Genomic DNA, 72,089 nt, shown 5'->3' with positions numbered 1-72,089 from the left:
GGGAACTAAAACATTTCAGATGATTTCCCTGAGGGCTTCTGTGTTTTCCATAACTCAGGCCTCAGAGGACTTGACCAAGGGGCCCCTAGTGCACAGCAGATGCCCAGCAGGCCTAAGGCATGTCTCGCATATGCATGATGGAGAAGAAGGGGAAAGGGAGCAGCAGCTCCTGCCATGACATATTTAAGAGCCTGAGGAGGTGTATTGCTTTAAAATGACTGATCCTAAGAAAGAGCTGCAGCAAATGTGTGGGGTGCACCCTTCTGTCCACACCATCAGTTGATAAACACAGAGAAGCAGCATCTTCCTCTGGTAAACTTGAAGCTCACAGAAATGTCAGAATTTAAGAAGGATGGTGGGCCATTAGGGTCCTGTGCCTTCAGGAGCTCTCACTTGAAGGTGAGAGAGAAAGAAGGAGCTAGGAGTGAACAGGATAGGGCATGAAGCAGCAATTGTACATGACTCAGTGCTTGTCAGGAAGGCCAATGAAATGTTCACAGCTTTAGAAAAAGTTAAGTGCTTACCTTGCTAAAGTCCTGGCCTTCCAAGAAGAGCTATCTGCACTGAAGTAGATGAGCACTTTCTCCAAGAGGCTGAGGGCTAGGCTTCCTTCATCCTGTAAAAATACAAAAGGAAATGCAACCACTGATGGTCAAAGTGGGAGAGGGAAGCAGAAATGACCACATCAATGAGTTGCTCATGGGATGTGAATGGGTACCTGGGATTTGCACCCTAAGGAAGGGCACTGGCTCTGTTCAGGGAAGATTAACTGGGCTAATACATGTATTTCCACTCCCTTTGGAATCTGAAAAATAGTCTATTAATCATGTATTATAAGCAGGGTAGGAAGGGAGTACAAGAAACAAAAGACATTCTCTGTCCCAAGAGACCTTATGGGCTTTGGAGAAGGTTGATCAGTAGATGAAAGTCACCAAGCCATGGTGTGGATGCTCAGCACAGAATGGGCACTAGCTTAATACTTACATGGATTTCTGCTTTGTGATTAAGTTTTCAGTCTAGTTAGTAGATACTGCCAGATGTTAACCACACAGTATCATATAAACTAGGTTCAGCCCAGAAGAATAATGAGGCCACTGCCTCTTCCTCGGGTCTGTGCACAGAGTCCCCGTGGTTCACTGTCCTCGGACATGTCTGCCCTTTGGTCTTATGAGGCAGCTTTCAGGATCAGCCTCCTCAGCCCCACCCTACTCTCCTAGCCTGGCAGTCAATTGTTGTAATTCCAGTTTATCTGCCATAGGAAACTAATCTATGTGATTGTGAAAGTACCTAGTAATATACAAGAGTAGGATCATGTGTGATGGTTTTGCATCTAGGCAAGACATTGGTTGGCTCTGAGGTAGAGAGAAGACACTGCACTTGAAGTCAGAAGTATGAAGTCAAACTGCAGGGCTGTCTCTTAGAAGTGGGTGCCCTTGGGTACTTCGCAGAGCCCAAACGTCCTCATCTTTGCAAAGCAAGGATCCCCAAAGTAGAGCAGGCTCTGCAAGGCCAGTGGTGTGAGCCCACGAGGAGTAGACAGTCTCGAGTTCATTTTGCATGAATGATGGGTTTTTTTGACTAGAAACACACATGCTCACAAAAATCATACACTGGTGAATGGTGGCAATGTAGTTGATAGCCAGCTAATTGGCCTCATGTGTGACAGTTTCATGGAAACTAGGGAAATGCATGTTATATATGATGGGAAATTATATCATTTTCATCCTAAGGCTATTAGGAATATCCAATGGAATTTAATATCATTGTCCAACCTTCCCTTTTCTAAAAAAAATTTTGCAGTAGTTCCCATTGTGGCTCAGTGGGTTAAGAACCTGACATAGTGTCCATGGAGATTTGGCCTTGATCCCTGGCCTCAATCAGTGGGTTAAGGATCTGACACTGCTGCAAGCTGTGGCATAGGCCACAGTTGTGGCTAAGATTTGGTGTTGCTATGGCTATGGCATAGGTGAGCAGCTGCAGCTCATTTTCAACTCCTAGCCTGGGAATTTCCTAGCCTGTGGGTGTGACCCTAAAAAGAAAAAAAAAATTCTGCAGATGTATTGAGATATAGTTGACCTAAAATAAGGTACACATGTTTAAAACAAGGAGTGCCCAAACATTTCTTGAATCTATTTTGCAACTAAAATCACTAAGACAAAATTTCTTGTTGAAAGTAAAAATAGAAGACTTAGGACACAGGAAAGTAATCTGGGGTTTGTACTCTTAACTTTAAGGTGATGGCCACACACTCTACAATTTCGCTGGGGGTTCCCCCAGCTGCACTTTTGGTACCGGGAGCATTGATTTCATCCTATTTACTTCTATGCCCTACAGACCAGCTAATAAAGTAGCTTACTGCACTAGCAGTTCAACCCAGATGTGCCAAATGAAAAATGAGTAAAATTATAATTAAAGTCCAGAACAAGGAGCAGTGATACTCTTGCAGGCAACACTGCATTCATCAAGGAATTGCTTAGGATCCCATGGTCTGGAAATGCTATGCTCACAGGGTGTGCTGTTAGTTAATGGACCGCCAAGTGCTGAGTCCAGGAATAAGAGAAGACTGGCCGGTGAGGCAGCTCTTTTACCTACATGTGAGCCATGCCTAAATCCCTGGCTAGCTGTATTTTAATAAAAAACAACCTGGGAGAATCAAAGGTGATAGCAGAACCTGTTCTTTGTACCTGACAGTTTGGTTGTCTCTTAAAATGCAACTCTGCCAACCTGATGCAAAATCCTTGTTGCAAGTTTTGTTCGCCTGTTCAGAACCCCCTCTTAGCACTCTATAAAAGAGATGGGAGAGAGGTGGTGGGTACTAAATTTCCACCAGGCTTCTTTTCATGCTAAGTATAATTCCATTTTAGCCTTAGGTCAAAGAGAAATGGGTAATTGGGGCAAACTGCAATCAAGCCAGGCACTTCAGCATGTGACTTAGATTCTGAACCCAAATGAATTTGGCCTCTTTTGCCGATTCCTTCCTCTATAGCATCTCTCCTTTCACTCCTGATGGCTCCCCCATTATCAACTTTGGGGATCTCTTAGTCATTATTTATGTTTTTGTTTTGTTTTGTTTTGTTTTCTTTTCTTTTTAGGGCTGCACCTGTGGCATATGGAAGTTTCTGGGCTAGGGGTTGCATCGGACCTGCATCTGTGACCTATGCCACAGCTTGTGGCAACACCAGATCCTTAACTCACTGAACAAGGTCATGGATCAAACCTGCATCCTCACGAATACTAGTTGGGTTCTTAACCCACTAAGCCACAACAGGAACTCCTATTTATATTCTTGATAGGGCCCACCGACTCTTTTTTCCTCAGATGTCTGGTTCAGGATCCCAGGTTTTAGCAGTCTTTGCAATCCTTTGCAACTCTACTCACTCTTAACTTAATAGCTTTTGTGGACTGGCAAAAACTGGACCCCAGTAGGATAGTTTTTTTTGACCACTGCCAAGGAATTAAGTCAGAGATGAGCTGGGTAATGAAAGATGTTTTTGTTTTAAAGCCATGCAGGGAGAATTTAAGCAAGATTACTAAGATTCATCCATGTGTTGAAAACAGTCATGTAAGTGCTTTTAAGCCAGAGAGGAGAAAAGAAGACACAGGATAGAATGTTCTTAATCCATGTGATGATGCTAAAGAATCTCAGAAGGTCTGGGATCATTGTCAATGCTGTCCTCATCAGGGGCTTAAGATGAGCTTGAGTTAGGACAGCCAGAGCCTAATTCATTGACACTCTTCAGTGCCAGTGAGGAGGCAGGACTGGTCCAAGTACAGGGAGTGGATGTGGCTGGTTGTTTCAGCAAAGCAGAGACCACATTCTGTGGGAAGGACAGACTTCTGGGACCAAGGATTAAAGACAAGGACAGCAGGACTTGGGTAACTGTCCTAAAGAAACCAAGAAAGAGAATAAATAACAAAAGCAACATGGCCCTTTTTAGTTTTCTATTGCTGCTGTGACAAATTATTATAGACCAGGGGCTTAAGACAACATGGATTTTTGATCTCATGGTTTTGAAGACCAGAAGCCCCAAATGCATATCATTGGGCTAAAATTAAGTTGTTGACCAGGCTGCCTTTCCATCTGGAGGATCTAGGTGAGGAGAGTCCATCTTTGTGCCTTTTCCTGTGTCTAGAAGCTGCCTGCATTCTTGGCTCATGGGCCCTTCCATCAAAACTTTCTCCTGATGTCTTTCCTCTAGTTCTACCTCTTCTGCTTCCTTCTACAATTTTGTTGTTGTTGTTGTTTGGGTTTTTTTTTGTTGTTGTTGTTGTTGTTGCTTTTTTGCTTTAGGTTTGAGAAGATATCCTTAATTTTATCTTCTAAACTTTCTATTGCATTGATCTTGGCTATTGTATTTTTATTTTTTTTTAATTTATTTTTTATTTTTATTTCCCCCAACACCCTTTTTTTCCCCATTGTACAGCATGGGAACCCAGTTACATGTATATGTATACATAATTTTTTTCTCCCATTGTCATGCTGCATTGTAAGTATCTAGACATAGTTCTCAGTGCTACACAGCAGGATCTCATTGTTAATCCATTCCAAAAGCAATAGTTTGCATCAGTTAACCCCAAGGTCCCAATCTCTCCCCCTCCCCCCAGACAACCACAAGTCTATTCTCTAAGTCCATGATTTTCTTTTCTGTGGAAAAGTTCCTTTGTGTTGTATATTAGATACCAGATATGAGTGATATCATATGGTATTTGTCTTTCTCTTTCTGACTGACTTCACTCAGTATGAGAGTCTCTAGTTTCATTGTTGCTGCCATTGTATTTTTAATGGCCTTTTTATAGCACCCTAGTCCTACAGATAGAATAGCTTCGCTTATCCATTTGAGATTGTTTAAGATAGTATTATTTTTCTTTTTTTCATTTTTAAAAGTTTTATTGACATATAGTTGATTGACAATGTTGTGATAATTTCTGCTGTACAACAAAATGATTTAGGTATACATGTACACCCATCCATTCTCTTTCAGATGCTTTTCCCACATAACTTATCACAAAATATTGGGTAGAGTTCTCCATACTATGAAAGAAAGAAAAAGAAAGAGAGAAGAAGAAAGAAAGAAAGAAAGAAAGAAAGAAAGAAAGAAAGAAAGAAAGAAAGAAAGAAAGAAAGAAAGAAAGAAAGAAAGAAAAGGAAGGGAGAGTGAAAGAAAGAAAGAAGGGAGGGAGGGAGGAAGGAAAGGAAATGGAAAGGAGTAATCCAAACAAACCTGATGGGATCTGCAGTTTTAATGCACATCTAGTGCTATTAAAAATCTTGCTGGGGAGTTCCCGTCGTGGCTCAGTGGTTAATGAATCTGACTAGGAACCATGAGGCTGTGGGTTCGATCCCTGGCCTTGCTCAGTTGGTTAAGGATCCAGCCTTGCTGTGAGCTGTGGTGTAGGTCACAGACACGGCTCAGATCCCGCATTGCTGTGGCTCTGGCGTAGGCCGGCGGCTACAGCTCCAATTAGACCCCTAGCCTGGGGACCTCCATATGCCTCAGCACCGGCCCAAGAAATAGCAAAAAAAAAAAAAAAAAAAAAAGCTGAGTTCCAGCTCTGGCTGTCAGTTTCATAAGAAATCATTAAAATGTAGATATTTATAGCCAGAAGATCTGTACAGACTAGATATTTTATAATGTTGCACAAGGTGACATGGCTCTAAACCCTTGTGCTCCAAAACCTTAGATCTCTAATATACCAGCTCAGTGTTTTTTCTAACTGCTTCACCCTGCTTAGATCTACAGGATCAAAAATCAACAGGATTTTTCCTTCAGTGGAAACAGGGTCACAAGCTACCAGCTGGCAGTTGTTGTTAACAGTGGATGCAAGTCAAAAATACTCTGTACTCATTATCCCTCTTTTCATTCTGGCCACAGTTGAAGACCTGTACACATTCTAAAGTTCATCTAAAACACCAAGCCAGAACTTTCTTTTCTATGGCAATGACATTCTCTCAGTTTCTCAGGAAATGTGAATTATATTTCAACTTCTAATTCTTTAATTATTATCCAATTAATCTTTACTTCTTATTAAAACACTGCTGTTACCATATGAATCTTTTCAAATACTTCCAGTGGCTTAACAAATGAGCAAGATCCAAGCACTTTTGGCTAATAACCAGAGCTCTAATAATCTATGCTGATCCACATTTATATAACCATAGAATCACATGGCAATGGCATTGCACTTTAAAGGTGTTTAACAAAATTTGCTCTTTAACTGATATTTGTACATAATTATAAATACATAAATTTATTTAAATGAAAATATAGATGATAATGTCCTTCAACCTTTTGTGTTACTTCTGTATCTCTCTGAGAATAGTATATCAAAAACAAAGAAGTCATTAAGAGCCTTTTTTTTTTTTTTTTTTTGCTTTCCTTTAGGGCCTCACCTGCAGCACATGGAAGTTCCCAGGCTAGGGGTCGAATAAGAGCTGCAGCTGCTGGCCTACACCACAGCCACAGCAATGCAGGATCTGAGCTGTGTCTGTGATCTATACCACAGCTCATGGCAACGCCTGATCCTTAACCCAATGAGCAAGGCCAGGGATAAAACCTGCATCCTCATGGATACTAACTAGTCTGGTTCTTAATCTGCTGAGCCACAATGGGAACTCCCCTACAGGCCCTTTAAGTATAAAGATTATATATTGTAAAATTTCAGTACCACCTCAGAATTTAACTACAGACCCACGATATAACATTACACATCTTCCTGGGATAAGACCCAAATTTTTCTTCCATTGGATAAACTAGTTCATTCACATCCAGGAAAATAAACTCACCAGGTGATTTAAGATTCCATGGGTACAGTAATAGTAATAATAATTTTATCTTGCAAGCATAGAATAGTTTACATGTACATAAGATGTCTTATTATATCTTTTGAAGTTTTTCTATCATTTGAGCTATACAGATATTACATGAGGTTGACAGAAGAGTGTTAGTTTTTCTATTTTTCACAAAGGGGACTTTAATATTAGTGGAAAGAAGGTATTTGTCTATGGTGGACTGGCTAAGAAATGGCAGAAATATGATCTGCACTAGGTCTCCAGACTCCTGGTTGAAATATAAGCTGAACAAACTTTGAATGTCAGAAAAGGAACAGGAAGTAATTTTGGCTCATTTCACTGCTAGAATCTTTCACCCAAGTCTGGAAGAACATCTCAGTCTTGGGGTCCAGGAAAAGGCTAGAAAAATTAATGGAATTTGGTAGAGACCAAAAAACTTCTTTCCTGCTATCCGAATGTAGTATCCAAACATTTTATTTTTGGCAGCAGAAACCCTTTTTCATGGGAAACTGCTGTGGTTGAAGGGGACAAAAAATCCAGAGAAATGCAGGCTTGGCTTACTTTGTCTTCTCCACATTGCTCCCAGGGTACCTGCTGAACCCCAAGAGTCCAAGAAATACAGTCATTTAAAAAAAAAAGGCATTTGTAGTATTCAAGCTCCCCCTTGACAAGCACCAGAACCCGAGTCTGGCTGATGGAAGCAGAAAAGGCATTTATTCACTTTAATCTTTTGAAAGATTTTGATTCCCACACAGGGAGGCCTGGAGAAGAGGATCTGAGGGCTGCTTGACAGAATTTATGAGGATAATGGTGCTACTGCTGAAACTAATGCTGTGGCCCAAGGAAGTCATTCTTGGCATCACAGCCGCCTCCAGCAGAGACACCTGCTGTGACCTTAACATCTTGGGATCTCCTGTTCCCATTCCAAGTCCAGGGCCTATGTGTCTGATTGAAATACCTTCCCTCCCAGGCCCTCATGACCTTCTTCTAGCTCAAGGGAGGCTGGGGAACCTGGGAAAAGCTTCAGCCTCCACCACAACTCATGAGGAGGGGGGACTTCCCTGAACACAGAACCAGGGGTCAGAGGCTGCTAGGCAGCCAAAAATGATAACAGTGTATATTCACTTTTGAGTCATAGGCATCATTCTCAAACCTGGCTGCACGGACAAAGCACCTGGGGGGCTTGAAGGACAAATTACATGACAAAATACCATGGAGACCAATCAAATGCAAATTTCTGAACGGGGTTTCCAGGCATCCATATGTTTATTTCTGTCTCTACTGGGGATTCTAATACACAGTGAGGGTTGAAAACCTCCAGCCACAATGGTCCCAAAAGTGGTTCCTGCTCTGGTTGTAGGATTTCATTACAAGTCCAGGACTCCTTGCACAACTTTGTGCACATTCTACTTCTTAGGAAACTGGGTTTCTCAACAAAATGGATCCAAGCCCAGGAATCATCATCATTGTTTTTGCTTTCCAGCCTGTCCAACCTTCACAAGAGGAAACCTTGAAGGTAGAAGAGAAGCTTTCTCTTCTCCCATAGCTGCATGTACCTCTGGGGGGGCTGCCCACATATCCTGAATCTGATATGAGACATATTCTTACTACTGTGCAAAATGAGAGATGAAGGGGAGGCACGAATAATCTTCCTCTGCCTATAAAGGGAAGGCAGCCCAGCTTTTCTGACACATAGTTATGGACACTCCAGAGTAGTCTGCTCCAATTATTCACCCGAACTAGATCATGTGCCAGGGACTCTGAGATGGAGAAACACCCAGATCTACCATGGCTCAAATATTTAGTGCTGGTCCTTCTGGTATTCAGTCTAATGAAGGAGATTTTTATATATGCTTTGAAGGGAAAGGATTTAAGTTATATTGGAGAATAAGAGTTTGGAGGAGGCCAGGACAGGGCCTGGATTATAGAGGCCAGGGATTATCCCTGTGATAACATGACTTTCAGGTATGAGTTAATGAGGCCAGAGCAGATTTGAAATAGAGCCACCAAATCTCTCTTTTTTTTTAAGCCAAAGTCACTTTATTTTTCTCTATTTAAAAAGAGGAGATAAGACAACCGGATAGGGATTTGCTCAACTGGTTTGCTATTTATACTTTGCAACATATTGAGAAATACCGAATTCATCACACAGAGCAAAACACACAACACTGGGCCAAACCGAAGTCTCTTGAGGATATTTCTAGGGAAGTGCTGGGGCCCGTCTTCCTTGAACTATGTTTGCTTAATAGGATTAGATCTGGGCTTTCCTAGCCAGCCTTCTCAAATCGTCTGTGGAACAAGGCACAGAATAATCAAAGATATTTATCTCTGGTTAATCACTTCCTACCTCATAAAGGAAAACCTGCCTTGACATGTTCATCCTGACAAGCTCCTCTCCTTCAACACATGGCATATGTGATCTTAGGCAGTCTTTTATGCGTGTAGATTTTCAAACAGATGCTGCTGGTTGTGGAGGTGGCTTTTGACTGAGAGAGCACACTGTCCCAGCCTGAGCTACCTATTTCTGTGGCTTTTCTAGACCAAGTTATAACAATCAAGAGCAAACTCATCAACACAGCATTAGCTGCAATGCCATGGATAAAGGGCACAACTAAAGTGGAGATTGCTGACTCATATCCCACCCACACCCTTTGGACAACTGCCACAAGGATTTCATGGGGAGTGGGGGTGGTGACATTACTGTCAACAGCTCTGGACTCAGAGTATTTTTGCAAAGCTTACGTGGGGCTGTAGATGGAAGCCAGTGCTTCAGAAGCAGGTGTAAAACAAAGAATTGCCCACCATCCGGCTCTACATGAATCAAGTCATTCATCACTGTAGTCGCCAAGCTACCACACGCCCTGAAAAGAATTGAGGGTGAAGATCAGAATGAGGCACTCTATGCTCCAGAAAAACAGGCCAAACAGGCCCTTGGATTGTTAGAAATATTTCTGGAGGGATTTCTTTTTTTTTTTTTTTATGAACTTAGATTCTTGCATCTTTGTATCCTCAGAAAAGCATTAAAATCATTCACTAAGATATCTGTTCTTTGTGCCCAGTGGTATTTTCTACCCAGCTGTTTGCTTGACTGCACATACCCCTTCACCAAAATCACATATATAGAGTGACCTGACCTCTTCAGAGCAGTTCCTCAGAGCTATTTGAGAGGGTGTCTCCAGGAACTACAGTCTCCAAATAAAAGTGGACCTCACAACTCCTATGTTATCTGTTCTTATTTCTTTCAACACAGTCATCCTTGCTCAAACACAAGCTTTTTCACCCACTAGCTTTGTGACCACAGGCCACTGTTCTGGGACATCATTTCCTTCTGTAAGATGGGGGCGATGACCTCTACCTATATGAGCAAATGGATGGAATATTAAAGTAGCTAATATAAGACTATTGTAACTTTGTTGTTGTTGTTGTTGTTGTTGTTGTTGTAACTTTTTTTTAAGGAGAGTTTTGTCCAGATATATGCCCAAGAGTGGGGGTGCTGGGTCATATGGTAGTTCTATGCATACTTTTCTAAGGTATCTCCATACTGTTCTCCCTAGTGGTTGTACCAGATTACATTCCCACCAACAGTGCGGGAGGGTTCCCTTTTCTCCACAACCCCTCCAGCATTTGTTATGCATAGGCTTATTAATGAGAACTATGTCTAGTCACCTCTGATGGAGCATGATAATGTGCGAAAATAGAATGTATACATGTATGTGTAACTGGGTCACCATGCTGTCCAGTAGGAAAAAAAAAATGTATTGGGGAAATAACAATAAAAAAATTTAAAAAGGCTATTGTAAACTATAACATACTTTACAAATATAAGGTAGGACTATCACATCATCCTCTTCTTCATTCCTTCCTATCCTCCTACCCCCTTGCAGGGTGGAAAAAGGAGCTCCCTTGGGGGCTTTTGGAAAGGTGCTTTTCCATCAGCACATTTTCTGTGCCATCAAAATGGTCTTTCCCAGGTCTGAATTCTTTTCATCATCACCATTAATTTGACATCTTGGTGGTTTGTTTTGTTTTGTTTTGTTTTGCAAAAGAGGAGAAATCAGGAAATCACAGCAAGCCCTGAGGAAGAAGGGAAACTGAGGAGAGGTGGGAGGGAGGGAGCCTTTGAAATTGTAATTAGGAAGGCAGAGAAGTAGCAATAAAGTGTCAAGTATATTGATGGACTCATGTAACATAAAGCTAAAATGACACACTTAAAAAACATCAAAGTCGACCATAATTGCCTGTTTATATATTTTTAAATTTACATACAGTAAAGTGTCCTATTTTCTGGTGTATAATTCTAGAAGTCTTGACAAATTCCACGATCACCCTCAGGATACAAAATACTCCCATCACACAAGAATACCCCCTCTTGCTGCTCTTTTATTGTCCAATCCTCCCCCTGACCTCTAACCCTTTGCCACCATGATTGATTCTCTGGCTCTATCAGAATTTTAAATGTGGACACAAAAATTTCCCATCTGGGTGGTGAATGTGGTTTCATTCTTACCTCAGCATTGCTCTTGGTCTGGATTTTTGGTTGTACTGTAGCTCACAGTAATAAAGTTCCAAGAAGAGCTATTTATTGTCTTCCAAACATTCTTATCATTGTTTTGGCAAACAATCTCTTGTCTGGGTGCCAGAAGAAGGTCTTGGGGATGGGGATATATTGTGTTTGGAAAAAATGAACAAGACCTCATAGGAAGACCATTTTCAGCACAGAATTGCAAACCTGGTATAAAATTGGAATTGCTTCTCAATGAGAAACAGCCTTTATTAAAGAAAGTACACATTCTTTCAGGAGAATCCCAGGTTTGATATAACTTTTAATTAAGTTTCTCAAAAGCTAGAGCTCATTTATTCTTCTCTCTGTCTGCCATCCAGCAGCAGTGTGCAGGGCCCCATATTCACTGAGACCTTGCTTTGAATTCCAATTTGAGTTTTTATACATAATTTTGGTTCATTCCATGTGTTCTCTAAAATTATTTGCTTGAATATCATCAATATCTATCTCCCCTTCTGCCTCCATTTTCACTAAGAAAAAAGCTCTCTGGATAAGGCTATTAAGGAGTTTGAGCTATCTCTTCTCAATACTGGATTACAGTTAGTATTTTAAAACCAAATTAAACAAAGTGAATTCCCTACACAAATTAAATTCCAATATGCATTCATTTCTTATCCAGACTGGAGATAAAAACGTGATAAAATGAACCTTAAGAAAATGATTCCAGTAGCAGTCTTATGAAAAACAGGTGGGCTTTTCAATGTTTATCCAACTAGTGAAGGGCCAAATTCTGTGAAAAGTTTTAATCAACTTTGAAATTTTAACCAGTGTTTCCTTCAGCTTCCAAATTAATGGCAGACTGTAAAACAGAGCAGGTATTTGTTGAAGGCAAAAATCACTGTGATCTTTTTTTTTTTTGTGGGAGGGGAATACGGGGGCGTGGTATGACATTTCAGAGGCAAGATAGCCCACTTATGTATTCAGATTTCCCCAAAGCAAATTTTTGTAAGTGACTGAGGTAATTCCACATACTTTCAGCAACTTTGACCTGATCTGAATTTCATCGCTGCTAGAACTATACCAGGTGGAAATATTTCTCTGGACCAGCAGAACAGAGAGGTTTCATATGCACTTTGTATACCCAATGCCTCTTCCTTTAATCGTGCGTTCATTGACTGCAGATTTCACTTGACTGTACAAAATGCCCTCATAATTGATAACTCTGAAATGTAACAGCAATTGTGTTTATGGGAGGCTATCTTTGAGCTACTTCAACTGGCTGACACTCCATGTATAATGTCTGATTACAGAATATTCAGGTCCCGTATTGATGACTCTTAGAGGCCTATGTAAGAAATACTAAAAACAGACTTTGCTATATATACATGCTTTCTGTTTTTAAGTAGCCATATTGATAAACAGGTCTTAATTATTTTCTACTGCCTGGGAGCATATGGGTAATTACTATAACCTCTTTATGTTCTCCAAATAATGACTGCATGATGATGTATTCATGCTTAAAAATGGAAAAGAGCTTTGAATTTAGGGACGGAGAAGCACCAAAGTGTCAGAAGGAGGCATACAGAGTGCCAAATTTCTGAGAAGGGGCTTCCTGCTTCCCACCTGAAATCTCAGCCATATCTCTGAATAAAAGGTTTAAACCCAAATAATCTTAAAATTTTAGAACTGGGAGTAGATGCCAAGATCGAGAGCTTTACATGTCAAGAAACTCAAGCCCAACTAATTTAAGTATATGCTCAAAGTCTAAAAGGGACTCGTAAATTGAGTTAGAATGGATAAACAAGGTCCTACCGAATAGCTCAGGGAATATACAATGTCCTGGGGTAGACCATGATGGAAAGTAATATATTTTTAAAAAGAATATACATATATATTTATTTATGTGTGTATGTAATTGAGTCTCTTTGCTATACAGCAGAGATTGGTACAACATTATAAATCTACCATACTTTAATTTTAAAAACTAAAAAAAAAGAAAAAATAGAACCAGGGGTCACACACTGCTCTACTGAATCACCGCATCTGAGTGCCAGAGAAGAAAGGGACTTACCAATCCTGCTCCTGGCCAGCTCTAAAATATTCAGAGGCTAGAAGAGTTCCAGGTGTCCACTAATGGCTCTCTCTGATGAGCTTATTGAACCCTGATAGATGACCAAGAAATATCAACCAAATACCCTCCTCATAAATCAAATCTAACTTCCTGATTACCTGAGAGAATTAATGATCCAAGTAGACCATCTCAGCTCCTTATCAAGATTTTATGAACACTAGCCTTCTTCTGACCCTGTAGCTATGATAATAAGTATAATAATATCATATAACATATAACATATATAATATCATACTAGCTATAATAATAGCATAAGACAATTAAAATAGTTTTCATTTTCACTATTTTACTGTGATTATCTGGCATTCATTGAGCATTTAATATGTTCCAGGTATTTTTCTTCATATGTGTCTTTAAAAAAAATTAACTCTCACAACAAATTAATCTAGTAGGCATTTATGCTGCTTATTGCCTGTTTGCTGTCAGATCCATTTCTGGTTTTCCCTTGCTCTCTGCAATACTGAAGTGGGTAGAATCCTGAAAGTTACATCATCCAAGTTTTCTTGCCAACTGGTTTTCAGCTAGTTTTAGTAAAGAGGGAAGGTGACAAAGAGGAGAAGGTAGGAAGAGGGGAGACACTGGATATTTCTGCCCATTTCCTGTGATTTCAGGCAGCATCTCCAAGAGGGGCTGTGTCCACTTTACTGTTCTAACTCTCACTATGCAGCCTAGGTTCCAGGGCATCAGTAACACCATGTTACCCTTGCATCCCTTGAGCCCTACAGGTAGCAGGAGCTTCCTGGTGGGTTGCCTCACCATCACTGTTGGCCATTTCAGCTCTTCTAGTATTTTTACAATTAGTGCCAAGTATTAAAAATTCCCCCTGGACCACTTGACATAGATTCTGCCATTTGGACTTGAATCTCATCATTGTCCTCATCCTCTAAAAGAAGAACATGAAGAGTAGAGAAGCCTGTCTTACACCAGAGGGAGTACTAAGTGTTAGACACTATGCCAAATACTTTTATACAATATTTCATTTAATCCTAACACATATTATTATATTTTTATAATGATAAATTTATTTATTTAATTTTTTGTCTTTTTAGGGCCACACCCACAGCATATGGAAGTTCCCAGGCTAGGGGTTGAATTGGAGCCACATCTGTGACCTACGCCACAATTGTGGCAACGTCAGATCCTTAACCCACTGAGCAAGGCCAGGAATCAAACCGCATCCTCATGGATAATAGTTGGGTTCTTAACCTGCTGAGCCACAAAGAGAACTCCCTAATATTCCCAAATATTATGTGGTTGATATTTTTATTCCTATCTCATGGACAAATAAATAAGGCTCGGGGAACATAAATAAACTACCTAACATCTTACTAGTTAGTGTCAGACCTAGGAGCTATGTCTAGACCACAATGAAGTACAACCAATTAATTAAGAGATGCTGAGAGATGTTACTACCTCTTCTAGAGTTTGATTGGTCAAGCTCATCAGGAAGTTCATGCTGGAGACTGGAGAAAGGAGGCCTCTGCTGGACAACCACAACTTAGCCAGTTTATCACAAGGTTCATCACAGTTGCTTTGGAAATAATCACAGAGCTAAAAGCAGTGGTGTGCTGGTAATTGTTTAATAATCCACCCTCCAGGAAAAAAAAAAAAGTCTTGTTCCAATGTGTTTACCAATTTCCATAATGTAAGCATTTCCTTAATGCTTCTTTCAAGCTACTGATGTGATGTCAACCACCTCACAAGATTCCTGAAACTCTAATAATCAGCTCCGCCACACCAAACATAATAAAAGGCATGTGGGTAGTTTTAGTTGACTTGGTTATATTAAATGCATGTATTTTCAGATGAAGTCAGGATTTAAAATATAAGTGAATGAATCTCTATTCCTTGAGAGATATCGTCAAAAAAGGAACGGTACATCACAAACTAGATATATATATATATATATATATAAATTAAAAATATTGCCTGCCATATTAGAAAACAAAGAATGTTGCAACCATCAAGCCATCACATCACAGCTGACAGGATGATGACCCCTGAGGGAACTCAGGATGGAGACAAATGAGCTGCCCACTGCAAAGTCCTCAGCCACTGAAACCACTTCCAACAGTGCACCCTGGAGAGACTCAAGATGAGAAAACAGGATTCTGGCCCCAGAGAGCTGAGACATGTGAATTGGAGATTGACACTTGCCATCTGCCTCTATAAGGATTGAATCATGAGCCACCATAGCTGCCAACCCTCAATATCCCTTGAAAGGAGATCAGAAATGAGGCACTCTGTGCTCTGGGAAAGCCGGCAAAATAGGTCTTCAGAGAGCTGAATATTTTTAGGAGAAGATTTTATGAGTCCATTTCTTGCATCTCCTCATATCTAGAAAAACACTAAAATCCTTCACGGTGATGTCCGCTTTGCATGACCAGCTTCATGAGATGAGCAGCCGCCTTCTGTAAAATGTGTGCTTGGCTGCATGTACCTCCCCTTTCACCAAATCACATATATAATGACTTTCCCCCCTACCTCTTTGGAGCAGTATTTCGCAGCTGTCTGAAATGATGCCTCCTGAGCTATAGTCCTCATTTTTCCCCAAATAAAACTTAACTCTCAAATTGTAGGTCTGCATATTTTTTAAGTTAACAGTTTTGGTGACCATGAGGGGACCCAGAGCAGACTTCTCTCCTTCACCTGAACTCTATGAGGAACCAGAACCTTGGTACCAACAGATACCCCTTGTGCCCATCTGCCTCATCAGGGAGCCCAGATGAACTTGGGTCTCTCCAGGATCTTGGATCTCCCATATTGGCTGATGATCTTAAGTTTTGTTTGGTGCTGTGTAACAGGTACCTGTCCCCTCAGTTGAAATGAGGGAGGGTGTCTGGTTGAAAGATATCAGGGAATACCCCCTAGATGAAAGATACAAAGGGGGGCTTGGTTGAAAGATACTGCAGTTGAAAGAGACTGAATGGGCTGAGTGGTTAGGTAAGAGGCTGATCTGACACATTTCCTCATTTTGGCTGCCTTAATCAAATTTATTGGGATAAAAGTGAAGAAATTACATAAAAGCATTTGATCTGAAGAAAGGGGACAAAAACTCCTCCTGGATGGTTACAGCTTTCTCAGGCAACTGAGAAACTTAGAGAGTGGTGGAGGCCAAGTCCTCATGCCATGCAGTGGTTCTATAGGAAAACCCACTCATTAATTAAAATCTGCTTAACTGGGGACTCAAACAAGGAATACCATTTGGCGATCTGAGCACCCATATTGTTCTATATGCTACTGGGAGATCCGAGACACATAAGAGGGGACTGAAACAACTCTGGGCAAAAATCTAGAGGAGTTAAGTGCTCAAGCAGCATGCTGGCCCACCACACAATTTCATTAGTAAATTTTATTCCTGATGAATTCAACTTTAAATGGGAAATAGAGTCTCTCTAACAGAGAAACTATGTGTGTCAGGAAACCAGCCTCCAACTAAATTCTCAGTCAGATTTAGGTACATAAAAAACTTATACTTGCAAGTATCTACTTAATTGGGTATTAAAGGAAAAAAATGCCCCCCAAATAGCCAAAAATGGGCTCTTTTATTGTATATGCAGTTATTAGAGAAAGCTAGCTTGGAAAAAAAAATCTTTTCAGAATTCTGACCTGGAGGGAATAAGTCCTACAAGGAGAACTTTCTTCCTCTCCCTGAGCCTTAAAACCAGGACTCTCGGGAACACTTATCTCATCTAGACCATCTCTAATTCCTGAGACTGAGGGGGGAAAATGGTGAAAGATGTATTTTTAAAATTTATTCCAACTGTTATTTATAAACTAGTGGGTTTTATATTGCAATATCTGATTCATTGCTAAGCTTAGAAAATGTATCGATGAGATCTCTGGTTGTGACTATTTATATGTGAACTGAGAAATATTCAGTATTAAATTAATATCTGGTATTAAAGTTAGAGTTTGTTGTTATAATTAATATAGACATGTCTTTAGAGTCATCAGTATTAAGTATAATACCTTTATTGTACCTAAGTTTACTAGTAGTTAAATAAGGTCTTGTTACATCTGATGCAAAATTGCCAGCAAGAAAAGCAACTTAGTATAATGAAATTTTTACAGGTAAAGATAAGAACTTTTGGGTGAACATTTAAGGAGTAATTATATATATTAGGAATGTCTATTTAAGATTTCTCCAGGTACTTGACAACTTGAAATTTTAGAGCTGTGCTAAATTAAGCTCAGTGATGAATGTTTATTGAACAGCTGGGCCATTCCTAAATAAAACAAGAAACTAAGACATTACTAAACAGATAAACTAAAGGTATTTAGGACTGTTGATGTATATGTTTGGTGCCAGTCTGAGATATTCTCTATAAGAAAGCACATGCTTTTAGAAATTATTGGTATTTATGTTTCCCAATCTACAGAGTGCTGATCATGGTTGCTTAAGGAAAGTAGGATATGTGTTTTCAGTAAATAAGGTATGAGAAATGGAATTTCATTTTATTAAGGGAAAGAAAGTCTGTCTTACAGCTTGTTGCATTGGGTAGAAAAATAAGGTACAGACTAATATGGATACAGAAAGTGAAAAGAGTTTTGTGCATGGTCAGGACTGACTTAAGTTTAGAATAATTTAATTGAGGAAATTAATTTTAAAAGTAATCTGGCAAAACTTGAATGTGGGCTTTCTGTTAGGACAGCAAAGTTTTCTTGGAATGTTACTTTGACAACAGATTATATGAAGTTCTTTGCCTTTAAGTGATCTGTGTTTGTTTTTAAGATCTATCGCAATGTTGGTTAAGGGAAAAGTATTATCCACAGTGACCTATGATTCTATTGAACAAATGCTTTTTTTAAAAAACTCATATATATATATATATATATATATATATATATATATATATATATATATTGCTTTTTAGGGCTACACCCACAGCATATGGAAGTTCCCAGGATAGAGACTGAATCAGAGCTACAGCTGCCAGCCACAGCCACAGCCACAGCAACCAGCAACATGGGTTCCAAGCCACATCTGTGACCTACACCACAACTCATGGCAATGCCAGATCCTGATCCAATGAGTAAGCTCAGGATGGAACCCACACCCTCATGGATCATAGTCATATTCATTTCCAATGTGCCACAATGGGAACTCCCTAAAAACTGATATATTTGATGAACTTCTTATTGAATTCTAATTAAAGTTACTTTGTCTTCAACTAAGTTTTGGATGCTTCATAGGTCTCCTGAGGCATCTCAGAGGAAAAAAAAGTTATTTGGTATGTTAAAATATATGGAGAACATTACCAAATTATAATTTATAGTCTCCTCAGATTGTGTAGTGTGAATAAATATTATTAATATACACAGTCTAGAAATTAGATAATTTTTGAAATTTGGATATGTCCTGGTATCATGCTATAATTCTAGCTATTATCTTAAAGTGCTATATGTCACATCAGTAACCAAGTTTTTCTGTCAATTGCATTGTAATCAGATTTTAAATATACCTTATGTCTTTTTGTTATTATAGAGAGTTAATGATTTTACTCTGATGCCTTTGCAAAAATGCTTCCTCTTCAAGAAGATCTATACAAAGGACTTTTTTGAAAAATACAATTTTCTGACTTTCAGACCATAATGTTGAACTGGGTAAGAAATTAAAGAATTCTAATGGAAAATCTGCGAGTTCCCATTGTGGCTCAGCAGTTAATGAACCCGACTAGAATCCATGAGGACACAGGTTTGATCCCTAGCCTCGCTCAATGAGTTAAGAATCCGACATTGCTATGAGCTGTTGTGTAGGTCACAGATGTGGCTCAGATTTGGCATTGCTGTGGCTGTGGCATAGGGCAGCGGCCACAGATCCGATTCAACCCCTAGCCTGGGAAACTCAACATGCTGTGGGTACTGCCCTAAAAAGATGAAAAAGAAAAAAAGAAAAGAAAATCTGATGGCTTCGAAAACTGTTAAAGAATTAGTTACATTAGAATGAGTGAACTGGTGAATATGGTTATAATGTTTATGTTTCTATCTGAAATAGTACTGGCTTTTAATCTATGTTTTCCAGGTATAAAGAAACTCTTCCCCTCAATCTAATTATGATTTACAATATCTTGGTAAATTACATGTTTGTAAGCAGAAATGAAACATTTCTCTTTTCCCTCTACCTGATTCCTCTAGAGACTGGAAACTCTTAGGTTCTCGGCAGATTTTTGGATAAATTAGGAGGGCCACCTTGTAGGTAGCCTACGGGAATATCAAGGTATTTTAGGGACCTTGAAAAGGGAGGAATTCACCTAAATCTATAAGGCAAAATCTCTGATAAGCCTTTTCCTAGCCCTGAGAAGCCTTTAAAAGCTCAGTGTGAGATTCCTTATAAAAGTCCTAGCAAAGCCATTTCTTTAGGAAAGGCTGTATGATCAACTGTATTTGTATAAATCCTCAGGCCAAGTTTGTTGAGACCAGTCATAATTTGCAAATAAATTAGTCCTAGTTTGGCAATATTTGATAAAAATGAGAGTAGTTTTAGAGAGAAAGAGATGTTTCAATGGACACCTCTTAATCTATTAATCTAACCCTTTAACTGAGGTCTTGTATTCACTAAAACTCACTTCCCGGAGAGTTCTTTGCTATTATGTTTTATTGTTGCAAAGTTTAGTTGAGATTCTAAGAGGACAGTCTAAGTTTGTTTCTAAAACTTATCTCAGTAATCTATTTTTGGATAACAATCAGATATCCCAGGACCTACAACCAGGGGATTATTCATACTGTAAAAGACATAATTTAAAGGACCATTTTCAAGCCAAATGGAAAGACTCTGACCAGGTACTCTGAACCAGCTCTTGTGCAGCAAAACTAAAGGGAACTGATTCATATTTTCCACTTTAAAAAGGGCCCCTGTACTAGACTGGTTTATTGAGAGGAATGATGACCTCCAAATCATCTTTAAATAATGCTCACATGGAGGACAAACTACACCAGGATGAGAAGAGGACATCAGACATAGACAGCTGGCCTAAGATGCTGGACCTGACTCATACGATAATTTAAAGAATTTTCTTGACTTCTTGAACTTTTTCATATGAATCAAATGTTTTTCCTTCAGGAGCATGATCCTATGCTAATTTTAAAAATCAGTCTAATTATTGGGTTTATATCCAATTACCTGGGTCTTGTACTTCTGTATTACTTTGGTGGATTTCACCCTTCAAGGCCCTGATTGGATCACCTTTAGGAAATTTATTTTATTCCTAGGTGGGGTTTTCTCACCTGGCCAGTTAATAATACCTGCTCTGACTCTGACCATAATACGGATTTTCTTTTAGGGTCACTCAAAACTCAGAACAATGAGCTAAGTCTCAATCAAAAACTGTAACTTCCTGTTTATTAGAAGGGAACCTCACACAACTGTGGGGTAGATTTATGTGTTTAACACTAGGCTATGGTCATTTAAGTTTAATGGCTCCTCTATGTTGGGAACAATTAAATCATACTAAGGACGATCAGCCTAGCAACATTAGGAAATCAGATTGGGTGCCTTATGAATAAGGCCTATATGATATTGCCCTTAAAGATAATGACTGATATGGAACAAACTGTATCAGATGACCAGAGATTCACTGGGTTGCAGCTAATGGAACTCAGTGGGTTTGTGGTACTAATTTATGGCCTTGCCTTCCACCAGGAATGGATAGGAAGATATACTCTAGGATTCCCTTAAACTCAAGGCCATATATGTAACAATTTAAAGATTACTCCAACCAATCCACCATGGTATGAGCCTAATCAGTTAAGAGACCCGTATTCTGCTGGTTAGACAATTTAGCAGCTATTTTTGTACTCTCAATAGGATTGGAGCTAGCAATCAGCCATATTGAAGCCTTAACAAAATTCACCCAACAGGCTTTAAATGACAGTAATCAGGATATTAGCCAACTGAATTCTGATGTCTTTATGCTGTTTTAAGTGACCCACTCCCTAGTCTGGAAAAAAAGCTGGTTTGGCATCGAAAGCCCTTGGCTTAAATATTTACTTATAACTCTATTAATGTTATTAGCTTTATTGTTTATATTTTTCCTTCTTCGCAAGATTATTATTTCCTGTATTACCAAATGTGTTACTGATCCTTCAGCAAAAATGATGATGAATAGGCAACTGGTATCAGATGATGAAATATATAGTTCTTTACCATATAAATGATTGTAATAGTGTAACTCTAGATATGGGAAGATGCAACAAGAGGGAATTTTTCCTGGACCGTAACGGACTAGTAAAACAGGTGGTCTGATGACTTTTGGCTACTGTTAATAAGGCCTAGTCCAGTAATAGCACATTGAGTGGCCTGTCAAAAAAAATCTTTGCCACACATGGGAATGAGCATTCCTAGCACCATGGGATGAAATGGTCATAAAATGCCTCACCCCAAAATTATGGTCAAACTTATGACCGTGAGGGAGCTCTGTGAACTGGAGATTGGCACTTGCCATCTGCCTCTACAGGGATTAAATCATGAGCCACCACAGGTGCTGACCTTTAACACCCCCTGAAAGGAGATCAGGGTGGATATCAGAAATGAGACACTGTGCTCTGGGAAAACAGGCAGAACAGAACTTCAGATAGTTAGATATTTTTAGAAGAAGATTTTATGAGCCCATTTCTTGCATCTCTTCATAATATCTAGAAAAGCACTATTAGTGGTCACATCTGTCCCTCATGAGTAGCAGTAACCTTCTGTAAAAATGTGTGGTTGGTTGCATGTACCTTCCCCTTCATCAAAATCACATATATACTGATCTTCCCATCCAACCCCCTCCACACCTCTTTGGAGCAGTTTTTCAGAGCCATCTGAAATGCTGCTTCATGAGCTATAGTCTTCATTTTACCCTATATAAAACTTAACTCTCAACTTTTAGGTGGTACATATCTTTTAGGTCAACAGGTATATATCAAAGGAATGATTTCAGTGAGCCTAGACTTTTCACCTTTCCATATGTAGAAAAATGTTAAATCATTAACTTGAGATATCTGGTTTTCTTTAAATAACAGTAATCTTTTGGAGTTCCAGTCGTGGTGCAGCCGAAACAAATCCGACTAGGAATCATGAGGTTGTGGGTTTGATCCCTGGCCTTGCTCAGTGGCTTAAGGATCCGGCATTGCCGTAAGTTGTGGTGTAGGTCACTGACATGGCTTGGCTATGGCATAGGCCAGCAGCTATAGCCCCGATTAGATCCCTAGCCTGGGAACCTCCTTATGCCACAAGTGTGGCCCCTAAAAAGACAAAAAGACAAAAAATAAAAATAAGTCAACAGTAATATTTTGATGTTCCAACTACATGGTTTTTGTTGCAAAAACTCCTATATATCCTGGGCTCTCCCTTGTCTCTACAGAGCGGTCCCTCAGAGTGATATATAAGTCTTGTCTCCTGGGCTTGAAATCCTCAGAAAGTCCCCCAAATAAAACAAAACTCTCAACTTTTAGGTTGTGAATTTTTTTTAAGTTGACATATACACATGTGTATACATATATATGACAAAATATCTAGAATATATAAATAAATCATATAAATCAATAAGAAAAGAGGCAAGCAACACAGTTTTAAGAACAGACAAAAGATTCTAACAGGTTCTTCATAAAATAGTATGCAACTTTATGGCTCAAGTATTTGAAAGCACTCAAAATCATTACTCAAAGGAAAATGCAAATTAAAACCACAAAGAGATACAGCTATATACCCCCAGAGGGGTTAAAGCAAAGATGACTAAGAATACCAGGATTGGAAAGGATGTAGAGAAACTAATATCTTTGTATTTTGTTGTTGACAGTGGACATTTGCAAAACTTTTTTCAATGCCTTCTACAGCTAAACATTTTCTTATCCTATGACATTTTACTCATGGTAACAAAAATAAGTGCCTATATCCATCAAAAGACATGTACAAGGAGTTCCCATCATACTACAGAGGAAAAGAATCTGACTATGAACCATGAGGTTGTGGGTTGTATCCCTAGCCTTGCTCAGGGGGTTAAGGATCCGACGTTGCCATGAGCTGTGGTATAGATCTCAGATGCGGCTTGGACCCCATGTTGCTGTGGCTGCAGCGTAGGCTGGTAGTTGTAGTTCCCATTAGACCCCTAGCCTGGGAACCTCCATATGCTGCACTCAAAAAAAGACATGTACAAGAATGTTTCTACCAGTTTTATTCATAATAGTCCCAAACAGTAATGTCCATTAAGAGAAAAAAATACTTTAAAAATTATGAGATGCTTATACAATGTCTAGCATTAAAATGAACAAATTGCTAATGTCCCCCCCAATATAGGCGAATTTTAAAAAAAAGATGATGATGAGTGGAAAAAGCCAGACAGAAAAGAATATATTCCATGTAGAGCTTCTATATGAATTTCAAGAACAGGAAAAAACTAATCTATGGGGATAAAAATGAGAATGGTGGCTATCTGGGGTGGGGTGAAGAGTGAGTACTATTGATTGTAGAAATGAGTGAATCTCCTAAAATGTATTTATGGATAAGGCTTCCTCAACATGTAAACTTAAGATTATGTATTTTATTATATGTAAATTATGCTTTGATTTTTTTTAAAGGTAGTCTTTGGGCCCCACAGATATGTGTATCCTTTCAGTCTCTGAATTTTCATAAGCAAGGTCCCAGATGGAAGGATGTTTTGGTCCAGCATATTCTTGAGCACATGCCTGCATCAAATGCCATAGAAGTTTATTTACTACTACCACTTTCTTTATAAAAATTTCTCTTACATGAACTCTTAACCTTCACCAGATCCCTAATTCAATGTTAGACCTACTCCTTAGGGTCATTGAGTCAGTAACAGATGATTTGTATCACAGACTCAGACAAAGGTTATTTGATGAATTCTAGCATTTTATGTCTTCCTTCCTTTCTTCTTCCCTACCTCTCTTTCTTCCTTTCTCTCTCTCTTTCCTTCCTTCCTTTCCTTTCCTCCCTCCCTTCCTCTGTCCTTCCCTCCTTCTCTTTCTTCTTTCCTTCCTTCCTTCTTTATTTCTCTCTCTCTTTTTTCTAACTGTCTGGTTCCTGATAATTTGCCAGGCTCTAAATACTTACCAACCTCTATCTTTGGAAGAGTATCTAGACCTTTCCTGGTAGCTTTTAAATTTGATATATTAAATAGGAATTAGGTTCACAGACTATTTCCTCTTTGCCTTGTCTCATTACCCCCCTTAAATAGTTCATATAAGCATTTTATCTCTAGAATATTACTAGTTACTTATCTACTACTTTTAACATTATTTGTCGACCCATTCACCCTTCTTCCCTCCTAACTAATGATAACAAATACTTCTGCATTATTTTGTTTGGTTTGTTTTCTCTCTGGATATTTGGAGCCTTTTGTTGTTGTTGTTAACTAATGCAAAATCATTAAAACTCCTGTTTTGTTTTGTTTTTTTTTTTTGGTCTTTCTAGAGCCATACCTACCACATATGGAAGGTGCCAGGCTAGAGGTCGAATTAGACCTGCAGCTGCCAGCCTATACCACATCTACAGCATGGTGGGATCCAAGTTATATCTGTAACCTACACTGCAGCTCATGGCAATGCCAGATCCTTAACCCACTGAGTGAGGCAAATACATGAATACATCCTCATGGATACTAGTCAGGTTTATTACCACTGAGCCATGACAGGAATTCCTAAACTCTATGTTAATAAGGCACAATTGAAACAACTATGACATTAAAACAAAACATATGTCATATTATCACCTGTGTGAGCTTAAGCGCTTTAGATTGATAAAATGTGGCCAATGACATTTTATATAACATCAAGGGGCTGCCTATCCAGAGAGTATTTTCAGGTTATCACTTATAGGTAGTCTTTAGATACAGTGGCTCTATTAGTTATGAATCTATTTTTAGTTTCACAAGCCCACAGTAATATATTTTTTAAAGATGAAGACTAATCAGAGCTTCAAGGAATGTCAAAGATCATCTAGATCACCTTCTCTCCCCACATTTACACATAACAGGGACAGGGGGAAGGAAGCTTGGAAGGGTTATATCATTTATCTGATGCCATTTGGTTAGTAAGAGGTTAAGCTTGTATAGCACTTAGGTCTCTTGCTTCTTGGCTTGTTTCTATACTCTTGAGAAACTTAGCCAAATATCTTTTTGAAGCTAAGATTCCTAATATATATTGTATTTTCCTGGAATTGCCAGTTTAATTGAGCTTTAAAATTTTATGTACTATGATTTCAAACCTCCTTTCAAGACCTCTGTAGAGTCACCTGCTTGCTAAATGTCAAATAAACCAACACATCCAAGTGAGCCAATCAATGTGTATAAAACATAGTCCTCCTCATTTCTTGTCAAGAGAAAATAAAATGAAACTCTTCTAACTATTTGGTTATGATAAATTAACAATATTATCATATACATATATGTTATGTAATGGGGCATATAACTAAGGATAAGAAGCCAGTTCAATAAGAATAGTGTTCAGAAGACTATATACCAGGTTGAGCAAAATAGCCAGAGTACTTGGTACAATAAAACGGGTCTTTAGAATTTTGCTAATGTGTATTCTTCTCTTGTGTTTATTCGCTTTTCTGGTATAGCACACACAGAGCAATAAGACTAAATAAGGGAAACCCTTTGCTTTTTGGACCTTGTAAGGAGAGTATTACATTAATAGGTGATAGGAATTGTACAGAATTACACCACTTTTCCTTGGTCTAGTTTTCTGTAACATAGAGAATAATCTTCATGTTGGAAAGGTACAAAGTGGTGAGAGGTAATGTGATGAAACTTTTGAAAAATGGTCCATGGAGTTCGATAACATAAATTTGGATCCAGACTCTTCTCTCATGAGTTATACGATCTTGTACAACTTATCTGCTCTGAGTCTTGCTTGATGATAGCAAAAGTTCCATCTCCAGAGGGCTAGGAGTATTAACTGAGATAATGTATGAATGGTAATTTGACGCAGTAATAGCCTAATAAGTGATAGGTTACAGGGGACAGAAGCCCAAAGTAAGTAAAAGAATATTTAAGAAGTCTAAACTTATCAATCTTTCAAGGCCTAGAAAATCACATCCCCATGTACTGAAGTAATTCATAAAACCAATAATGTGCTATTGCCAATAACCTTTCAGGAGTCATGGCAAATGATAGGTGTGCTAGACCATCTGCCCCAGTCTTCAAAAAAGAGGGGAAAAGAGGATTCTCAAAACTTAGTAAGTCCAACCAGCCAGCTAGATGTTTTAATCTCCAGAGACATACCAGATGCATTATGAAACAGATATTCTATATGCAGTTTTAAAAGGAAGTTGTGATTGCTAAAACCAGCATTTAGTCAAGTGCAAGTCATGCTGAAAGCAACAAGACTTCCTCTGTTTTCTTGGAAGAATTGAGAGAATAATTGAGAAATGCCATAGACTTTGTGTATCTGCATTTCAACAGCATATGTGACAAAGGTTCGGAAACCTTAAGCCTGTTATGAACATTATGAGTGTCCAGAGAAAGCTATTAAATACAGTACTGTCTAGATTATTGGAGATTTTTTGTCAAATATTTGACCCAATTTTTGGTAGAGCAGCTAGTAACATGTGAAATAAATTAGGTTAGGCAGAACATTGTTGCAAAGCACTAGTTTAGTCTAACCCTGGACAGTAATACTGTGCACTGGTTAAGTAGCCTTTAAGATTACTGTGTTTATTTCCAAAAACTAATTTTTAAGAAATTCTTAGAAACTAGAGTTTGTCCAAAGGAGGAGACCCATGTGATCTATTAAATAAAGCTATATATTTTACAAAATAAGATATACTATAAAGGAAATCATTAGGAAATATTATGGATTAAATATTTGTGTACCCCTCAAAATCATATATTGACATTTTAACCCCCAGTGTGATGGTATTTGGAAGTGGTGGTCTTTGGAAGAGCCCTCGTGAATTGGATTAGTTCTTTTCCAACAGGGAGGTGCTGTAGAGCACAGAGAACTCTACCTGGTATTCTGTGATAACAAGAGAGAATGGATATATGTATATGTATCACTGGGTCACTTTTTTGCACAGCAGAAATTATCACAGCCTTTGAATTAACTATACTTCAATAAAACTTAAAAATAATCAAAAAGAAAATACATGATATAGCCAAAAAAAGAGAGAGAGATTCTGACTAAGAACCAGGAAACAAGCCCTCATCGAACAGAATCTGCTGGAGCCTTGATCTTTGACTTTCCAGTCTCTAGAATTTTGAGAAATAAATGCTTGTTTTGTAAGACATTATATTTGTTATAGCACTCCAAATAGACTAAGAATTACAGAACTATGGAAGAGACACTTTTGGGAGTAGGGCTATCCCAGGAGCCAACTTCAAAATTTTCAATGGGCTAGTTATATGGAGAAGGAATTAGAATCATTCTGTTTAATTTAAGCAACCAGAGATAGGAGTATTATGTAGAAATTCTAGGGAGCCAGAATTTGGCTAAATACAGACTCTCATGAGAACACTGGTCTGGGGATTTTATAGACTAGACTTACATGTCCAACCTGCCCTATCCTTTGCTCAAGTAGGCACATTATAGGAGGATCTGCTGTGAGGGGAGGAAAGCACAGGGACACATACAGGTAAGCATTACAGTCTGCAGGGATGCAATGGCAAGTCTAAAGAAAGCTGAAACATAAGTGTTGATAATTGTGGGGAGGGAGGGTTCAGAGATTGTCTTGGATTTAACAAGAGAGAGACAGTGAGAAGATAGTAAATGTTTGGGGGGAGAGGAGTGCTATCAAAACTCTGCTTTCAGAAACTGAAATTGGCAGGGTTTTTTTGTTTGTTTGTTTGTTTTTAAACTGTCTAGGATCTGCATGACTCCCAATGCAGGAAAGCCTGAGAGAAAACCAGCACTGCAGTTGAAAAAGAGAGACAGACAGACCCAAAGTATTGCTGCAAAACTCAGCCTCTGTCCACAAGTGCTGAATAAAAATGTGGAGACAGAGTTTTGGGTGAAAGAGGAAAAAATAGCTTTATTTCTCTGCCAGGCAAAGGAGACTACAACAGGCTGATGCCTTAAAGACAGTGCACTCCTTTGGGAGAGAATAGGAAGTGGTTTTATAGTTCAGAAGTAGAAAATAGGACAAGGACACATAAAGATGGGGTAGATGCAAGCTTTCATTCTTCTTCAGAGTTGGTGGTTAATGGCCCCAGGACTGGTGCTGGTGGTCCTCCTCTCTGATTTTCATTTGTTGGGGGTTTTCAGTTGGGCAGAAGAACTCAAAGATATTGTTATATATTCCTTGAAGAGGAACCAGGACCCTGCCTCAAGGCTGCACTATTGTTTCTTCACTGCTCCTCCCCGCCACCCCACACTTCCCTGATTAGCAACTATTTGAGCCTGTCCTTTGGAACTCAGGGAAGGTCAAGGAGGCTGAAGCTTATTCCCTAAAAACAAGAAATGGGGGACACAGAAAGGCTTGTGCGCAAGAGCCCCACAAGGCCCTGCTCAGTTTCAGTGTCATGGAAGCAGTGCAAATGGAAAGGAAATCTTTAATGAAGCAACATGAAGAGCAAATTGTTGGGAAAGATGCCACAAGTGAGGCAGGTGATAGCCTCAGGTGAAGATTTGAGTTCAAGGTAGCTTTTTAGTAGGAAGATAGAGGTCAAGTTTATTTCTTTTCAGCAGAATAGCACAGAGTAGACCCTTACTAAGTATTTGTTTGGTAGACGAATACATGAGTGAATGATTTGGATTGAGTTCTAAAGAGAAGAGTGGAAAATAGTAACAGATGAGTTAAAAGCTGCAAGAGTCAGTATGAGGAAGGCCAAGCTAGTTGCAGAGAGATAGAAGCTAAGTAACTCATTTATGGAGACCTAGGAGCTAGATTAGGGTCAGCCAACTAGGGCCTGTGGGCCAGACCAGGCCAGCACCTGATTTTGCACAGCCCATGAGCCAAGAATAAGCTTTACATTTTAAACAATTGGAAAAATCCGGAGAAGAGTAATATTTTGTGACATGTGCAAATAACGTGAAGTTCAGTTCTCAATATCCATAAAGCAATTGCTTTAAATGTTATCTACATAATTTTCCCCACAACACTATGAGAGGTAATACATTGTTCTCATTTCTGATGAGCAAACTGAAGCTTAAGTTTCAATCAAGATCACACAGTTCATTAGTGGCAGCATCAGAAGCTACACCCACATTAATCTGCCTTTCCAGACTTCCTATTTCCTCTAGGATAAAAGCACTGGCTCTCAGAGTAGTGACACCATGAATTGCTTATAGGAGAGGGTTGAGGTGAGTGCTAAATGCTTGGAGGGCAGCTTTGGAACTGAATCAGAGGAATTTGTTGGGCTTCAAGGCCCCTTGGAGGAGACTGAACTCAAAGTCTCTGGCCAAGACAAGAATTACCAGACCCTTATCATCACTCCACCTGTCTATTTGTAAGGCTCCTTTCCCTACCTTGAGCAACCTGGCCTACTCATTCCTGCCCCCAGCTAGAAAAGTTATGTGGCCCACTCCTCACTGACTTCTATTGGGAACTTATATACCCCCAACCAACCTGCAAGTGTATCGGAAGACCCCTCTTTCCCCAACCAGTTAGCAGGTCAGCAGGTGTTATTGAGAGATCTCTCTTCTCCCAGGGTTATAAAAACAGACAGGACTATGTGCTTATTGTTGTATCTCCCCGATTATCAGGAAGTTGTCCTACTGCTCCTACAGAGTCTCTTATCTCAATAAACTCTACTTTCTCTCCACCTCACCATGCTCAACAAACTCTTGTTTCTTTTCATCCCAATACTTCTTCCAACCCACCTGCACAGACCACAACAGAAGGGAATGGTTTAGACAGACACACTTCCGAGAGGAATTAACTCATTTAACTGCCGTAACTCCTCCAGGAGTTCGACACTATTATTAACGTCCCATGTTGGATAAGGGGTGGCTTTTTTTTACACACCATTTCCCAGGTAAAAGGCCTGGATACTCAAAATACTTTGTGTCTTTTGATTGGTGACACCACTGGGTCTCCAAAAGTTCTTCCAATATTCCAATCTTATTTTTCTGTAAGTCCATGTTCAGAAGCACTTAGGAAAGGCTTCCTATGGATTGAAGAATTTCGGTGGCCTGCCTGCTTTCCCTGAGCATCCTCTCTCTGGTCCCTCATTTTCTGCCCCCCCCCCCCAACCCCCCCAGTCACAAGTCAATCAGCATGTGAAGAAATGAAGTAAAGAAGTGTAAGGTTCTAGTGAAGGGTAAGAAAGCTTGGGGGCAGATGACAGTCTTTTGTCAAAGATTCAGCAGCTGTAGATTTCTGGAAGTGGTTTACAGCCTTACCACAGGCTGCTTTACTCCTGTGTTTATGGCCTTTGGCCCTTTAAAGCAGCCACATTCCCATTTGGAATTTCACTAGGGGCGGCTGCTGCCAAAACAGGAAGTGATTTGAATGTAGTCTGTTTTTCGGACTTTCTGAACTTCTGGAGTTCTGAAACAAGTTTTAGCCGCAGGTTTACTGCTTTGCTTTCCTACTAATTTAAAACACCTGTGCAGGGGTTAAAGTCTCAGTGGCCAAGTCCAAAGTCCTGTACAAATACTGACTCAGAAATGAGCTTCGCACACCCAGCCTTGCTTGCCAGCTCGTTAAATTCAAAAGACTTTTTTTTTTTTTTTTTTTTTTGATAGAGACTGGTGGGGGTGAAAAGAGAAAGAAGGAACTAGGAAGAGAAAGAAGGGAAGAGGGAAGTTAAAGCTTCCTTCCCTCCCTGTCTTTCTCAGAAAACCAAACATGGCATCTTCCATGAGGAGCTTGTTTTCTGACCACGGCAGATATGTTGAATCTTTTCGGAGGTTTCTCAACAATTCCACGGAACACCAGTGCATGCAGGAATTCATGGACAAGCAGCTACCAGGCATAATAGCAAGGTAACAAAACAAGGCCTTTTTTGATCCCAGGGACGAGCCTCGGGCTCATTCTGTGCAGTGATAGATGGGGTTGAGCCTGGCTCTGCAGGCTGGGTGCAGGGATAAGAACGAGGCAGGTACTAAGAACAGCTCTGCTTGCCCCCTTCTCCTGCCGCGTTTCAGTTCGATGCTCTCTTTAAACATTCAAAGGCTCTGATTTGTGCTGGATTTCCAGCTGCAGGGAGATAAGCGTTAACCATTTAAGGCACAAATCCACGTTCCTCGGGGTAAAGATAATATCCAAATCTTTGAGCTCATATTTTTCAGCCCTCTAAAAAAAAAATCCCAAATGGAGTCTATTGTTCTTTTCATTAGAATCAAAATAATTACCAAATACTATTTACCCCTGAGGATTGAGTGGGTGGATGCCTCTCAATTCTCTTAATATCCATTTAAATTCATTTTCCTTATCCATTATTATAGTTATCACTCTCTCTTAAAAAAAAAATTGCCTTTTACTTTCAACTTAATATTAGCTATGTGGCCCTGAAAAAGCATTTTCCCATTATCAGTGAAACTTGCTAGTTCCTATCCTTCTCCAGACTCCTTTTTTTGGTGATTAATGTGTTCAATTTGTGCCAGAGCTGATAAGCATTATGAGAGTAACAGATTCCACATGCTAAAGATAATCAAATAACCTATCTGGGGGTGGGTTGCTGTAACTTACTCTGCTTCAGGAAATAACGATGGAAAACTGGGGAGAAAAGACTATGGATCCAATTTGCAACAGCAAAGGAAACTGATATTTTTATCTTTTGCTGGATTTTCCTATTGTAGGCCTGCACTTCTTTCATCAGGATAGTTAACTCTGCCTGACCAGAGAAGGCATTGTTGGATGTATATGGAATTTTGTTTCCCCTTTTATCTTCTATTTTTCGTGGTTCAGTTTTTGTGTGCTTTTTAAAAAAATGAGTATTATATAATATGTTAACAATAAGTGAAAGGGTAACAATGCAAAAATCAAAGCAGACAGCAAATATAATTTCTTATCTAGGACCTAATCATAGTTCACTTTTTTTTGTTCATTTCAAAAATTAAAGGTAATGAGTTATTTTGAGTTCTTGTGCAGTATTAAGTATCTGTGTTCATGTCTGTGGCTTATGCAGATCCTTTGTTTACTTCAGCTGTCAATTTGATTTGAACATGTACTTTGGATGCACAAAATACAACAAATGATTATGACCCCTGCCCTGTCTTCAAGGTGTATACAATCTAATTGGAAATACTGAATGTAAAATTTGCGAAATACTGAAGAATTTTCAAAGGCATAATTAAGCTTGCACTATAGTGGTAATATACAGTTAGAAATCATCTGAATCAAAGTACCATTTATTAAAAACAGCATTTTTTTTTTTTTTGCTAAAGGTGACAGGGAATGAGATTTAGCTGAAAGGGCATCAAAATTGCTACTCAGAGTTCCTGTCATGGCTCAGCAGAAACAAATCTGAGTAGTAACCATGAAGACGCAGGTTCCATCTCTGGCCTTGCTCAGTGGGCTGGGGATCCGGCATTGCCCTGAGCTGTGGTGTAGGTTGCAGACCTGGCTCAGTTCTGGCTTTGCTGTGACTGTGGTGTAGGCCAGTGACTGCAGCTCATTGGACCCCTAGGCTTGGGAGCCTCCATATGCCGCAGGTGCAGCTCTAAAAAGACCAAAAAAAAAAAAATTGCTATTTAAGTTGTGTATAAGTTACAAGTAGGCAACATGCCTTCTTAATCTTACATTTTTATTAAAGCAAGATGTGCTCATGTTTTTAAAAGTCAAGTGATTCTAAAAAGCTTATAACAGCAACAAAAATAGTGCTTTCTTGCTATACCCACTCTCAGTCCTGATTCAGGATCCCCAGAGAAAACCACTGTCAACACTCTACATCATTTTGTTGTTTCTTATGGAATTTTCATTCCTAATTATTCTTTCTTAATTTTGATATATTAAAATAGCTAAATAAACATGCACATCCCTCCCCCCTACCATGTCAATTCAATATATATAGATACAGATAAACACACAATATATATGTCCAAGTTTTGGTTAAATAATTTGTTTATATCATTTTGCCTGTGTACATATTGTTCATAATTGAACAATGCATTTATACTATAATTACATTTCTTTTTATGTACAATTTTTTTTTGTTTTTCCTAGAGTTAACTATTGTCTCGATTTTAATTTATTTTCTTAGTTTTCTATGAACCTATTGCTACTTAGTCCCCAAGAAGGAGTATTAATCTCTTCACATATATTCCAACAGATCAAGTAATCTATTAATTTCTCCCCATGGAAACATCTTTTCTGTTTTTGTTTTTGTTTTTTTTCCTCAGTCTGAGGTGTCTTGCTCTTGGCCTGCTATACAAGCATTGATGAGGGAATATATTTCACCTTGTAGAATTTTCCTCTCCTCTCTCCAGTAAGAATTCCCTGGTTCTGAATCTCATGCTGTCCTTTTCTTTATTTATTTAGTCTTTTTGTTTTTGCTACTCATACTTTACAAGTTTTCTAAGAAAGAGTGCATGGGATGTAAAATTTTTGAGAGACTTTGTATACTTAAAAATGCTTTCACTCTTTACTCATCTCTGTTAGTTTGGGTACAAACACTATGCTGAAAATGCTTTTATATCAAAAATTTAAAGATATTTTTTCCATAGTCTTGTAGCTACTAGAGTTACTATTGAGAAATCTCATGCCGTTCAAATTTCTCATCTTTGGCTCATGACTTTTTGTTGTTTGTGTGTGTGTGTGTGTTTAATATTTTTATCTAGAATTCTGCAATTTTAAGACATGGGTTATTGCATGGATCTTTTCCACCCATTTTTTGTGAGTAGTCCCTGGAGCATTTCAATTAAGAATCAGTTCAGGGAAACTGTGATATGATTTAATCATTCTTTCTTCTGTTTTCTCTTTCTGGAATGTCTATTCATCAAACAGAAGACCTCCTGAACTGATTCTCTAATTTTCTTATATTTCCAGCTCTTACAGTTTTAACTTTCAGCCCCTCTATTGTTTTCTATTATATTTTTAATTTCCAAGAATGCCCCTTTGTTTATAACACCCTGTTCATCTTGCATAGATATGATACCCTCTTATATTTATTATAAAATTTTCCTCTGCTCCCTGCACATTCCTTCTTCAATCCCCTTTTCTGTTTCTTTTGGTTTCTCTCAGGGTAGGGGAGCTCCCCAACTTCCTGATTAGCCTTTCTTGGCCATCCAATCAAATAATGAGGCACTAAAAAGTGGTTCAGACACTCCTTGTGTATGTAAGGGAAGAGTCTGTTGAGTGCCTGGTACTAATTGGATTGGATGTGGACTTAGCTCTTTGAGGGAAGGTTCTCAAATGGCAGTGTAGATTAATTTATTTGAAATGGATTGTTTCTCCAGGGAAGAATAATTCAATCCCCTATTTGGAGCTGGAGGGGAGGTAAGGAGGGTAATAGTAAACAGGTGTAAACAGTAAAGTTTGTTGTCACACATACTGCATTTATTGCCTTGCCTGAAAAGTAGCAAATTTTTAATAATTGTTGGTTATCATTCTAATATATGAAATAGGATAATAATAATAGTATCTATCGCATAGTGGCATAAGGATTCAAAGAGTTATTTCATGAAAATCACTTAGTTGTGCCTGGGATAATAATTGTAAGTTGGGTGCTCGTTATGTGCAGACACATTTCTAAAAGATTTACATGAATTATATCATTTAATCCTCACAACTCCTCCATAAGGTCAAAAGGTTACTATAACCCTGCAGGGTAGGCGGCATTATCCTATTTCTTAGTAATAAAGGCATAGAAAATTTAAATAATTTGCTCAAGATTACATCTTAGTAAATGGGGGATTTCAACTTAGGTGCACTGCTCCATAAACTCACTTTCACAGATAGAAATATTTTTAGGAATTAACCAAGAGCACAGACAAGAATGGGTATATTAAGATTCATGATTATGAGCTGGAAGATAGTTAGCACTAAGGAAGGTAACCCATTCACAGGTATCCTTGACTTTTTGCCTTCCAGTGTCCTTAGGAGCCTTGCTTCAACTTCTGTCTTCATCCTATTCCTCTGGGCAGGTTCTTTACTTTAGCCAAAAACCAGGCTTACTTATCATCCTAAAGCACAAACAACAATCATTCTTTCAGGTCAAGTTTCCCCTCTAGCAGTCTCCTTTTTACCTTCTCTTCCACCTTTTTAAAAAAATCTCTAGATTTCTTCTTTCTTGAGTTCACTTCTGATTCCACTGCCATCAGACTATGCCTTCATCCTCATTTTAAAATTGCTATCATCAAAGATGCTCATATTGCCAAACTCAGTGGAGAGTTTTCCTTTTTTATTTTTTAGTATTACACTCTGCCACCACCAATGGCCTTTTCCTTCTCTAATACTCCTATAATCTCTCTGAGCTTTATTGTTTCCACTCTGTCTTTGTGTTCCCCACTATCCTGTGACTTTCAAAACTGATATTGTGTCATAATCCCACTGGTCTTCTCTTTGCAATATCCTCAAGTGACAGAATCTACTTCTCTAGTTTTGACCATTATTTTCTGATAATTCTCCAGAATACATCATTGACCTTGATCTCTTTCCTATCCAGCTTCAATCTTGCATATCAAAATGTCTCTTGTTGAATTCAGATTTGGCAAAAAACCAAAAAAAAAACCACACGGCAACCAAAAAACTAACAAAACATACATTTGCTGTACAATTACATCCTTCCGCTTCTTTTTGGATACTATGCTTTACATAGTCAACAAGATTGGAAATATGACAGTCATTGTGCCCCTTGTACTTTTTTCTGACCCCCCCACCCCTTTGTTTAAATTAGTCTAATGAAAGTTCTACTGTTAGATCCCAGTCCATCAGTTCCACTCTTTATATTCTAGAGCTATAATGTTAGGCTTTATTATCTCACATTTCAATGTGATAGCAAAGCGGTATCTTATTCATTTCTATATATTAGTGCCTAGGATAGGCACATAATAAATGTTTAATAAACATTTGTTTATTGAAAGGAAGCTAGCAGGAGGAAGCAAAGAAGGCAAACACAGAGATAGTATGAATCACCTTAGCCTTTCTCCCATGAATGGCTTATTATATCACCAACTCAAAGACCCACATTTTTCTGTTTTTGTTCTCCCCCCAATTTTTTTTTTTTCGCTTTTTAGATCTGCACCTGAGGCCTATGGAGGTTCCCAGGCTAGGGGTTGAGTCAGAGCTACAGCTGTCAGCCTACGCCATAGCACAGCAACGCAAGGCAGGATCCAAGCCATGTCTCTGACCTACACCACATCTCATTGCAAGTTCAGATCCTTAACCCATTGAGCAAGGCCAGGGATAGAACCTGCAACCTCATGGTTCCTAGTCAGATTCCTTTCTGCTGAACCACAATGGGAACTCCTTCCAAACAATCTTTAAACAAATGTTATCTCCTATCTCTGATCTGTTTATAGTGCTGTTCCTTTTTTTAAAATCTTTTTATTTATTTTATTAAATGATTTTTATTTTTTCCACTATGGCTGGTTTACAGTGTTTGGTCAATTTTCTACTGTATAGTGCTGTTTCTGAAAGTCTCCCAATTCAAGATTGTTAATGAACCTTTGCTTCTAAAGATTTCTAAAGACAGTGAAATGACTGAGACCTTTCATGTTGGCCTAATTTTTTTTCACTGTAATTTTAGTCTGTTCTTTTTAACTAAATTTGATAATCAGATTTTACAAACTGCATGGCACATTTTTCTTATACTACATAATTTTTTTTTTTCAGCATTGGAGACACAAATTCTGAAATTAAGATTCTAAGCATTGGTGGAGGTGCAGGTATGAATAACACATTTTAAAATTTGTATTTCACTCCCAACATCATACTGTTTGATGGCAATATTGTTCATCTTTTAGGAAAACCATTTTCCTTTGCTTTTGGAAGAGATTAGTTTATTTGAAACTAGTGAGTGCCATATCACTTCAACTAAGAATAATGCCCCCATAGATTGATAAGGTTTAGGACATCAGCCTTCATTATTACCTGTCATTTGGAAGAGTATGGCTTACTTTTTTTAAATAAATGAAGAAAGTGGAAAAAATATAGAATGATTTTATCCAAAATGATTTAACTCTTCATGGAAAGGGAAAATTTCATAGGACATTCCTTAAGCTTGTGCTACTTAAAGTGAGGTCCATAGACTGGTTGCTGTTTTGCAGACTGTTACTGGTGTACTTGGAGACAAGCATGTAGAGATTATTAGAATGTAAATCAATGCACAGTTCCTTTCTTTGAGAAAGAATTGCTAGGGGGAATATATGCTTGATGACATCATTTATTCATACTCTTATGGCCCCACTCTGAGTTGCACAGGCCTAAATAATTCTCTTCCTCCGGTTCACTTTCAAAGCTTCCCTTTAAGCAATCAGCACACTCCTCAATTCCCTTTCCTAAGCAGTTCGGGGTCTCACTACTCTTAGAACTAGTGCATTTATTCTAGGGAAAATGGGAGGTCTGGAAAGGCAGAGTAATGTGGGTATAGTTTCTGACTCCCACTAATGAACTGGGTGAACTTGACTGAAACACATTTCAATTTGCTCACCAGTAAAATGGGAACAATGAATTTATATTCATAGGGTTGTAGTGAGATTTATAAAGTTCATAAAGTACACCTATTAGATGCAGGTAGGTCTTTTCTGCAAAAATAAAACAAGAAAATTCATCTCCATAATGAGACTCATATCAAACTCTTTAAGCAGTGTTTGCTTTACTTTTAAGTGGCTGGTCATCTAGACTTAATACAATAATAATATATATAGTATATATAATAATATAATACAGTATTATATAACAATATATAGAGTAACATATATTATTTATATGTTTGTTTATTATTGTTTTCTTTTGAAACATCACTAAGTGATGGCTTCATATAAGTTACCACTTGGTAATGATGGACACTTGTCACATAGTGCCAAATGGTAACCTCTTGAGTCTCTTAAATGTAAGTGTTCTAATGCCATATGAGTGAGTTGAATTGTGGCCATTGGCCTTTTTTTTTGGGGGGGGGTGCTGCTACACCTGCTACATATTGGAGTTTCCAGGCTAGGGGTCCAATTAGAGCTGCCCTGCCAGCCTATGCCACAGCCAAGCAATGTGGGATCCAAGACCCATCGGTGACCTACACCATAATTCCTGGCAATGCCGGATATTTAACCCACTGAGTGAGGCCAGGGATCGAACCACCATCCTCATGGATACTAGTAGGGTTCATTACCACTGGGGCACAATGGGAACTCCCAAATTGTGGTCATCTTAATGCAATGATAACCAGTGGGATAGGATAGCTAGTTTTTTATGTCATTATTTGCTCGTTTTTCATAAAATACACTATGATATAATGTAATAAAGACTGGCTTTTAAAATAATTTTACTTATTATCATCTTTCAGCAAGAAAATAGAAACCAACAAGGACAGATAATGAAAGATATTGTCATGAATGATTTAATACAGTATGTTTAAGCTAAAATACTCCATTATTGCTTGTGATATTTTATGTCTTGAGGATTATAAGAGTGATGAATTGCCCAAAGAGTATCCTATTAATTCATTTAACTAAGACAGTCATTTCCAGTGTGTTTTGCATATGAATTTCAGGCAACCACAGGCAATGAGACTATCATTTGATAGTGTCACTTGTACTTGGACAAGAAGTCCTACAAGGAAAAGTAATTAAAAACAATCTCTACCATGGCCAAGTTAATTGACCTTTTAATATAAAGTTAATTGAATTTCTAATGTAAATTTATTCTGATGCTTATAAACTATCCAAAGAAAGGAACATGTGGCCCACACAGTGATTCCTTAATGTAAAGGCGCACAGAGGGGCCAAAATACAGAACTTTTCAAAACAGAGGGAGCAACACTTGGTGTTCTTTTGACTGAGCCCTATCACTGTATTAATAACAAGCCCTGCCTTGGGGAGAATGTGGGTGCCCTTTAAGGTCATTTTTCATAAGAAACTGATCAGAGCTCCAAGAGAAATTCCAGCTGTAAATACTTAGCCTTCTCTGCTCAAGTAAGTTACATGAAATCAAACGCAATGCACCTAAAACTCCTAGGTCTAGAATTCCTTGGCATGAAAGAGTAGTGTTTTGGGGGAAGGATACCCCACTCAGTTAGTATGAGTGCTTATGCACTATCTGGGAGATGCTTACCTAGTAATCTGTCCTTGCCTAACTCCAAGTGCTACATGTGCAGAAGAACAATGTATTAGTATACAGTGAGGAGCTTCCCGTCCTAGCTTTGGAGAAATGGTCTTCCCACATGTCCACGATATACAGTGTGCTGAGACTTTTGCATTATCCTGTGGCTTATATATCCTTCCCAATCTATCACTAAACTCCAATCCCTGGCAAATAAGGCCATTGGCCCCATCTAATATCTTGTGCTCTGCTTCCATAATGATCTTACAAAGTTCTCTTCTGGTCTTAGCTGTGGAGCCTCTCTGGTTTCACTTCCTTAGATGTTCTCTTCTTGGATGCCCAGACACCTACAGATCTTATTCTGCACATCTCTGGTGCAAGTGTTCTCTCTGCATTCAAAATGGTGCTACCACTTCTCACCATCATGATGAAAAAAAAAAAAAACTCTAAATGCAAATACACTAAGAATGTCCCTAAATCAAATTTCTGCATTTAGATCACTTAATGCTTGGGTTCTTTGGGGACCTGCTCGATTTTCTCAGAAACATGAGCAGGGGGTGCTATGCACCCTTTTTTTCTTCTGCCTCTTCTATAGAGGTTGGTATTTGGATGAAGAAGGAATTCATAGTTTAAGGAAGAATGTAAGGTTTTGGAAAAATGTGTTTGGCAATTCAGTTCAGAAGCCAAGAAATTATTAGGGCTCTGAGCTTTTCAAAAGAAAGGAAATCAATGGAAAACTTTTTGATGTTTTCTGTAAGTGATTTACCACATCAATAAAATACAATCAATAAGAAATATTGCTGTTCATAGATTATACGTTTAATATTTGAAATATATAGGTGTACCCCCCAAAAGAAAAAGAGGAAATTGGGGGAAAAAACAAATTGTGTACAGAAATACAGACCATGTAGTTTTTACAAATTCCAAATAGGGAAGTGTAAAGTTATGTGTGTATGTGCATGAGTTTGTGCGTGCTAATGAACAAAATGAGCAAAGGGAATTGCATTATTCAAGATCTCAGAGTATTTATATCATGTTCATTTCAGTAACTGTTTTTGGATATTGAAAGCAACTGCATTGAATTCTAAGTCTCACAGAATATGGTTTTTGGTCCATCATCAACACTGATGCTTCCTAAAATTAAACCACCTAATGGTGCACCATTATTATTCAACTTTTAATGAGTGTTGTCTTTATGTTTGATGGTACATGGAGAAAAAGAAACACATATTCTTTTTGATGAGGGAGAATGCTATTAATTTACAGTGCATGCATTTATGCTTGGAAAAATTTTCCATAAGGCAGTAATGGGCAATGTGTTCTCCTTGCTCTGGGCTCTGCTTAAAGGAGAATCATTTATCTGTACATTGTTCAGTTCTCATGTTCAAATGCCAGAAAATTTTATAAGGTTTGGACAGGACTATAACTCAAATAATCTCATTTTTTTCCAGCTTTCTACTTCTAGTTTTATTAACCTATTGTGTACCAACTCAGTTATCATACTTTATATATAATAATGTATATACATTTATAGAAAAATTTTAATCTATTGAAGCAACTAACATATGAAATACATGTGGTATGAACCCTCTTTGGGTAATATTTATGCTGACATATGTTGAGAGCAGTTTTTCTTATTCTGTCATAATAGATACCAGTGTTACCACCAAGATTAAAAAATAGGAGTGAATGTAGAGACCAACAAACCCTCATTCTACAAACAGAAAACCTGAGAACTGACAAGGCAGAAAAACAAACAAACTCAGTCTCTTGACTGCAGTGCAGTATAACAAACTGTACTAAACAGATATAAAATTTACTTATTGACCTGGCAAAGAGGTGTGGGATATTTACTAAGGATGATCTATTTGAAAATCTAACTTTATCTGATTATTAATCTTGTTTCCTTTCATAAATGACCTGTTAGGGTGACACTGAAGTTGAATTTTCTAAGCTAGATAGATAGAACAAATGTAAGAGCTGGAAGAGCCAATATATTCGTTTAGAAGCAGAAGCTGAGAGGAAGCAAAGGTTTATATGACCAATGGTCCAGAGTAAGCCAACAGTCTATACAAGAAATTTAGGAATGACTGAGGAAATATGGGGACTCAGGGGACTTTTTTTGCCCTAAAAAAAAGAATTTAAATGTGCTTATTGCCACCCTCAGATATTTCCTGTTGAGCAAATGACAGAATATTTTTTCCCTAAAGGGCCAGTGGTTGAAAGAGAGAGATTTCTTTGTTTGGTATTAGAATTTACTAATGATTAAACCTGTTCAGAAGTGAAAATACACATCTTGGGATATAGAGCTACCTGTCACTCTAGGCATATCAGCCTAGGCTGGAAAAATACTTTTCAGATATTCTATGGAAGGGACTCAGGCATTGATTTCTTGGGTGTTTGGGCTATGAAAGGTGCTTTCAGTCCAGAAAATCTGTGGTTTTATAAGAACCTACTAGAAAGAAGTACTCATTTCTCTAGAGTAGCGTGGCTAACACCATGCTTGGTTATATTGAAGAGGTGGAATTTAAATAGGACTTTGAGACATGCAGGTGGTTTTTAGTCTGGATTCTAATTGCCTTATAATTTGAAATTAGTAAGAACTGTTTTACTCATGTGCAGCATGAATAAAACTTACTCAATAACCAGAAGATTATAGACTCTAGCCAATCACTAATTTACTGGATTTAGAACTGTCTACTTTAGGTAAACATAGTTTGGAGCCTCATATATAAAGTACTTGTTAAAGGCATTCATAACTATATTATTTAAAGTAAACTATTCTCCATATATAAATTTACCAAAATAATTTGCCTCGTATTACATTTAAAACTTTCAGTGAACAGGGAAGTATTGTTAAGATAGACACATTAGAGTTGAGAAAGGTCAACATAATGACAACACTGGAACCACTGTCATTAAAACAAAAGTAAAAACAATTGTTTTGCTAACTCAATAAGGTTTTAAACAGGAAAACAGGGAATAATGAGCAGAGTGAAAACAAAACTACCATTATCTGCTACTTTTCTAAGTGTAAATGTCTGTATACTTAGAAAAGCAAATAAACTCAGTTGTACAGCCATAAAATTAATAAGAATGCAGTAATGGCCTGATTCACGTAAAACAGGAAAAAAAGGCAATATAGTAGATCCACTTTTCTTTTTTTTTAACACGTGTTTTTCATATACGGCTTTGATTATTTACAGTGTACTAGAAAGTCCACGGTATGTGATTATCTCTAATTTTGCTGAAGGAAAAACTGTATCTTCCCAAGACCTTATACCAGTTCGGGATGCTGTCTCTCAGGTGGTAAATGTGCTTCTACTTGACATACACTATTGAATAAAATTTTGTGATTTAATACACACAATCATATAACCCTGGTGGAGCAGGTCTGTTGTCATCCTCATTTTATACTTGGTGAACCTAATCACAGATGCCACAAGGGGCTTTGTGGTCCTAGAGACTAGGGTCAATGCCCAGGGTCTTCTGAGGCTTTGTTTTTATTAACAATAACAAACTGATAGAAGTGGTGAAAAAACATTAGATTAGTGAGCCACTAATATATTCAATCCAAAATATAAGAAACCTACTTAAAGAAAAGTTCAAATTTTTACTGAGAACAATTTGGGAAGATTTAAAAATATGCAGTAGGGATGAGGTTACAGTGACATGAAAGCTTTTATGTACAAAAGGTAAGAGTAGGAAATGTAATGAAATTTTCCTGAAAGTAACATGGCTTTATGTATCAAGAAAAGTTCTGATATTCATCTAAAGCACAAGGACCTTGTGATGCTTGTTAAAATATTGACATACTTGGTATATAACTAATCCCTGCCATGCCAGCACAGCCCCAGCTGATGCTTCAGCTTCTCCTCATAGATTCTGTACATCCTCCCCACACCCTGTATCTCAGCCCCTCACCTCCAAAAGCTCCATCAATGGGATTGGACTTGCCTGCTCAGAGGTCTTCTAAGAATATGCTAAAGTTCTTCAACCTGCCTCCTATCTCAGGAGCTGACATCTGAGGTCTGTTCAGTTTTGCGTTAATATCACCAAAGACAAAGGATCTCATTCTAACCATTAATTCTGGTTTTTGGAATTAATCTGAGAAGAAAATTTTTGCACAATTCATGGTTCATTGCCAGATGCCTGATAATAGCAAAAAATTTAAAACTACGTTATAAGTAACTACATATAAAAAACTATTTATAAAACTATATCTAAAAATTATCTCACCTGAGTAAAGAAAATTATTTGTTCAAAGGGGGAAAAAAAAAGCAACAGTGAAAAACAAAACAAAATGTTAATGTTTACTTTCTAGTAATGAGATTTACTTTCTAATTTATACTTCTGTGTTTCTAGTTTTATATAGAATTAATTTTACAGCCAGAGACAGGAAAAACAAACCCAATTAAAATTATAATCTTATACTTGAAGAGAGATGAGTAGACTTGCTGACTTCTGACAGTTCCTTCAGCTGTTTAGCTGATGCCCAAAGCACTGTTCTGACACATGTTTTCATGACAATTTTCCTTTGGCCATATTTCACCAGTAATAGTATTATACCTGTACCCATGCTTTAAGGACAATCTTGCCTATGTTGTAACTTCACAGAGCCTTTCTTCAGAGTCCATAGATTCTCCCATTGCTGCTGCGAGGGGTGGTAGCCATGGTGATGAAGGTGCAGGTGATGTGGGTCAAGAGGATGGTGGGTGTCCACTCTCTGTTCCTTCAGGTATTTGATGTTTTCTGTTGGTTATTTCTTGCTTTTTATTCCACAAAGGCATCAGCCTTTCAGACTCTACTCACACTAGGGTATAAATGACTGATGGTTTTCCTCAGTGTTTTAACTGCTATTAGTGGGGCAGGCCAGTGGAGTGAAGGTGAGAAAAACAGATCATGAGGGTTACTTTAGAAAGAGAGCATCGGAGCACACCCGGGGGCATGTGTACTGGTAATTGATGTAATCACACCAATTGCATGATTATTTTGGACTCCCTTTGCTAGTTCAAGTAGTATCAGCTTATAAATCCTGTCTTTGGGCATGAAGAAGGTAGAACAAAGCTGGCATTTTATTAAGGGTAATTCATATGACTTAAACATCACAACATTATAGACATAGAGTTTACCTCTATGTATATGTGCTTAAGTCTGTATATTTAAAATGTATAGATTGAAAAGTAGGGCAAAATTCGGTCTTTTTTTCTTGAATTGTCTATTAAATATCTCTATGCTTCAGTGTTCAGCACCCTTTGGGGCATTTTCTCTAAGTTTGTGTTTTATAGAACAATTTAGTTGCATGGCTTTTTTTAGGCCTTCTGCAGTTGCAAAGCATTCAGGCAGTATTGTTCTTAGGCCAACAGCCAGAAGACACATGAAAGCAAATGGCAATGCCCATTTGACTCAGAATTTATAATCCCCTTCCCAAGACCCTACAGCTATTTTAATATTCTATTCTCATCTTTCCATACTGACAGAACAGACTACATACTGAGGCCTCCAAGAGGGAGAAAAAGAGAGAAAAAGAGAAAGAGAGAGAGATTGAGAGAAGGGGGGTGAGAAGCATCTTCTCTGACCACATGTTATGAATCTAGAAATCAAACACGGGGGGCGGGGGAATGAGAAAAAAATGACTACATGGAGACTAAACAACATGATACTAAAAACCAATGGGTAAACAAGAAAATCAAAAAGGAAAGAGGGAAGAAGGAGGGGGAGAGAAAGAGCAAGAGAAAGAGAAGAGAAGAGACGTGATCTTGTCAAGAATCTTTTATCTTTTGTACTGAAGCTCAAAATCAGATTGTTCTTGCTCTGCTTGCAAACTCATAGCTGAAATCATTTTTTATCACTAAGCAGAGAGTTATCTGGGCAATTTTTCTCCCTAGAAACTATTGTGTCTGATATTCTAGTAGAGGGAATGAGGAAGATCGTAATCTCAATGCAATGTGTAATAGAATAAAATTTTTCCTGCTGATAATCTAAAGAATTCACATATATTTTGATATGAGAAATGAAGCAAGAATAGGCAGAAATCAAATGGCTGGCGATACCTCAACCAGTCTTTAATCCTCAATTTTCTTAACCTGGAGGATGTTCTTATTTGGGGAAGCCCCAGGGTTCTCCAGCTGGGATTTGTGTTTCATTTAATGTAGCTCAGTCAGAAAAACAAGCCATCATGCATATGTGATGAGTGTTCTTTCAAATTGTCATTGTATTATGGAGCTGCCCATTTGGAAAAGCAAATCTTCATTTCCTTCTTTCCCAGTCTCCTTTAGACTTCTCTTAAATGGTACCTTGTCCAGGGAGCTTACATGATCACCCAATTGAAAATCACAAAGCCTCCCCTCATAACTTCCCCTTGCTTTTTTTTTTTTTTTGCCTTGGCTTCCTCCATGGGACTTATCACCATCCTTAAAGGTTGAATATTTTTGTCTGTTTTATTCATTGCTGTGTCTCTAGTGTTCAGAACCTGGCTTTTAGTAGGTGCTCAAAAATATCTGTTGAATTAATGCATAGTAGCTTCAATTTATTTATTTTTGTCATTTGTCTTTTTAGGGCCACACCCACAGCATATCGAGGTTCCCAGGCTAGGGGTCAAATAGGAGCTATAGCCTCCAGCCTACACCACAGCCACAGCAACACAGGATCCAAGCCATGTTTGAGACCTACACCACAGGTCACGCCAGTGCTGGATCCTTAACCCACTGAGCAAGGCCAGGGATTGAACCCATTTCCTCATGGCTACTAGTTGGATTCATTAACCACTGAGACATGACCAGAACTCCAAGTAGCTTCAATTATTGAATTATTACCATACATCATGAACTGTGGTTAATTATCACCATATAATGCCTTTAACATTTACAATGACCCTGTATCTTAGACTATATTATCTCTAATTTACAGATATGAAATTTAAAAGGCAGAGGTATTAACAATTTTTCATAAGATATTTCTGGGGAATACTAAATTTGAGTTCAATTTTGTCTCTATAGCTTCCAACTTTTCCTTTTCATATTTTTTCCTTTTTAATCAAATGATTTGGATTTCAAGCAAAAAGGCAACATTCCTCTGCTATCTCATTAAATATATCCTTAAAGTTCAGGGGTTGGAGAAAAGTTGTCTAGAAGATAAGATCTCTACCCTTTCCCTTGTTTTTGAATTTTTTTTTTCCTTTTTAGGGCTGCACCTGTGGCATAAGGAAGTACCCAGGCTAGGGGTCGAATCAGAGCTGCAGCTGCCAGACTACACCACAACCACAGCAAGTTGGGATCTGAGCTGTGTCTGAGACCTAAACCACAGCTCTCAGCAATGCCAGATCCTTAACCCACTGAGCGAGGACAGGGATCAAATGCGCATCCTCATGGAAACTGGTTGGGATTGTTACCACTAAGACATAATGGGGAACTCCTTATTTTTGAACTTTTTATTTAAGTTGCATTGTCAGAGGTTCCAATTATATGCCCATCTTCAAATACAGACCTGAGGCATTTAAAATATGGTCCACATGAAAGCAAGATATTATAACCATAAAATTATCTGACTATAAAAATTAAGTAAAACACTCAGCTCAGAAAGGAGACATGGGAAATCATTCTATAGTTGTTAATTTGACAAACAGACTAGTAGAAAAGAAAGAGATTTGCAAGGAAGGAGATCTTAAAATTTTAGTTTTCGTTTAACTTTCCAAATCAAAAAGTCAACGTATATTGTTTGGTAGAAAATAGCACAGGGGTGGACAGAACAAAAAAAAATAGTAATAATAATAATGAAACAAAACAAAAATCCCACAAAGCAAAAAAACCTCCGCAACCTAGCCTAGTAGAAAAAAAGTTTTTGATTCATGCTGATACATATCTGGATTTTCCTCATTTTGCCAAATTCCACATATCAATCATCATAAAATGCCCAGTCTCCAAAATCACTAATTTGCCTTGGTGCTCACAAAAGGGGGTGGGGAAAGGAAGGGAAATAGGAAAAGAAAAGAAAAAGAAAAAAAGGAAGGATGGTATATTGGCATAGAGTTGCTTAATTATTATAATTTTTTCATTTGTCACAGGAAACTGTAGATGTTGTTCCAAAACTTTAGGAGGAAACTGATAATAAGGCTTTAGTTATTAACTCAAACAACTGTTGGCCTAAAGGCTTAGGATGTCAAAAAAAGTGGTTTGCAATTGTCAGAATTATGATCAAGCAATGCCTAATGAAAGATCATATGTGAAAGGAGATTAACTATAAAAATTAACAAGTACTGCCTTACTCCCCTTAAATGCTATTTTCTGGACCTCCAAGTTAAGATTCCCAGAAGGCTTTGGAATGCACAATAAGAGCAGCAGGGTGCTGGCTTCCACATGTCTTTTGTTTACCCTTGAATTTGTGGAGAATTTCTGAATTATTTGATCAATTCATTTCTAGTTTAATTTACCCTATTCTTTCAGCATGTTAGTTTGGCCCTTGTGCTCTTTAAAAGCCTTTGTAGGGCACTTAACATCTGATACTGGAACACATTCATGATGTAATGGCTCCCACTCAGAAGGATGCAGCTGAGAAAGAACAAATGTCCTCCTTTTTTCTTTTTCTTTTTTCTTATTTTTTCATTATTTGCATCTCTTTGCTGCTGACTCATGGTACTATAGGGTTTGATAACCCCTCACAAGTTTTTCAGTGATTGATGATCAAATCTGTTCACATGCTTTATCTAGCGTTTTAGAGTCCTTGATACTTTTTAACAAGCTCACTGTAATCAAGCCTTTGCTAGTGAATAAAACAAATGAAGGAAAGCAATAATTCAGACCACAGAACACAACGTTTTATCTGTGTTGCAAACTTCAGTCTCAACTGACTTTCTGCACAGAAACTGTGCACTTTCTGTCTGAAGGGTACTGATGCTAATTCCAGGCTCTTTGGGAAAAAATTACGGAGGTAATCAGTCATTTGTAGAAGTGTGCAAGATGCCTAGGAGTTAGATGAAGTGCAGAAGTGAGAGGAGAGTATTCCAGGCAGGCGAGAGAGCATGGGCAGAGGACAAAGTATACGGAAGAACCATGATATATATATATATATATGGGAAGGAGGAGAGAAAAGGGTGGAAATGCAAGAAATTCAGGGTTTCTAGAGCCAAGAGTATCAAAATAGGAAGTCTGAGAGATGAGAATAAGGGAGTAGGCAGGGTGGTTTGTGCTCAGTTAAGGAGCTTGGGCTTTATCCAGTTGATTAGTCATTAGAAGGTTGTAAGCCAGGAAGTGATAGGCTTACGTAGCTCAGGGTTTTAAATGATTGTGGCTTTGAGGGTGATGAAGTTTAGCAGTGATAGGCTGAATTTTAGGATATTATTATAGTATTCCAAGAGATAGATAATTTGAGCCTGGACAAGGGCATTGCTTATAGGGATAGAATAGAGAAAGTAAAGAAACATTTAGCAGGAAAATTTATAGATGGCCCAGAGGGAGGATGAAGCAAAGAGCAAAGCTTGGTTGTCTGGATGGACAGTGAACATGATAGGTGATATATCAAGAAAGATTTGTAACTAAATTTATTTATAACTGAATGCTAAATGTTTAGAATGTAATACTATAGACCATCTGAACTATTTCTCTATTGATTCTCTTTTGGGGAGAAGAGGTTTGTATAAATCATTTTTTAAAATGCATTTCTCTTATTTCTGAGTGAACCTAGAAAGCAAACTACATATGCAATGAGATCAAGGAATATATTGTCTTATGGGATATCTTTCTCTCTCTATCTGAATCTCACATAGGAAATAATAGAGTCTGTTATAATAACAAACATAACATAGATAATAAATGCCTTAAACATTGTTTGTTGTCTAATCCAGGATACTTTTCAGAGTAAGAGTGGAAGGGAGTGGGTAAAAGAAGTTAAAATTATTATAATTTTTTGAAATATTGATTGAACAAGTTGTTTTTATATTGGTCAATTTATAAAATCATTTTTAATGTCATCAAAAGTTTACAAATAACAAATGTTGGCAAAGATGTGAGAAAAGGGACCTCCAGGAGTCATTTGGTGGGAATATAAATTGGTGCAGCCACTATGGAGAACAGTATGGAGGTCTCTTAAAAAAAGACTAAAATAGAACTACCAAATAATCCAGCAATTCCCGTCCTGGGAATATATCCAAAGAAAAGAAAAACACTAATTTAAAAAGATACATGCACCCTAATATTCATAGCAGCATTATTTACAATAGCCAAGACATGAAAACAACCTAAGTGTTCATCAAAAATGGATAAAGAAACATGTGATGCATAAATCACAACACAATATGACTCAGCTGTAGAAAAGAATGAAATTCTGCCATTTGCAACAATGTGCATGGACTAGGGGGTACTTATACTAAGTGATATAAGTCAGACCGAGAAAGACATATATTTGTTATCACTTAAATATGGAATCTAAAAAATAAAATGAATATAATAGAACAGAAACAAATTCACAGATATAGAGAATTATATAGTGGTTACCAGCAGGGAGGAAAAAGGACAAGTAGCAAGATAAGGGTAGGAGATTAAGAGTTACAGAGTACTATGTGTAAAATAAATCAGCTATAAAGGTATGTACAGTACAGAGAATACAGACAATATTTTATAACTATACATGGAGTAAATATAAAAAATTTGAATCACTACATTGTACATCTGAAAACTAATATAATATTATAAACCATCTAAATATCAATACAAAAAACTTTTTTTTTTTTTTGCTTTTTAGGGCCATACATGTAGGATATGGAAGTTCCCAGGCGAGGGGTCAAATAACAGCTGCAGCTACCAGCCTATACCACAGCCACAGTAATGTGGGATCAGAGCCACGTCTGCAAGCTACACTACAGATTGGGGCAATGCCAGATCCTTAACACACTGAACAAAGCCAGGGATCGAACCTGCATCCTCATGGATACTAGTTGGTTTCATAACCTGCTGAGCCACAACAGAAACTGACACATACACACACAAAAAACAACTTTTAATAATAGTTCTTTTGAAAGAAAGTATTTCAAAAATAAAATTGCAATAATAATATTGTCTTAAAAATAAAAAATAAAAATCTTGGGGAACAAAACTAGATGAGACATCAGTACCAAGAGCATAAAATACAACTGTCCCTGGCAAACAATAAGTATGGTCACCAAACTTAACGATGTTAGAACTGGATTTACATGCTAGCTCCTGAGGAAATAATGTCATTATCTCCTCTTGTTCATTCATTGCTGCTAGAAATCTAACAGTGAATGCACAGAAGTTTCACTTCCACACTTGGTTTACAACCTAGAGGTTGTTGGATAAACCTGTGGTTTCGATGTCTCAGTTGCAATTCTAACATTTTATCATTGTCCTAGGGGGTGGGACAGGGTGGCTCTGACAGTGGTAGAAGAATTCTGCAGGTTGGGGAAGTAACAATTTAGGGAGATACCCTGGGGATATGCTAGATCCATTCTAACATGTGGGAAGATCCTGAATGTCAATGTCCACCTTAGAAGAGCTCCTCAAGCCCCAGGAAAAATGTTGCATTTCCATTCTCTGAATTATAAAATGTTAGATTTGGAATCCTCAGAACATATGATTTTTTTATTTAAAATATATAGCTAGGCTGATAGAGGCCAGAACAGAACTTTTGCCCTCTGGTCCTTTGGAGCAAGCTCGAGTCTATTTGTCCTATCAGCTTTTTGCCTTAGTTATCTTTGTTACACTTCAAAAATAATTAATGCAGAGAATAAGAAAGTAGTTAACGACCGTACACTTTGGAGTTAGACAAATATGCCTTAAACTTTGGGCATATTAATATTTCCTGAGTGTCAAATCACTCAGATCACCTTATCTGATTGGGAACAATGCTGTGGAGTTTGTGATAGCACTGTGGTCAGGATTAAGTGAGATTTTTCAAGCCAAGTGCCTCGCACAGCGTTTGACAAATACCAGGTGACCAATAAATGACAGCTAGAATTACAATTAAGGAAGGAATAAAAAGTTTCATGTTGGTGGGGACAGCTTTGGACAAAATTGTCACATAGGCTTCTTCATCCACCACTTCAGCTTCCTTCCCATGTCTTCTGCCTAACTCTACCCCAACTCGTCACCATCACCCATTACCAGTATTTGGGACTCTCATTATACTATTAGAGCGCCCTGTTTTCCTGGACTACCATCTTTTGTTCCTGACTTATCTTCCTCATCTCCTTCTTTTCAGATCTCTGAGTCTTATGGCTCTGCTTTTGTTGCCTGTCATATCTAACCTTAGAAAGGTTCTATTAATGCCATTTATGCCAAAATGTTAAAGACTAATGTCATTTCCATATGCTAGTCTTGCCAGCACATAAGTCTATTTTAGTGAAGGTCAATATCATAACTAAGAGAGTAAAAGTGCAAAACTTAATTTGGAGACATCAATAATAGGGAAGGAAGAGAGATTTTTAAAGAGAGGGACTCAGTGATAACATTAAAAATAATGAACAGCTAACATTTATTGGGTGCCAACTCTATCTTGCACTGTGCTTTATATGCATTGCCTCATTTAATCCTTACAACCAGTAAATTCTGTACCATTATTATTGCTATTTTTCTGATAAGGAAGATATAGCTTGGAGAGATAAAGTAAATTGCCGAAGGTCATAATTCCAAGTGAATCAGAGGGGTTTGGACATTAAGTTATCCACCTTGCCACCATCTCTCATAATCGCTGACAGGCTATATTTTCATCAGGGAGGGCATCTGTTTGCTCCTCTTATCATTATTTGCTAGTCTTGTGTGGTGCCCGGTGCATAATAAATAATTAATCATTGGTGCATGAATTAATAAATAAGAACCTATTCTGCTATAACCTCCTCTTCATTTACCTCTCTAGGGTCACCTCTTGCTTGGAGGCTCTGCCTTGCCTAATACTCCAAACCTCTGAATTTCCAGTAGCCTCACATATACTCTTCTACTTCCTGATGTCATGCCTCTGTCTTCTTGTCCACTCTATGTGCAATTCCCATTTCCACAGATGTTTCCATGCTAACTTCCACTTAACAGAGAACTTAGGAGTGATGTCCTGCCATGAAGCTTTCCATCCCCTCAGCCTCCCCTCCAATCCTCTCCCTCACTGCCTCCTTCCCTCTTCCCACCATAGCCCCACCCATACAGGGTTCTTTCCATGTCTGTTTCTTTCACTAGACCATGGTGTTTTTGAGGGCACGGGTCTAAATATATTTTTATCCTTTTTTAATACTTGACATATTTTGTATCTGACTTATTTTTGGTATGCTTCTGGCCCAGCCTAATTTATCAATTCTAAAGCATTTTTTTCATATTTTAATATCTATGAAACTGACATACATCTTCCAGTTGATGAATCTTAAAATTATAACTGACAGTGTTTTTTCTGATTTAGTGATATAAAAAGAAGGGTTGTATGCATCCTATATATAATGGCATCTTAGATTTACTGGAACAAAAAATAGATATTAAATAAAGGTTACGTGAGTGAATGAATAAATGAATTAATAGCAGTCGTAGCTCTTCTCAAACTGCGTTATGATTCCTACTTACAACCTAGCTGTTCTGCATTGTAGACATGGTGGCAGGGCAACAGCTGCGTATTATTCTTGATTTATGCTGGGCTTTCCTAGAAATAGTAAACTAGTTCAAATTATTCGTAATCATTTCTTTCTGGACTGAGGTGATCTGTTCCATATGCTTTTCTTCTAGGTGAAATTGATCTTCAAATTCTCTCCAAAGTACGGGCTCAATACCCAGGAATTCGTATCAACAATGAAGTTGTTGAACCAAGTGCTGAACAAATAACCAAGTACAAAGGTACCTATAACCCATGGTGCGTGCTCTATACCAAATCCTATTCTGAAAGGCTTGTCATCCCAGATGTGTTCTTGAATCAGTAATAACATAGTTACTATGGTATATTCTTTGTAAGCTTATTGGGAGAAGAACCTAAATAATTTGTTTTCTTGGCAGGCATGACTAAACAATGAAGAATATGAATAGTAAATAGAATTATTATTATTATTTTTCTACTGAAATCTCCATCCATCCCCTGGTCATCAACTATTATTTTTGATATATATTCTTAGAGACAGAGTCATTAATTCATTCAGAGATATTTAAAACAGAATCCCTGCCCTTAAAGGGCTTGCACTTAATTGCTTACAGCAGGAATCAGAAAACTTTTCTCTGAAAAGAGCCAAAGAGTATTTTAGATTTAGAAGGACACATGATCTATTACATCTTTTATCATCTCTGCCACTGAGGCACAAAGGCAGCTGTAGACTATACATATACTAATGAGTGTGGTATATTACAAAAAAAAAATTAAGAAACATTAACATTTAAATTTTATATCATTTTTACCTATCATGAAGTATTTTTTTTTTATTGTGTTCAGCCATTTAAAGGTGTAATGGGGCATTCCCATTATGGCGCAGCAAGTTAAGAACCGGCCGTAGTCTCCATGAGGGTGTGGATTCAATCCCTGGCCTCACTCAGTGGATTAAGGATCTGGCATTGCTACAAGCTGGGGTCTAGGCCACAGATGTGGCTTTGATTCACTGTTGCCACGGCATAGGCCAGCAGCTGCAGCTCTGATTCAGCCTGGGAACTTCCATGTGCTGCAGGTGTGGATCTAAAAGGGGGGAAAAAAGTGTAATGGCACGAGATATGAAAGACAGAGCATGAGGTCAGGAAGTAGATTAGTATTTTTAGCTTGCAATCTATTTAAAAATAGGTGGTGGGACAGATATGGCCCATGGGCTGTAGTTTGCTGTTTCCTTGGTTACAGAATTGTATCACCTGTTTTACTTAGTTTCCAGTAAAATCACCAATTGATTCTGCATTAATACCGAGATAATGGTACCTATGTCTGATCAGGATTCTCACAATTATTTCTTACTGACTCTTTAATTCCTCCCTAATTTCATTTAATACTAGGGAAAAACTAGGATGAACTATCTGGTCTTCTGTACTACATAAAAAAGAAAAATGTGCTTTATATCTGTTATGTATATATCATTGATTGCATTAAAATTCTAAATGGAAATGGGTTCCAAATTTGCAATTAAAATTGATGGTGTGCCACCTTTTCTCTGTATTTTAGAGCTTGTAGCCAAGACATCAAACCTCGAGAACATAAAGTTTGCCTGGCATAAGGAGACATCATCTGAATATCAAAATAGAATGATGCAGAAAAAGAACTTCAGAAGTGGGACTTTATTCATATGATTCAGGTAAGAAATATTTATTGTTATATACACTCAGGAAAAAGGATTTTTCATAAATATTTCAGAGTGCCTAATAGTCTAATTTTTTTTGTCTTTTTTTTGCTATTTCTTGGGCCGCCCCTGCGGCATATGGAGGTTCCCAGGCTAGGGGTCGAATCGGAACCATAGCCACCGGCCTACGCCAGAGCCACAGCAACACGGGATCCGAGCCGCGTCTGCAACCTACACCACAGCTCATGGCAACGCCGGATCGTTAACCCACTGAGCAAGGGCAGGGACCGAACCCGCAACCTCATGGTTCCTAGTCGGATTCGTTAACCACTGCGCCACAACGGAAACTCCCCTAATAGTCTAATTTTAAAAAGAAAAATAAAAATCTGATTCCTGATTTGACAATTAAGCATTATCTGTCCAAATTGAGGATAAAGATGTTAATTACACTAAGAGATTCTCTGTAATATTCAAAAGTCCAGTTCTCTCTACTCAAAATACCTCCATAGTTACTGATTTTTTTTCATTGCTGGCTTAATTTTTGTAGGATTGATAGTTCATAGATAGTTCACTGTAACACATCCAGTAACAGTTGTCCAGTAACTCTAATGGTCTGGATGGACCAATGTCCTAAGGATTTTCTGAATCTTCTTGCTTCTGCCTCCTGTTGATGACCTGACTAGCATGCATATGACAGAAGGGGCAAGGTGGATGATTCCTCAGGTCAACAGAGTGTTACGCATATCAGTCACTCTTCTTTAGGAATTTATTTCCATGTCCAGCACAGATGGGTGTTTCTTAGAAATACAATAGTGTGTTTCTTAGAATTACAATAGTGTGTTTCTTGGAAAGGGGGTGACTATTCAGTAGATGGCATGGGGACATATTTCCAGAGGTCATTGTATCTAGAGGGCTTAGAGGTATATAGGCTTTGGGTCTTGGCTACCATTAGAAGATGTGTATATTTTGGAAATATCACGATTTCCAAAATATGAACAACAAAATATTTTTTGCTTTCTCCAGTCCATAAGTACAATCACCTGAAAAGGGGTAAATTTTAAAAATCTTAGGAATAAATGACTACAGTTTTGGCACATCCAGGTGGTCCTACATCTCTGCTTCCTTAGCATATGGAATCTTTTACCTGTAAGGGGCTGTTTAGCATTGTCCAGCAAACCTACGATGTTTCTCTACTAGACTTACTTTCCCACCTTTTCATACAGTTGACCCTTGCACAGCACAGGTTTGAACTGAATGCATCCACTTACATGTGGATTTTTTTCAATAGTAAATACTACATGACTGGATGAGGAACCCCAGAAATAGAGAAAACCATGTACAGAGAGGGCCAACTCTGTTATGTATGGATTTTTGACTGCATGGAATGTTGGTGTCTGTAATCCCTGCCTTGTTCAAGGGGTCGCCTGTATAATTGTTTCATACGTCCCTCTCTCTCCTTACCTCTCCTCTAATCCCTTCCTTGTCACTCATTTCCAATGGATGAACTCAGTTCTACTCTGTAGCAAAAAGAAAAACCATCAGGTGGAAAATTATCTTTTACCCTCCAAGTTTGTAAATGTGGTTGCACCTGTACCCACCATTTCTTTCATCTTATTACAAAAGCCTCCCTTGATTAAATCCAGTCCCTCTGCATGTAATCTGGATCTCATTCTTCACCTATTATAAAATGTTGCCACTTCAGAGATCATTCTCCAGGTTCTCTCAAAACCCCCATGTTCATTTGTTCTTTCTTACAGCAACTCTGCCTCCTCTGCATTACTGTTCTTTTCCTCTCTGTCTCCTCTGCATTTTTCTGTACTATGTCTCTGCCTCACTATGGTACATTACAGTCCTAACACTCTCATGACATCCTTGCAGCTTAATATTCATAGTCAACTGTAGAAAATCTTTGATTACTAGATCAAATTTCAGAGCATCTACTATGACCTGCCTACTCTTTTTCAGCCAGGTCATGTCATAGCTTGTTAGTCATCTAATGGATTAGCCGCAACTGGGTGCCTATCTGTGTATGGTCCCTGTGGTGAACAGCATTGAGTGACATGGTACTGACTGTGGTCTCTGAGGAAGCACAGGCCATGTGCCAGTCTATTTTATTTCATTCATTCATGTGAGAGGGACATAGGTTAAGTGGCTTTTGTTTTATGCAATACATTCTATCAGAGCATCTACGTAAGATACTGAATTTTTGTCCAAGAGAGCTGAAGATGAGATACAAGAAGTAAGTATCTATAGAGGTAGATTCCAGGGATGTAAGCCATTAAGGAAGAATTTCCAGTGCCAGTGTAGAATACCAAGCTTTATCTGTGTTGGGTGGAGACTTCTCCCTGCATTTCATCAGAGACTGTTCAGAGTTATTAAAAATGGATGGGCTGATTCCTCGCTCCTTGTGACTACACATGTAACCTTAGGCTTTATCCAGTCCATTTTCTAGAGAATCTGTCAACATCAAAGCCTGTCACATTTTCTGTGATTTAAAAAAAGCATCTGCGAACATATGGTGAAGCTAGTGCAAAGGGCTTAATTTTAAAGCAATGTTCCATGAAATGGGGGTCTGTTTTTATGGTGCCAGCACTATTTTCTCCCTGAAGAACTACAATTCACAAAATATAGAGTAAGCATAGAATGAACACCACCCATGTGGAGTGGAGACTAAGTGTCCCAAGCTATCAATCTGTGTTATTGAAGCCAGAAAGAGTAAATTCAAAATTATTGGACTTTAGTTGAATGAATTTCATAGTTTTCCCTCTCCCTCAATATTTTCTCACATGATTATTCTCTCCATATAACATCTTTAATTTTTAAATTTCTTAAGTGTTTGAGTAAAAATCCTCTCAACTTGAAACTAAACCTTCTAGGGAATATCTAGTCTCAGCAACCAAGACATTGATATAGAAAAGTGTCTTGTTTCTCTTTTCCTTCATTTCTAGATGCTGTATTATGTAGAAGATATTCCAGCCACCCTCAAGTTCTTCCATAGCCTCTTAGCTAGTCATGCTAAGATTCTCATTATTCTTGTGTCAGGTAAGTTATTTTCCTTCAGCCTGAATTTTCAAACAGCAGTAGTGTATGTACGCATGTGTTTGAAGGCATCTGGTGTATTTTGTCTTCATTATGCAATTCTTGACTTGGCTACTGATCAGACTCAATTCATTAACACAGTATTAGGAAAGTCCTTCACAACAGTTCTCAATTTAGGGGTTCTGGTGGAATTAAATGTCGGTTTATTTCTTCCTCTTGGGAAAATTTGTCTTTGTGGTCTATATAAGTTATTTTTCATATAACATACAGCAAATATAACTGACAGGAGTTTTTCTAATGAGACTGAGAATAGTAAATATTTCTATTTACCTCCTTTTTGTCCCTTGAATGTCTCTCTCCCTTCTGTGATGTTTATTAATAAATAAAATAAAGATTTAAATATTTGGGATACTTTTCATATTTGATTAGTTTGCATTTTGAGAACCAATATCAATGTTGTTTATTATAGGTCTTCTCAAATAGTTCACTTGTGTTGTTATGTTATTTCTCGAAGAAGGTACTTGATCACATTAGGTTGCTTGCTTCCAGTGACATAATAAGTACTACACAGAGGACATAAGTAAACAGATTTAGCAAATGAAACATTGACATTATTGAGTTCATTAATTCATTAGTTCTTTCATCCAGTAATATTTATGGATTGTCCACATGGTGCTAGGCAGGTTGGCTTTAGACATTCAATGGCCTCTATCTTCCTAAGCTTATACCAGACCCTATGCTCAAAAACCATGTCACAAAATTCATTTTTTGTTAAATACAAGGCATTCCTCTTACTTAAGGATGGCAAACATGGTTGTTGCCTATAATCTTGGGTTTGAACTCATGTGGGAGTATGGAAAATGAGAGTTCCTGTATACAACCTCTTACCAAAGAGAACATTTGATATACTATTTTAATCTCAGGTTAATTTAAAATACTGATTTTATGTAGGAAAGCTCTATCTTCCCATTTAGAAGGTCTTATGTAAATTGGATGTTTTCCACTACACTCTCTCTAAATTAAAACACTTGGGTAAAGCATGTGGTACTGCATTTGGGAATACAAAGTAAATTTAACTATCAACACTGAGGGCAGTCTATTCTTAATAATCTCTGTTAATAATATAGGAACAGTGTTTCAGACATAAATAGTAATTCATCCAGATGTCATATATGTTTGATTTTGGGATGTATTTCATATCAAATGCAGATCCACTATTATTTATATTTGGTTTATTCTTAAATATTTTCAGAAGTTAAGTACTTGATTGCCAGAGGCAGCTTTCTGTGAGTCTAGGCCTGCCAATAAGAAAAAGCCAGCCTAAGGTTTAGTCAGTGGCACGAAGAGCCTGCAAGCAACTGAGAATGGACTAAGTGTCCTTATGAATATGATATTCTGATGGCTATGCCATGAATACATTAATAGAATCCATGGTTTATTGGCATCAGGATATGTCCAAACCAAAACAGGCTCAGTGAAATGTTTCCATTAAAACAAGAATGCTGAGGCACTTCCTAGCTGTGAACTTGGTCTGTGAGTACTAATTTATACAGAGGCTATTTCTGAATAATCATACCTATATTACATGGCATAAATGCACATATGTGGTTCATATGTACTATGAATATATATAGACATATACATACACATATATGTGTACACACACACATATACACACACACACATTCATGGGGAAAAATCAAATAAAAACCAGTTTGTACTATGTATGTATATACATATATATACACATACATATATATATATGTACAAAAATACATACACACACACACACACACACACACACACGTTCATGGGGAAAAAAATCAAAAACCAGTTAGCTTTTTATGAAAAGAAGTGTTTTGAGTCAAAAATTACTCATTCTGTAGTTTTATGGTGGAAATATTTTACTAGGTTTTTCAGTACACAGCTTACAATTCTTCATTACCACACACACTGTAGGAGACAGGTATCCCAAAGAGGAAAACATTACTAATAGATAATCCTCTTAGCTCAGTACTTTCCCTAAGATACCAACTCCTTACTTGCCCCTTCTACCCCTCCTATTTGTTACATAGAGCAGCTTAACTCCCTTTTTCCTCTACCTCTTGGACCTAGATAAACCTGTGCACCTATAAACCTATCTTAACAACAATATATTTCTCTGAGATAAATTCTTTTGGCCCTTCAGTGTATGGAAGTGGCCGCAGTTTCCTTTTTTGAGAATAGCAATAATTGCTTTGTGGCATTAATAAAGCCAACCCAAATATATGGGTTGGCTTTGAGAAAAATAGATCATGGTCAGTTTCTGACAGTGAAAACAAATCACAAGAACTTTCCACTCACATCTGCCTTATATTGTTGTCAATCAACATGTACAGAATTGATCCACATATTTATTAGTCACTTTTTATTTTGATGTTATCCCTTTAAATCTCTACCAGACCAGTCTGTAGGTATCAGACAAGTCTGAGAAAGCTCCCCAGGTCATCAGAGGTACCTGATCAACTTTTCACCTTAACCCCATGTAAAAACCATTGTCCTGAACTTCCACTCAGCCCACATTACAATTCTTGAAACCCCATTCTCCATACTTGCCCAATGAAAACTTTCTTTAAACTTGAATATTACCCTAAAACACCTACACCAAAACTGTTCACCCTAGGCTCTGTTTTTATCATGTTTATTGCAATTACTTTCTAAATGGGATTTGCTTCCTAATTACCTAGCGGTAAAGAAGCCTGGTTGTGTATTTCCTTTTTTTCAGTTTGACACTACCATCATGGAAATATAGCAAACCGAGGGCTCGCTGCAGGCAGAGTCAGATAAGCCTAGAACTAATCACTAAATTAAACTTCTAAGAGCACTTAATGGAGCCAGTATCTCATCTAGGCAGATAATGGCATGTCTGGATTACCATCTTGCTTTAGAGGGTCCTTTTAAGTATGCCACATAGCTAAAGCCCCTGCCTGTCCATCCCAGTCCAACAATGACCTATTACTGAGTGGCCGAGTTATCTCTCTGAATAGACCAAATTACTCAGTTATTTGAGCACCATATGGACATCCATTTTTGTAATTTATTAGGTTGTAAAATAATGAAATGTGAGGTCAGTCTCTGGATTTAATTATACAGGGCACCTAGCATGGTTAAAGTGTCAGGTGTGTTCAGCATATTCAAATACACAGCCTGTACTCTCAGTCCTGAGCCTGAGCTGGCTTCATAGGATAGTCTTGGTATAAATTTGATTCATTCAGCTTTTATTGAGCTCCTATAATCAGTCACTGCTAAGCTGTGAGGTTGCAAAGATGTCTATGACTATTATTCCTCCCTCCCCCCTTTTTTTTTTTTTTGGTTGCACCCATGGCATGCGGAAGTTACCAGGCCAGGAATCAAACCCATGCCACTATAGTAACCAAAGCTACTGCAGTGACAATGCCAGGTATTTAACCCACTGAGCCACAAGGGAACTCCCACTCCTCCTCTGCCTTTGAAAGGCTCCTAATCTAAGGGAGGACTCAGAGATGTAATCACTTTCAGCAATGTGCTAATTTCCTATCAGAGGCATATGGAGAGTATAAGGAGAATTCCTGGAGAACAGAGGGCTCTGCCTCTTTTCTCTAGCTCCAGGTCTTTGTAAAGCCCTTGTCACCTAGAAGAAGAAACCCAGTGAATATGTTTGAATTGAACTGAATAATAGTTTATTATTTCTGTTTCATAATATCCTAACTACAACTAGTTCTGAGTGGCCATCCAAAAAAGAGACCATGTTTTAGCTACAACTTACTGCATGAGAGACATAGAATCAGAGAAAATAGAAAGTTCTGGAGATGTGAAGATGGATTTAATAAACAGGAATAAAAAATTCGATAAAGAAGAAATGCATATCATGTATGCACACACACATACACAGTACACACTGAAATAGGCAGACAAAAGCAATGAAGGGTAGGCAAGTGAAACTAATTAGGAAAAGGAAGAGAAATTGAAATCATAATTAAACGACAGTATTTTACTGGTCAGCCTATTTGAATTCATGTTGCTTGAGGGAAAAGAAGCTTTCCTCAGGTTTCTAAGTATCCATTAAAGAATTAGCTCAGCTCAGTAAACATTCATTTATTTATCATGAGCAGAAGTTGATGATTATAAAGATAAAAGATTTGATTTGGGGATGAAAAAGAAGAGTAATAGGAAGATGTGGATATTTTTTAAATGAAGAGTATCACACCCTAAAATAATGTCAATGGTGTATTTTTTCTGCAAATGTAGTAGCTAGGGATTAGTTGGGAGAGTTGCTAATTAAAATGCAACTTATCTGGTTAAGGGAGATTAGCCAGAAGAAGATCAATGAAGTTTTCTGTCATGCTCTCTCCTTATCTAAGGAAGGAGGCAAATCATGGTGTGTTATTTTTAATACAGTGGGGAAAAAAAGGATCTGGTTTATATCATGTTGAAAACAAAAGTAAAACTATATGTTGTGCCCACTGAGAGCCATTATGATAACGCATTAGTCAGAAAGTGTATAATTGCTTAGCTCAGAAATGGCACCAAGTCACATAACACTGACACCAGCAAATTCTCCGCAATTAGTATTGGTTCTTTTTCCTCTGCCAGGTCTAAAATAATAATGATGATGATAACAGAGCCTCTCCTCAAACACTGAAATATCTGTTTTCTTGTAAAGTCTTGTTTGTAGGCAAATTCTTATTTGGGCAGACAATCACTATTTTTGGAATGAAAGATTTTTTAATACATACTCATGGCCTCATTTTTTTTTCATTGAACTGAGGTTTCATCTTTTTCTGCTTCTTTCCAATTTTACCTTCTCCTAGAGCTTATCCTACAGGTATCACTTCCTCTTCTGAAATACCAGTGGAACATCAATTATCTGGGCTATTTATTATTTACCATTTTCGGCCTTGGATATTCTCTTTTGTTGAGTTAAATCAGGAGACTTTAGCCAAGCCTGTGGATGACCTCAACATCCTATAATTATATGCAAAACTGTGTGGCTATGTAGTGTTTGTATACTTTCTGGAAGAGTCTGATTACTTTCATTATATCATAAAGCAGCTTTCAGAACCTAAAATGTTCATGACTTCGAAATCGTGATTTTTAATCCCGGATACTCATAGAAAATATAGGTTTGCTCTTATATCGCTTTGTCCAAATCCAACTTAATTTCCTAACACTTTGGCAATGTTTTTGTGCCAGTCTTGGTTCTAAGTGCCCTACCTTATTAACTTAGTGAATCCTTGGAAAAATGCTATGACTATATTCTGTTATTATCCCTGATTTACAGGTGACAAAACTGGGGCACAGGTTCCCTAAGCTAGTAGGAGGAAAAGCTAGGCTTCACACTCAGCACATTAGGCTTTAGAGACCATTCTTAATTACTGCACTGTATCCACTGTGTACATATCCACTGATATATTTGCATATCAGAAGGTCTATAAATAGATGCTCTTCTTTAGCTTTATTATTATTCCTAGAGATTTCTGAACAGCAAGTTTGTTTTTTCACAGTCTCAAGATTACAACTAGTAGAAATACATTATCAAGTTAATTCTATACAATGTTCATTTATTTTGTAAGTACTTACTACACATTGGCCATGTGCTTGCCGTCGTGCAATGATTCACTTCATTTATCTTGTTTCATATTTGCAGTTGCATTTGGGGTAAGTATAGTTATCCCCATCTTATGGATGAGACAGTAAAATAAAAAAACCTTATCATTCATGAACTGTCAGAAGAGTCTAACCTATATTTCTCTCCCTTCCAATGCTTCATCTCTTAGCTTCTATACGGGGCCTGGTTTTTAATTAAATACAATAGACATTGCTGAAATATCTTATGAAGTTGAGGACAAAACTGTTAGGAATCAACCTACCTGTTGCAGTCCAAGGCAGCATTTTGAAAGTGTATAGACATGAGAGGCGACCCCATCTTTGGAATGAGTAAACTATCATAGTATTTGCTCTATTTGCTGTGTTCTTTCTTTCTATTTCAGTGCTTACTTTTAGATCCTTTCCTCTTAACCAGGCTAACACAAACAACTATTTTCCTTCTATCACTGCCTGAATGTCCAACAGGTATCACAATTTGCTATTTCCAAAACCAGATGCCTGATGATACATTTAAAAATATGCCTCCTGGATGCAATTAGAGATTTTTTTTTCATTCTTCAGAGTGGTTTTATTAATTTACAGTGTCATTAGCCCTTTTTTATAATGTTTTTTATTTTTTTCATTATAGCTGGTTTCCAGTGTTCTGTGAACTTTCAACTATACAATTAGAGATTTTCATACTAAGTAAGTTAGAAATAGAAAGTCAAATACCATGTGATACCACTTATCTGTGGAACCTAAAATATGGCACAAAGGAACCTATCTACAAAACAGAAACAGACTCACAAACATGGAGAACAGACTTGTGGTTGCCAAGGGGGAAGGGGGAGGGAGTGGGATGGATGGGGAGTTTGGGGTTAGTGGACACAAACTATTACATTTAGAATGGGTAGACACAGTTCAGATCCAGAGTTGCTGTGGCTGTGGCCTAGGCGAGCAGCTGCAGTTCCGATTGTACCCCTAGCCTGGGAACCTCCATATGCCTCAGGTGCAGCCCTAAAAAGAAAAAAGAAAAAAAAGGAAGAAGGAAAAAAAGAAAAAAGTGAATTAAAATTAAAATTAAAATTAAAATGGAGACCTGCTCTGGGATTTTTTGACAGAAACCTGCCACTTTAATGCAACAGCACCACCTGATCTCAAAGAAGAAATTATGAAGGATCTTCAAGAACCTGAATTCAGTGTAAAGAAAGGGGGAAGGGTTCTTTTTAATAATAGTCTGAGTTTCATAGTAGTTCATAGTACACTTGAAATTCCTTTCCTTAGTCATGCTAGCCACAGTTCACATGCTCCATGGCCAGGAGTGCTATTAGATAGCACTACAGTGGCTTCCCATCTTGCCCATATGATTGAGCATACAATCTACCCCCTCCACCATCCATCTAACCTCATTTCTTTCCTTTCTTCTTAATTCACTCAATCCAATCTCATTGGCTTGCTGGCATGTTCTTGCTTCAGGTCCCTTGCATTTGCTCTTCTTTCTACCTGGAATAATCCTCCCTCTAATGTCTACATGGCAGGCTGGCATTTCTCTGCTCAAGTGTGACATTATTAGAAAGATGGTTGGTGATCGCTCAAAATAGAGCAGCCACTCATCCAGTGTCTCATTCCTCCTTACTCTTTGCTCTGATCTGTTTTCCATTAACACTTGGTAGAATCTGATTTATTTACTTATTTAACTTCCTCTTCCCGACCCCCTACACTCCTTGAACTGAGCTACAAAAGGCAAGAATCTTTTTGTTTTTAATTCACTGCTGTATTCCAAGTATCTAGTGTCCTGCTTAACAGAGTAGGTATGTGGGGAGGGGGAAAGAATAATTGAAAGCATGAACTTTGTTCTGCTACACAGGAGCCAGTGGCTGGGACAAGCTATGGAAAAAGTATGGATCTCGCTTACCCCGGGATGACCTCTGTCAGTATGTCACATCTTCTGACCTCACTCAGATGCTGGACAAGTTGGGGATTAAGTATGAGTGTTATGACCTTCTATCCACCATGGACATATCTGACTGTTTTATTGATGGCAATGAAAATGGAGACCTGCTCTGGGATTTTTTGACAGAAACCTGCCACTTTAATGCAACAGCACCACCTGATCTCAAAGAAGAAATTATGAAGGATCTTCAAGAACCTGAATTCAGTGTAAAGAAAGGGGGAAGGGTTCTTTTTAATAATAGTCTGAGTTTCATAGTAGTTTGGGGATAAATATCCATCATGAGAATGTATTCAAAAATTGTATTTCGAGCAGCATTGATCATTCACTTATTTGTGTATTAAAATTATAAATAAATCTCATAAACAGAGCATTTTATCTTATATGTAAAATCTAGAAAATTCCAAGACATTCTTGGACTTTCATGTAGAATCATCTGTTACATTACTGGTCTTATCCCATCCCTTTTCCAGGTAAATAGACTACATACAACATAATCTGGAAAAATGAGGCAATTAACTTTCATGAGCTTATTGACAATAAAATCCTTTCCATTTGTTGATTGTAATGGAATTTCCTAGTATACTGCTAGAATATATGCTATGGATTTTAAAAATACTAGTAAAGTATTTACTTATTGATATCTAGGGTATTAATAAAAATTTATTGATTGATTTTCCCCTCTTGAGGAAGAAGTATTTGTCAATGTACATTATTTTATTGTGGTTTCTGTCATATTTTTATTGATTGCTAAAAGTAAGCACTTAGGATGTTACAAAATTAACTCTTTGTCATGTGTTGTTACTTTCCATTTTGTTTTCTCCTTTCATTTTGTGTTTGATTTTGTAGTATTCTACTTTTTTGATATACTAAAGTTTTTCTATTTTATTCAAATTTAGTTTTTTCTTTTTTTAATTTCTGAGTTTCTGACACATTTTAAATGGTCTTCTAAAACCAAGATTTTAAAATATCAAGATATAATAACATTATAATTTCACCATAAAAAATCTTTGATATGTTTGGTATTTACATAAGTATAAAGAGTTGAGAACAAACTGATTTTTCTCAAAAAGATAACCATCTATATCAACACAATTGCCAAAAAAACTCCAGTGACTTAAAATATATCTTTTATCTTTACTAAATTTCTAGAAAACACTTGAGTCTATTTCAAAATTCTCTAGACCCTTTTATCCTTCTAAGATTTCCTCTAAGGTCGAGAATTATCTTTAACAGTAGGATTTCAGGGGATTTTTGAAAACTTCTTGATAATCTTTATCTTTAATAATACGTATCCAGAGTTCCCATTGTAATTCAATGGGTTGAGAACCCAACTAGTATCCCTGAGGATGTGGGTTCTATCCCTGGCCTCACTCAGTGGGTTAAGGATCCAGCATTGCCACAAGGTGCAGGATAGGTTGCAGATGTGGCTCAGATATGATGTTGCTATGGCTATGCCAAAGCTAACAGCTGCAGCCCCCTTTCAACCCCTAGCCTGGGAACTTCCATATGCCACAGGTGCAGCCATAAAAGAAAAAAATAATAAACATCTATCATTCTTACAGAACAGAACATCTCTAAGTAATTAAGTAAATTTATAATTAATAAATATGTATGTGTGTATATATATATATTTTTTAACTAAGTAAATAATCACTACTCCTTGTTAGAAATAGGACAAAAGTAAGGTTTTACTGAAGAGCTCATGGACTCTGATTCTCCCAGTGATGAAGCTTTCAAAATAGCGTGATATATATACACTCTTTCACATCACAGAGATACCACTTAATGCTGCAGAATAGTCACTGAAAAGAGTTAATGCCCCTCCCTGAGGCCCACGGACTACACTGGAATACAGAGGCTATTTATGCCACCAAATTACCAAGCTTTATTGTTTATAATAAGTAAAATTGACTTGCATTCCTCTTCTTGGACAATTTTATCAATGTTTTTTGAATTATAAATTCCAACAAATGAAATGACAGTTATCCAATCAGATTCTTGACTATGAATCCTGAACCATTAATCATACTGATATGTACTACTGACATAGGAAATCTGTGAGGCAGGCACCATTGATGGGTATGGACCATGACGACCTTGAACGACTTCACCAAGATGATAGCAATCAAGACCACAGAGAAAATTATGGCCTTTTCTAAAAAGCACACATGTAAAACAAAATAAGAATAGAACTAACCTGCTACTTAAACAAGCAGTCAATAGATGGGTATTTGTAAATATGGCCCTTTTCTCCTATAGCCCTTATTATAAAATACAATGATAAGTTCTTACCTGCTTCAATTAATGTAATGGGAGCATTCAAGCCTTTTTAAAGAGAAAAATCCCAGAATTCCTGTCGTGGCTCAGTGGTTAATGAAACCAACTAGTATCCATGAAGATGCAGGTTCGATCTTGAGCCCTGCTCAGTAGGTTAAGGATCTGGTGTTACTGTGGCTGTGGTGTAGTGACCTCTAGCCTAGGAACCTCCATATGCCATGAATTCGACTCTAAAAAGACAACAGACAAAAAAATAAAATTAGAAAATCTGGAGTTCCCATCGTGGCTCAGTGATTAGAGAACCCTACTAGCATCCATGAGGATTCAGGTTCAATCCCTGGCCTCACTCATTGGGTTAAGGATCCGGTGTTGCTGTGAGCTGTGGTGTAGGTCGCAGACATGGCTCAGATCCCGAGTTGCTGTGGCTCAGGTGAAGGCTGGCGGCTACAGCTTTGATTGGACCCCTAGCCTGGGAAGCTCCATATGCTGTGGGTGTGGCCCTAAGAAGACCAAAAAAAAAAGAGAGAGAGAGAAAGAGGAGAAATCCTCATGAATTATTTACCAATCAGTGGTGAAAAGATACAAGGGTAAAACAGGTGCAAGGGATGAAACTACTGGCTTCTGCCTGTACTGCATATATTACAAAGGAACCCAGGGCTGGCTGTCACATATTGACTTTTAAAGTGTGTTCTTGTGGTTCTGAAAAAAGTCTGAAACATGAATTTGGAATGTTGTTTTATTACATCATTGTACATCACCCAGTGTTTAACACGGGGCCATGTGTATGGAAGATGCTAAGTAATGGGTGTTCAGTGAATTCTCTCTTTCTCAAGCATCTATCTTATACCTATGTATTTATATTCTTATTATAACCTCAGTTCAAGAAAGCCAACAAAATTGTTTGTTACCCTTAGTCTTAGTTGAAACCTTATTTAAAGTGATTCTGACACTTTCTGCTTTTGCTTAGGAAGTACTATCAAAATCCAAAGAGAAAGTATTAAGTGAAGCAAAGAATTTGCTTGATGTTTGCTTATTATTTTTAAAAAAGGAAACTTTTAAAATTGAAAACCACCAATCTGGGCAAAAGAAAAAATTGTAAATTTCTGGGCTAAATCCACAAAAACAGATGCAAAGATCATAGAGAATACTAGACCTTAAGTTTGTGAAACTGCACAGACCCAGAGGTATATTTAATATATTTATAATGTTTGTTTAATAAAAATAGCTTACACAGAATATTCTGTCATTTTAAAAGCATATCTACATGTATTGACCCCATCAGAAATTTGTTTCTAAAAAAATAAGGACTTCTTGCTAAGCCTCCCAAGGGAATGAATGTATAAAATAATCTTGTTAGATGAAGAGGTAGAACCAGATTTCCTGAGTTTAAATTCTAGTTCTGTGAAATACTCACTGAGAGATCTCAGGCAACTCATTTTCTTTTCTTTTTTTTTTTTTAGCTTTTTTTTTGTCTTTTTGCTATTTCTTGGGCCGCTCCCTCGGCATATGGAGGTTCCCAGGCTAGGGGTCTAATAGGAGCTGTAGCTGCCAGCCTATGCCACAGCCACAGCAACGTGGGATCCGAGCCGCGTCTGCGACCTACACCACAGCTCATGGCAACACCAGATCGTTAACCCACTGAGCAAGGGCAGGGATCGAACCCGCAACCTCATGGTTCCTAGTCGGATTCGTTAACCACTGTGCCACGACGGAAACTCCTCATTTTCTCTCTCTCCTCACATTTCTTCATCTTCAACATGAAGATCATAATCACACTAAGTACCCCACCTCAGAGGATGGTCATGAGGAGTCCAGGAGTTAAGGTACCTAAGTATGCTCATAAAGTGGCAGGCTCATAGGGAATTTCAAAAATATGAACTATGAATTATTATTAACTGCTAATAAAAATCTAATATAAGGGAGTTCCCTTGATGGTGCAGCAGGTAACGAACCCAACTAGAATCCATGAGGATGCAAGTTCAATCCCTCGCCTCATTCAGTGGGTTAAGGATCCTGCATTGCCATGAGCTGTGGTGTAGGTCACAGATGCAGCTTGGGTCCTGGGTTGCTGTGGCTGTGGTGTAGGCCAGCTACTACAGCTCTGATTTGACCCCTAGCCTAGGAACTTCCATATTCCGTGGATGTGGCCCTAAAAAGACAAATATATATATAAAGATCACATTTAAAAATTAAAATTAAGGAAAAGTATCACTGAGGCCAGGGAGCTAGTACCTGGAGGAATTCACCTACTTCCTGACCTTGACATTTCTAGCCAAAGGGAGATGGCCCCTCTGTGTCTGCCTCATGAAGCCCAAGTGCCACCATGGTTGAACCACTTGAGCCCCACCTTAGGGCACCTGGCTGCTTGATGCTGTAAGTACCTGCACTCTGTACTATGAAAAGTGGCCCCATCTCAACCCTGTTTAAGTAGACCAAAGGGTGGGCAGCTGACCCAAGGATGGTAACTCATAGGCTGGCCAGAAATTGATAGCAGTGGTTTCTCTGACAGTATAAACTGGATCCTTTTCACTGTCTTAGAAATTTACAATTACAAATCTTGGGAAATTAGGCATTTGTTCTTTAACAACACATTTGTGAAATATATACTCCACCAATAATGACTGTGTGAGGCATTGTTTTAAGCAAAAGTGATAATGTGATAAAGAAAACAAAGTTCCCAATGTCAGTGACCTGATTTCTAGTGGAAAGGTGGACCAAGAAATAAATGTTTGTTGGATAATGATAGGCACTATTTAATAAAACAAAAGTAGATGAGAGAAGGGGTCAGGAAGGTATAATATTAGGTGGAGAGGTCAAGGAAGGATTTTTGAGATTTGAACAGAGATTTAAATGAAGCAAAAGAACAACCATGCAAAGAGGAGAAGAGCATTTCAGGAAGAAGTAAATACACAAAGTCCCTGAAGTGGGAATGAGCTTGACACATCTGAAGAGCAGTCAGGAGGCTTGGTGGCTTTCTAGATTAGGTGGGCTAAGAAGTCAGGAGATCAATTCTAGTCCAGAGTAGCCCCTGAGGGCCATAGCTAGGAGGACCTCACTAGCATGCCACAGTTAGAAAGGCAGGAACAGGGCAGACCTGCAGAAAAGAATGAGACCACATGACCTTTGAACAGGAGACATGCTTTGGCTGTCTCAAATAATGTTCCTTGACATTTCCAATTTCTGTCTACCTCTAGCCTGAGAACAAGTACCCTTTCCCTGAGGTGTCCTTGTAGGTGTCTGCCTCTTGTTTCCCCGACGTCCTAGTTAGAATAGCATCTAAGATATTTCTTGATTCTTATTCAATGAGTTTGAAAGATGGATTATTACGGTCCCATTTTGGAGGTAAGAAAGCTGAGATACTAAGTAAAATGACTTGTACAGATCTTGAAGTAAGTTCGTAAAAGAAGGTAAGCTGGCCCCTATACCTTCTGACATCACACTGTGCATCTATACATTGGGAAAATTAAGTTTATGATCATCTTTCATCATAAATGCAGATTATCTTAAAGAGTAAGACTTCATCAAACTAAATTGCCTTTTCTCCCAAACGTCTGTCTACAAATTGGAGGATATCTGATTGCAGAAGAGAAGAAAAAGCAGTAAGATGATCAAAGGGTAGTATAAAAAAAAATCACCTCCCTAAATGGTGAAACAGCATTCTTTCTAAATATTTTGCTTCACTAATATGTTAGTTTTGATCTATTCCCAAATACCTGGGTTCTCCCACCCATTTACCTTGACTTTTGCCTTTATTTCTCTAACTCTATTCCTACAAGTTTCCTGGCATCACCAATTTCATGTTTAAATTATCTGTCACCTGTATCCTGGCTCCCCTATGATTCATACATTGTGCAACATGCATTCATAGTATGCGATCAACTAATGCGGAGTAGTTAAAGCTGCAGATCATGTAATCCATTTCTCAACATGATATACACCGTGGAAAGGCAACTGCAGTAAAAAGGGGGTTGATTTAAGAGGCTCCCTGGGCAACGACAGTCACAATTTCCAAACGTGCCAAAAATTCATTAGGGCTCCATGTCAGATTGCCGTAATCTCTGTACCAATGGTTTAATAAATACGGTGATGTGCTGTTCCGGAGGCTGCAGTGAACACTGTGGATATTCTCTACAAGCAGTGTCTTCCTATGAACATATTCTTCTCCTGAAGAATTATCTGTGTTTCCTGATTTGTCTTAATGATACTTGAAGGACTTTGCAAACAACCTGCCTATGGTAGGAAATGCTGAAATAAATCACAGGAGCTATCAACTAGAGTCCAAGCTTGGCGAGTTCTCCAAAGACATTTGATATAGAAGATGCAGGAAAATGTCAGTACCTTTATTTATGTCCTACAGCTAACTAATTTTATGCTAATTTCATTTCTATACTGTGATTCCTTTTTCTACATGTTGATGGATGGGTTTCATGAGTTAATTCTCTAGTTTCCGAGGCAGGTGGACTGGACATAAATCCCAGGGTTTTGTAGAA

At 37.9% G+C, this 72,089-nt stretch overlaps 1 protein-coding gene across 1 annotated transcript; it reads left to right on the top strand.

The window, feature by feature from the left end:
- The first annotated feature begins 31,063 nt into the window (after positions 1-31,063).
- Positions 31,064-66,208, top strand: HNMT (histamine N-methyltransferase). Its single transcript, XM_047772022.1, is given in 7 exon segments — positions 31,064-31,290; positions 37,082-37,134; positions 53,212-53,319; positions 54,611-54,697; positions 54,700-54,740; positions 57,674-57,767; positions 65,236-66,208. Coding segments are annotated over 7 exon segments (876 nt in total). The 5' UTR covers positions 31,064-31,153; the 3' UTR covers positions 65,592-66,208.
- Positions 66,209-72,089: the final 5,881 nt, after the last annotated feature.

Source organism: Phacochoerus africanus, chromosome 3 (assembly GCF_016906955.1).
Source record: "Phacochoerus africanus isolate WHEZ1 chromosome 3, ROS_Pafr_v1, whole genome shotgun sequence".
Lineage (NCBI taxonomy): Eukaryota > Metazoa > Chordata > Mammalia > Artiodactyla > Suidae > Phacochoerus > Phacochoerus africanus.
Note: the sequence above shows the minus strand (reverse complement) of the source record. Positions and strands in the feature narration are given on the sequence as shown.